The sequence below is a fragment of the Nicotiana tomentosiformis genome, chromosome 10, assembly GCF_000390325.3.
Source record: "Nicotiana tomentosiformis chromosome 10, ASM39032v3, whole genome shotgun sequence".
Taxonomy (NCBI): domain Eukaryota; kingdom Viridiplantae; phylum Streptophyta; class Magnoliopsida; order Solanales; family Solanaceae; genus Nicotiana; species Nicotiana tomentosiformis.
In genome coordinates, this window is record NC_090821.1 from 61,169,653 (window position 1) to 61,241,741 (window position 72,089).

The window sequence follows — 72,089 nt, forward strand, 5'->3', positions numbered from 1 at the left end:
CACCATACGAAACTGTTGTAATCATCAAAATTCTATTTCGGAGTTGTTTGCATATAATTCGATATCCGGTCACCTTTTGATTTAAGCTTTTAAAACCTTTAATTTTTTATCAAAATTCCACATCTCGGGCTAGGGAACTCAGAATTTGATTCCGGGCATACGCCCAAGTCCCAAATCACGATACGAACCTACAGAAACTGTCAAAATATTAATCTGAGTCTGTTTGCTCAAAATATTGACCAAAGTCAACCCAGTTGAGTTTTAAAGCTCTAATTCACATTTTAAATCAATTTTTCACATAAAAACTTTCCGAAAAATTTTACGGACTGCGCACGCAAGTCGAAAAATGATAAATAGTGCTTTTCGAGGTCTTAGAACATAGAATTAATTATTGAATTTAAAGATGACATTTTGGCTCATCACACATTTTCTTTCTATTAAAATCTCAGAATGAAAAGAAATACTCAATGATAATTATATCTCATTGATTTATGCCAATAGAAAATACTATCAATATTTTCTCATATGGGATTTTTGAAGCTGATCTAATGAATATATGGTGAGTCGTGATTGTAGAAAATAAAAGTGTGGTATTGTAGATTTCTCTTTTTGGCGTGCTGAAACCTAGTTAATTAGAGTGGGCAGACCATTAATTATGCAAGTTCAAATAATTAATTACAGAAATCATAGGATGGTGCCTAATATTTTAAGTTTTTACTAATAATTTAGCGATAATTTCGATAAGGTCAAGCATAAAAATATCAGGGAACTGAATGGTCTACTTTTATAGAGGGTAACAACAATATAACTGGATAAGTAGATTTGGAGCATAGCTATAGAACTCTTACAAGTCCAACCTTAAAAATATTTTACATGAAGAATAAACTTAGATGAATACAAAAAAATTGAATGTGAAACTTACCTGAACTTCTTTTTAGCTTTTTACTGGTTTACCTAATGGCTAGACAATTTTTTGTACTTTTACGTTTGTAATTTCTAATAGAAGTTGCGACTCAGAGAATGGCGTCGAGAGGACCGAGTGAGCCGCCGACTTCAGTATGTAACCGGTGGCGACATCAGAACTTTTCCAAGGTGTTCAAACTTGAAAGAAAATACAAAAATTTTCTGACATTTAATTTATGTTATATACCTCTAAAACTCAATGTTTTACCTATAAAGGATAGTCAAAGTCAAACCATTAAACTAAAAGTGCATAAAAATGAGCACATGAAAAAAAGTCTTATGCAAGAACCACAAGATTAGATTACCTGGAATGCTTGTGTCCAAAAAAAAGTTCAAAACTTAGTTGCTTGATCATTAATTTAGAGAAAACATTCATTGCAGTTCCTTTTTAAGCACCACATGAATTTTCATTCCAAGAGATTTCTCAACCGTGTCTGAAGAAGAAGCTGTAATTCGGCAATGAAAGAGAAATTCACCTCTTCGCTTTGAGGTATGCTTTATTAACCACGTCCCGTCCTAAGGCAAAGGGAAAAAATGGTGAGGAAGATTTACGGGCTGGCGTCTTTTGGGGAGAGGGGGATAAGGCTAAATTAGTATCAAATTAAATATTATGGGATGCGAAAAGGTGTCATACATGACTTTTGAATTTTTTTGGTTGTTTGAGTGTTAACCCAAAAGACAACCAGTTACTAAAACTAAAGTTAATTCCTATTCCATTGGGCAATGTCTTCATGGTAATCGGGACGACAGCTACTATGGAATGTATCTAGCATATTAACATTCAAGCCCTTTTTCATCCACTTGATCTGAATATAGAGATTTGCTTTCCTTTAGTGCAATTTGGCCTATAGTATTCAATCACAATTGTGCATTAATTGGCCTTAAAGTTGTTGTTAACCGTATTAAACTCCTTCATAACTCAAAAGGACACAACTTTTAGGAAAAGACACATTAAAAAATTAATTTCTTTCCTTTTTATGTATTTTTTAAATAAGATATTTAGGTTATTTAGAGGGCATTTTAGTAATTAAACTTTTAACTTTTGAGGTTCCTACTTTTATAATAACTAGTATTGCTTCGTTGTTCGATTCTTCATCCGGAAGTATTTCAAGATTGGTTCCCCTACTTCCACTAGGATTAAAGCTTCTGCACCGTACACAAGGGAAAAAGGGGTTTCCCCTGTGCTCGACTTGGCCGAAGTTCGGAATACCCATAGAACAGTGTCTCGCGTTCGTGAAGAGGAAATGTTAGGAAGCACATTTTGTGCTTCGCGAACGTGAGGGACATGTCGCGTTCGCGAAGAAGAGAGGTCTGGACAAAAAGTTTAAGTTCAGAAAATGGGACTTCGTCCCATTTTTCATTTTTAACGATTTGGAGCTCGGATTGAGACGATTTTTGGGAGAGTTTTAGAGGAAACAACGAGGTAAGTATTCTTAACTAAATATTGGTTAAATTACCCGAATCCATGGTTATTTTTAACATTTAATTGGTGAATTAAATTGGAAAAATTGTGAAAACCCTCTTGGTTTAATTTGGAGATTTGAGGGTCGAGTTAATGTCGGATTTGAGTAAAATTTATATGGTTGAACTCGTGGTTGAATGGGCATTAATATTTTGTAACTTTCGTCGGATTCCGAGACCCCACGGGTGATTTTTGGGGCGTAATTTCGGATATTTTGAAAATATTAGTATTTTGATATGGAATTAATTGCTATAAATTTTGTGGGTTGAATCAAATTAATTGTGACTAGATTCGAGCCGTTTGGCAGTTGATACACGTAGAGTGGAATTGCTGGAGCATTACTTAGCTTGCTCGACATTGGATTTGGCTTGTTCGAGGTAAGTAACTCATCTAATTTTGGAGTTGAGAGTATGAACCCTGAATATATTTATTTCGTAAATTGTTGGGAGGTGACGCACATACTAGGTGACGGGCGTGTGGGCGTGCATTATAGAAATTGTGACATAATATTTTCTGTAGAATTTTGTAGTCAAATGATCTTGGCATTTTCCATGCGATTTTATGAGTTAAAGAAATTGAGCTGAAAAGCATATTAAAAATCATGTTGAGGCTATGTGCCAGTATTATTGAGACCCGCAGAGGTCATATTGTTATGAAATATTTATTTTAAATTAAAAATTCATACTCAGTCATATTCATTTCATTGCATATCATATCTCAGTCTCAGTTGTTATTTATTGATACATTATATCATCATTTGTTTGGACTATTCTCATGACATTGTGAAAGAGAGACTAGAGAGATTGATAACTGAGGGAGACCGAGGGCCTGATTGTGAGGATATCTTTGGGATCGGGCCGCACGCCGCAGCAGGCCATGTTGGCTTTATATATATTATATTATTGTACGTGAGTTGGCCGTGCAGATCTATATATTATACTATTGCACGTGAGTTGGCCGTGCGGATCCAGATATTATTATAGCACGTGAGTTGGCCGTGCGGATCCAGATATTATTATTGCACGTGAGTTGGCCGTGCAACACGCGAGTTGACCGTGCGGATCCTTATATTATTATTGCACGTGAGTTGGTCGTACAACACGTGAGTTGGCCATGCGGATCAAGATATTTATATTATGGCACGTGAGTTGTCCGTGCAGCACGTGAGTTGTCCGTGCTTATAGCGCTTGTGCTGTAGGAGCCCCTCATGAGTCTGTACACCCCCAGTGAGCACAGTCGACTATATATAGGGATCGGGCTGCACGCCACAACAAGTATTGTATAGCGCTGAGTGATTGTGTGTGCTGAGCATAGTGAGAGAGAATGCGAGATAATGATATTGAGTACTTTGAGAGTGTGAGTACATGTGTACAATCTCTGAGATACATTGCATTGACATACACACATGACATATATGCATAGAGATGTTTTTTTTCTCATACTGTACGGTATCACATTATTCATGATTTCTCACACATGTTGACAGATGGTCATAGTGAGGCATTTGTTTTACATCGGTTTTCTGGGAAAGAAAATGAGATATTTTATTTATTATTGAACGGATTTTGGGAAAATTATTACTTTCAAACTTATTCACGATTTTGGAAATTTCGATAAACGATTTGGGTTTTTCACTGTTGTAATTGAAAGGAAGAACTATTATTTTTGAAATCATGATTTGGCTGAGCATTTTATCTCTGAGTTACTTCTGGTATTATTTGCTTTATGCTGTTATGGACTGTTGTGGACTAGTGGTTTTGGACCCGACCTTGGTAAAAGCTCATCACTGCTTTCAACATACGGCAAGGTTTTTTACTTACTCAGTACATGGGGTCGGTTGTACTGATACTACACTTCTGCACATTGCGTGCAGATGTTGGATGTTGTTGTTGTTGTGCTCGATGGTTGCGGGACTTGAAAATGTACCTGCGTTCCTGTTGTAGCTGCCTCTTGTTCAGGGTAGCCTTAGATTTTATAAAAGCTCTATTTATGTATTATTCAAACAGACTATGTATTTATTTCATTTTCGCTTTGTATACTCTATTCTTAGAAGCTCATGATTTGTACTACCAGTTCTTGGGGAAATATATTGATTTTAGATATTTTCTTTTAAATAATTGTCATTGTAATTGAATAGTTGGTAATTGGCTTACCTAACGGGTTGGGTTAGGTGCCATCATGACTAGTTGGATTTGGGGTCGTGACAAGGTGGTATTAGAGCTCTAGGTTCATAGGTTTTATAAGTCATGAGCAAGTGTCTAATAGAGTCTTGCGGATCGGTATGATGACGTCCATACTTATCTTCGAGAGGCTACAGGGCATTTAGGATATATACTTTCCATCTTTCTTTCCTTATCATGCGGGATTGATTCAGCTTGGGACATAACTCTTTGAATTCCTTCCACGTATTTATATGCGCACATGAGCGCTCGATATCAGTTGTGCATCGCCGGCTTGTGATTCTATGAACGAAATTCGAGGTGAGTATTCTGTGTTTTGGTGATGGGCCATTCTGGAGGACTTGAGGCCATGGTTAGACCGTAGCTTGAGCTCGGTAGCTTTAGTTGTAACCTGTACAATTGGACTCATATGTCCGGTAATGACCCTACAGTGGAATTTGTGGCTCGATGAGATGTGAAATGGCATTGTGATGAGTATGATGTAACTGCAGGATGTGTTAAGATGATGTGAAAGTGGCGAGAAGTGTTTTCTTGATGTGTAAAGGAAGGTCGTTGGGTGCTTGATTTTTTTTGATGTGACGTATAGTCTCGAGTGTGAATATTTTGAAGGATCTTTTACATTTTTAAATTTTGGGACAGACTAAATTCTCGTGTCTTGTTAATAAGTTTGGACTTGGAAAGATTTAGTGATTGCGTAGAAATTGTGGCTGCGAAAATACATAACAAGATGCCAATTGAGGCTAGGGAGGTGGGTTATCTCCTAGAGAGTAATCTACATAGGTGTGTTCCTTGTAATGTGAGTGGAGGGTTTCTTTTCTGCCAGTGGGGCGTATGTGTGGAGATTTGAATTCGAATTTAGCTGAGAAAGTCGACATTAGTATCAAGAGAATGATTGCGATCTTTGCAGATGATTTGGGGTATTTTTATGGTTGGCATTGCATGAGCTTGAGAAGAATTTTGTGGCACTGACTACGGTATTATGACAGTAATAGGGTATGGGTATTGTGAATTGTGGAATATTTTGTTCTATGGCTTTGAGCCAAGTGGGGGAGTCTGCTATTGACAATTCAATTTCATGGATATATGTTAAATTTTAGTTTTGATTTGAGGCATACTTGTGGGTTAGTTATGACTTACAGAGGTGAAGATCGAGGATGACTCGGGTAAGTAAATTCCTGGATACAGGTTTCATTTAACTTTATGAAAATATGAAAATTATGGAATGATTAAGTTGTTAATTTGAAGGATGTAGTGCGCACGAAGTATGAATTCGATTGGTCGTGTTAAGGCAGGGTTACTTCTTTGAGTGTTGATCGTGCTAAAGGAGCACATATCTTTCGGCCCGTTTGGGGCAGAGTAAATTAGATTTGAGCAGAGTGGATGACTCTCGAGAGGGTTTTAATGGATTCAAAATGTATATATGAAAACTGAAATTTTTTCTAATTTGTATATCACTAGAATCAGTTACTTACATTGGATGGTATCGGGATGTGCGGTAATTCTGTTTGACTATGGATTCTACATTTCATTATAAGAAAGGAAAGAGGAATAATTTAGATTCACATAAGGTATTTTCAGAGTGAGTGTTACAGTTATGGTATTTATATAGGTGCTTAAGGAGAATACAGTGGCTTATGGGCCTTATGGCAGTGTAGTTTTATGTTAGGATGTCTTGTAGTGAGCTTTGGGGTAAAGTAGTGGTGTTCTGACAAGGAGAAATGGCAACTTGAGGATAATCCAGAAGAAACTCGGAGGAAATAGGACAAATGGGTAACATGCTGGATCAATATGGTAATGGTATGCTCGGTTCTTTTAGTTCTTATGATGAGGTGAGGCTTTACGGATGTTTTGTGGCAATACTCTCGGATTTGGAAACTATGTGGCTTGGTGGAGTTATAGGGATTTAGTTCTGATAGCTTGGTTATGTGCAAATGGTTTTAAGGTGTTCTTAATGGTTTATACCATGGGTTGAACCGGATATATTCTACCGGTGTAGGGAACATGTTGTGTATTATGAATTCCTCCTGGAAGGAAGCAAGATGAAGGTTACTGAATGACCGGGTATGTAATTTGCTGGTTACCCAAAGTTGATAATGAGATTCTCGTGCTTGTCACATGATGACATGATAGATGTGGTATGTGGCGCAGGATTAAGATTTGCATGTACAAGGTGGCAGCTCATTCTTGAAAAGGAAGATCACAAATTTTGTACAGAATGGTAAATTTCAGATAATTAGATGAATGTTATAACTGCTCGGTAATCCCTGAAAAGGGTGCGCATTTCAAAAGGCACATTGTATTTTGACTTACGGATGTTCATTGGTATTGCAGTACTCACCTGGTTGCTAGACTACTGATATTCAAATTATTGCTATGTGGCACGGAAGAATTATGAAAGTATTCCTTATGGGAAGATCGTGAATGGAAGATGTGTTAGTCATTCTAGTGCTGGAGTTGGGATCAGTTACGGTGATTCATGTGTTTGATGAATTTGGAGACTGGGAGTTCTCAGAAGAATATTGTTTCGTGTTGCGGCCTGTTTGAGGTGAGTATTTTATTTTAACTCAGTAGAGGCACTAGTTGCGTTAATTATTTGTGATATCTACGCGCTATAAGTGTGCATATATATGAAGTTGGAGCCCATGTGCGGGCATTAGAACAAGTATTCATATTCGGAAGAATGCTTAGGCTATTATATTCCTAGAGTTGACTGTTTAGCATAAAGTTATAATGTTTCCCGTATTCGTACCTTTGTTGAGAACTATTTGGGCTATACTTGAGGTTACAAAGAAGATGATTCCCTAAATAAATGGGGTAGTTACTAATTCTGCATAAAATTACCGATTTGAAGTGTGGTAGAAGATTTTGCACATGCTTACACTATGGCGTGTTATTTATACCAGTCCAGGAGCATGAGAATCTTATTTCATTATCATATATAAGTGTACTTGTTTAATTGCTCATGTATGATATGCTGGGACTGGAGGCCCGTGACCATGTCGGGCAATTCATATTATTAACACGTGAGTTGTTTGTGTCGTATGTGGGAATTTTATTTCTATGACAATTTATCTGATTCATTAATTTCCTTCCTCTACAATTGTGCACATGCGCCTATGGCTTCACGAAATTTGAGGAATTGATTGTAACATTGCGGCTGTGGTAGTGCTTGTTGAACTTGCAATACGATTCTCTTCCTTGAGACATCTCCCATATTTGGGTACACGGATTGCGCAGTGGTGGCTGGAGTTATATTGATGCGGCGTGTCTGTGGGATAGTTGTGTTTAATAATATAAGGTCATTGGACCTAGAATGGGTACTATCAGGCTTGATTATGGTATATTCAAGAGGGTTATGGTTTTGGTTGGGGCGAGAGAGCTCCATGGCTAGTTGATCTGATGAGTGGTTATGAGTTTTTGATTGTTTCTTTCATCATTGGTAGTGTATGAAGGTTTTGGAACGAGGTTTGGCTTGATATGAGGCTTTATACTAGTACTTGGTTGGTTTGGAGTAATTACTGTGATTGGGAATGGTGCTGCGAGCATGTGAGTTGTGTAGTATGCAATGTGATCATATCTGGGGTTATGGCTATTTCTTGATACAGATTTTTCATGCTTATACAATGTGTAGATGGGAGATTCGGGTCTTGAAAAGAATTTTGGATATTAGAAATTTGGCTCCAAGGTTTTTGGGCTAATGTTAAATTAATAATTTTCAGTTATATTATGTGGTCAGGCCTATATAGAATAGGGTGACATGAGATCAACCCCGGGTATGTGCATCGTAAGGTGGAATAGAGATTTGAAGGTTAAGAACAACTATTGGCACGTTCGAAGACGAACGTATGTTTAAGTGGGGAAGATTGTAACGGCCCGACCGGTCGTTTTGAGCATTTACGTTTCTTTCAACTATTTGAAGTCTTGAATAACTTCCTACGAGGTATTATGACTTGTCTGAATTGTCGGTTTTGGTTTTAAGGTATTTCGGAGTTAGCTTGGAAGAATGAATTTTCATGTTGGAAGCTTAAGTTGAAATAGTTGACCGAATTTTGACTTATGTGTAAACGACCCCGGAATTTAATTCTGATGATTCTGATAGCTCCATATGGTGATTTTGGACTTAGGAGCGTGTCCGGAAAATATTTTGGAGGCCCGTAGTGGAATTAGGCTTGAAATGCCGAAAGCTAAATTTTGGAAAGTTTGACCGGGGGTTGACTTTTTGATATCGAGGTCGGAATCCAGTTCTGAAAAATTTTATAACTCCATTATATCGTTTATGACTTGTGTGCAAAATTTGAGGTCAATTGGACGTGAATTGATAGGTTCCGAAGTCGTTTGTAGAAATTAGAAATTTAAAAGTTCATTAGGCTTGAATTGGAGTGTAATTTATAGTTTTAGCATTGTTTGAAGTGATTTGAGGGTTCAACTAAGTCCGTATGATATTTTAGGACTTGTTGGTATATTTGGTTGAGGTCCTGAGGGGCTCGGGTGAGTTTTGGATGGTTAACGGATCATTTTTGGCCTTGGTGAGATTGCTCATATCTGTTGCTGTATTTTTCGTATTTTCTCTTTCGCGTTCACGAGTGGGCCCTCGCGTTCGCGAAGAGGAATTTCAGGCAGGCAGGATTTAGTCTTCGCGTTCACGAGGGGGTCTCGCATTCGCGAAGAGAAGCTGGGTTGTGCATCGCGTTCGCGTATGGGGTATCGCGTTCGCGAAGGGAAACATAGTGGGCATGTGTTTTTGCCTTCGCGTTCAAGAATAAGGGCTCCGTAAAGCCTCGCGTTCGCGAACAGAAAATGTTGGGAAGCACATTTTGTGCTTCGCGAACGCGAGGGCCTTTCGCGTTCGCGAAGAAGAGAGGTCTGGACAGAAAGTTTAAGTTCGGAAAATAGGATTTTTCCATTTTTAACGATTTGGAGCTCGGATTGAGGCGATATTTGGAAAATTTTCAGAGGAAACAACGGGGTAAGTGTTCTTAACTCAATATTGGTTAAATTACCTGAATCCATGGTTGTTTTTAACATTTAATTGGTGAATTAAGTTGAAAAAATTGTGAAAACCCTCTTGGTTTAATTTGGAGATTTGAGGGTCGAGTTGATGTCGGATTTGAGTAAAATTTATATGGTTGGACTCGTGGTTGAATGGGCGTTAATATTTTGTAACTTTCATCGAATTCCGAGATGTGGGCCCCACGGATAATTTTTGGGGCGTACTTTTAGATTTTATGAAAATATTAGTATTTTGATATGAAATTAATTCCTATAAATTTTGTGGGCTGAATCAAATTAATTGTGACTAGATTCGAGTCGTTTGGAAGTTGATACACGCAGAGTGGAATTGCTGGAGCATTGCTTAGCTTGCTCGACATTGAATTTGGCTTGTTCGAGGTAAGTAACTCTTCTAATCTTGGAGTTGAGAGTATGAACCCTGAATATATGTATTTCGTAAATTGTTGGGAGGTGACGCACATGCTAGGTGACGGGTGTGTGGGCGTGCACTATAGAAACTCTGACATAATTGTTTCTGTGGAATTTTGTAGTTAAATGATCTTGGCATTTTTCATGTGATTTTATGAGTTAGAGAAATTTAGCTAAAAAGCATATTAAAAGTCATGTTGAGGTTATGTGCCAGTATTATTGGGACCCACAAAGGTCATATTATTGTGAAATATTTATTTTAAATTAAAAATTCATACTCAGTCATATTTATTTCATTGCATATCATATCCCAGTCTCAGTTGTTATTTATTGATACATCATATCATTATTTTTCGGGCTATTCTCATGACATTGTGAGCCCATAAAAGAGGGACTGGAGAGATTGATGATTGAGGGAGGTCGGGGGCCTGATTGTGAGAATATTTTTGGGATAGGGCTGCACGTCGCAGCAGGCCATTTTGGCTTTATATATATTATATTATTGCACGTGATTTGGCCGTACGGATTTATATATTATACTATTGCACGTGAGTTGGCCGTGCGGATCCAGATATTATTATAGCACGTGAGTTGGCCGTGCGGATCCTTATATTATTATTGCACGTGAGTTGGCCGTGCGGATCCAGATATTTATATTATGGCACGTGAGTTGTCTGTGCAGCACGTGAGTTATCCATGCTTATAACGCTTGGGCTGTAAGAGCCCCTCATGAGTCTGTACACCCCAGTGAGCGCAGTCGACTATAAACAGGGATCGGGCTGCACGCCACAGCAGGTATTGTATAGCGCTGAGTGATTGAGTGTGTTGAGCACAGTGAGAGAGAATGCGAGACAATGAGATTGAGTACTCTGAGAGTGTGAGTACATGAGTGCAATATCTGAGATACATTGCATTGACATACACACATGACATATATGCATAGAGATCTATTTTTCTCATGTTGTACGGTATCACACTATTCATGATTTCTCACACATGTTGACAGATTGTCATAGTGAGGCATTTATTTTACATCGGTTGTCTGGGAAAGAAAATGAGATATTTTATTTATTATTGAACAGATTTTGGGAAAATTATTGCTTTCAAACTTATTCACGATTTTGGAAATTTCGGTAAACGATTTGGATTTTTCACTGTTGTACTTGAAAGGAAGAACTATTATTTTTGAAATCATGATTTGGCTGAGCATTTTATCTTTGAGTTACTTCTGGTATTATTTACTTTATGTTGTTATGGACTGTTGTGGACTAGTGGTTTTGGACCCGACCTTGGTAGAAGCTCGTCACTACTTTCAACATATGGCTAGGTTTGTTACTTACTCAGTACATGGGGTCGGTTGTACTGATACTACACTTCTGCACATTGCGTGCAGATGTTGGTTGTTGTTGTTGTTGTTGTGCTCGATGGTTGCGGGACTTGAAGATGTACCTGCATTCCTGTTATAGCTGCCTCTTGTTCAGGGTAGCCTTAGATTTTATAAAAGCTCTATTTATATATTATTCAAACAGACTATGTATTTATTTCATTTTCGCTTTGTATACTCTATTCTTAGAAGCTCATGATTTGTACTACTAGTTCTTGGGAAAATGTATTGGTTTTAGATATTTTCTTTTAAATAATTATCATTGTAATTGAATAGTTGGTAATTAGCTTACCTAACGGGTTGGGTTAGGTGTCATCACGACTAGTTGGATTTTGGGTCGTGACAATACATATATGAGGTGACGAGCATATATGTATGTGTCGGGGTTAATCATGCCCGGGGTAGATTATGTTATAATTATGTCTTGTAGAACTACGTGACCTTCTTGATTCATGCCTCACTTGACTTTTAGATATTATGAACATAGTATTAAATGTTAGAATCAAGACTTAGCCTATTATAACTTGATCAAAATTGATGGGATTCTGAGAATACATTGATGTGTCTAATTCGGTCATCCCTATGCGTAATCATTAATACATTGCTACAGCCGATCTTCTTGAGATACTAGATTCTATACTTGTGTTATGAATTATTTGTGAGATTTGTGGAAGTATTTGAATAATACAGTTCTTGAGGGTTTATTTAACCATTATTGGCTTGGAAAGTTGTGATTGGGATTTGTTTGGAATATCCGTTAAAAATACTTCCCTTGATGTTATTTATGTTTCCTGTCTTGTTTGTCATTGATATTCATATGCTTGGTAAGGAATAGTGTAAAGATGATGACGTGCCATTTTATATATATTATCATGTGAGGAAGAGTGTAAAGCACGAAGGGTGATGCCGTGCCATTTTATATATATTATCATGTGAGGAAGAGTGTAAAGCACGAAGGGTGATGTCGTGCCACATTATTGAGAGTAAAAACACGAAGGGTGATGCCGTGTCATATCATTTAAGAGTAAAAGCACGAAGGGTGATACTGTGCCATATCATTTGAGAGTAAAAGCACGAAGGGTGATGCCGTGCCAATTCATTTATATTGTTATGCTTGTATATTATCGTGAGGTCATGACACAATGGGTGTTTCCGTACAGGCGAGGATGAGGGACATGCATTATGTTTGATATTAGTCTTCCGTGTATATGTTCATGTCTTTACCTTGAACTGTTATTGTTATAATTATAGATGTGATATGACATGTTGCTATTGTCCTTTCATTGATCTCTATCTCAATTGTTGTTGTGTTGCTCATACCTTCTATTCGCTTAACTTGTAAATACCATGCCTATTTTCTGCTTTTATAATTATGCTCATGTCGTATCTATTCTATCGCACTTTAGTATAAGCCTTCCACCATGCTAGCCATTCATGCCCTTATTTGTCAACTTGTAAAGATTATGTGTTTCCTTCTTGTTTGTTATATCTGTACTTAGGCCTCCAATATGCTAGTTAATTGAAGTTGATATTCCTTGTTTTTCGGTTGTTGTTATTACTCACGTGCTTTCCGCTTAGTCTTTTACTGTGCCCACATGTGTATCCTTGTCCGTTGTTGTTACTTGCATATTTCCTACTTTATAATTCATGTTAACGATATTTATGTCATCTGGTTGGTTCTGTTACTCGTACATTTGGGAGGATGAGTTGAACGCACGAAAAGTGTTGTCGTGCTAATTGATTTATCACAAAAATTATTTTATATATGATGAGGCAGAGATAGAAGCACGAAGGGTGTTACCATGCCGTTTGACTTGATATCTCAGATATAATTCTCATACCAGGAAAGACCGTAAATCTTCTAATGTAATTCCTTTTAGTAATTATTGACCGTCTCGCAGAGTTATATATGGTACTTTTATTTGTTATGTTTTGAACTGCTTTTACTGTTAATCTAATGTACATGTTATAACAATAAGCATCTTTTAACTAAAAGCCTCGCCACTACTTCGACGAGATTAGACAAAACACTTATCAGTACATGGGATCGGTTGTACTGATACTACACTTCTATATGATGTGTACAAATTTCTGGAGCGAAGCTGCTGGTGATGTCGGGTGCTGATTCGGAAGATGTTCGCGTATTCCGGGTATAGCTGCCTCTTGTCCTTGGCAGCTTAGATTTTACTATTCTGTTTATGTATCATTCAAACAGAACATATATTTATTCGTACTAGCTTTGTAAATTCCAAGTCTTAGAAACTCATGAGTCGTACTACCAGGTCTTGGTTAAATTAAGTTATCTATTCTTTATTTTCTTATAATCTTTGTTGAGTTATATTGTCTGTTAGTTGGCTTACCTAGCGGGTTGAGTTAGGTGACATCACAACCAGAGATTTTTGGATCGTGACACTTGTTTTTATGAGTCATGCATTTTACATGCTTTTGACTTTGAAAAAGAATTTTGTGTATTTAATTTCTTCCATCCAGTTAACAAAAATATACTCTTACAATAGAAAGAGTATTTGAAATTGCTCAAGGAATCAGATATTTTTGCATCTAGAAAATTAAGTCTTTTAATACTATATTTATTTAGTGTTATGTTCTTTTTAACTATATATTTTTCAACATGATAAATTAATTCCAATGAAATTCTTTCTAGAATGAAATAGAATTTGTATAAGGTTAAAAATTATAGGAAAAAAGATAGTAGACATCAAAATCTTATATATTAGTTCATCAAAAACATTAAATTCTTATTTAATTTTATTATTTATATAGTGATTATTATTACTCTTTTATATTGAACACATTTGAAGCTTTTGGTTAAGTAGTCTTCGAAGTCTATGTGCCATTACTTAGCACCATATTCAGAAATTTTCTTTTTGTAATTCAGACTTCAAGGCTTTAAGTATTAGGTAGCATAACTAAGAATTATTGTAGTCGTATGTTTTACATCGTCAAACAAGAAAATACTTTTTGTTAGGTGAAATTTTAATTGATCTAAAGTTTTAAGTATTAGACAAAAGTGACTATTCTTAAATAACAGGAAATTGAAAAGGAAATTATTAATAAGCAAAATTTTAGTAGATTAAAAAGTCTTAAATATTAGAAAAATAATTAAATGGTTATTCCTAAATTATAGAGAATTAATTAAATGACTATTCCTAAATATTAGGGATATAATCAAATGACTATTTTATCTAGTGCGAGCTCTATTTTAAAAGGGTAAAAAAGACGAACGATATTTCGCTAAGGGCCTTCGTGCTTTTAATATAGTACTAGTTTTTATGTACGTGAGTTGCACATATGTCTTCAGTCATTTGCAATAATTTTCTAATGTTGAAATCAATAGTACAAAAAAAATATGGATTTAACTACGAAGTTCGTCACGGATCCGTCGCTGCCAAATTTTTTTAATATTCTGTTATTAATTTGTTGCTAAATAGGATTAGCAATAGAATTTGCAGTTTAGCTACAGATTTGTTCATGGCTAATTTCAGTGTTTTTAGTAATATTATTACATCAACATAATACTTAAATATGAAATGAACAGATATCATTTGAACTAACAAAAATGATAATTTAGTTTAGTTAGTTAGATGTCCACATTTTTCGCTTTGGTTGTTCCGGTATGATCAGAACTCTATTCTCTATATAAATACCATTCCTGAAAATGCAGCATAAGGTTGTCCGTATGAAAAAACATATTGTCGTAGTATAGTCCAACATTTAGGATTATTTGAACATGTAATTTATTTACTATCATTGCATCAAATAAGCGTAATTATTTTGAGATAAAATTAAAAGGATTAGTGACAGAATAAAAGGAGTAAAAGTAACGTCTCAAGGTAAGCATTAACCAAATATTCAATATATAATAAGCGGTTTCGGTCGTTAATTAGAGTCATGTAACCTTAGTTTATGAGCAATACAAATGAAAAATTTTCAAAAAATTCATAAAAATATTATATGCTCATAAAATCTACATTTAGGACAAAATCTTCATCTAACTCCAACTAATGCATTATCGAGAATCTTTAAAGAAGCAACATAACACAACAAATATACTTCACGTACTCATCCAGCTCAGTGACGAAGCCTGAAAATTCAATAAGGGTGTTCAAATTGCCAGTGAGCTATGCAAGAGTGTTCAAAATCTATTTTTAATCAATAACAAGTAATATTTTACCTTATATGTAGTATAATTTTTCGACAAATGCCAACATAGTTTCGCACCTGATCCAGCTAATAACGCAACGAAATATAGCCTAGCTCCAAACAGACACGAGAAGCACGAGAGATATTGCCTTAATAACCACAATCTAATTTTGAACATGCTATACAGTATATAACATTAATTCATAAAATCGTAACCAAATTTTTCGATGAAACTATAATTTGTTATTTATAAAATTGATCTACATAGTTACCTCAAGTAGAAAAGAAGTCATGTTCATAATAATCATAAACGAACATCAAAGGAGTATTTTTTTTGTGTCATAAGTACTAAAACATATATATATGAGAATCATTGAACCACCATATATTAACAATTTTTTTTTAAAACATTAGTGATACAAATTTAGAAATATTTAGCAATACTATGTTGAAGAAAAGAGATTATGGCATCAAATAAAGAGGTTGCCGTAGTTATTGTGAACCAATGCTAACACCTTACTTTCTTATTGTTGAATAAAGAAGAGGTACTCATGTGGTACTTTGCGCAAAAGATTCTTGTTTTGGGTTCATGTCTTCGCTGTGCTCTCTTTGGCAGAATGGATCACCCTCTATCTCAACATATTCTTTAGATTTAGAAGTAGTGTTGTTGCACCAGAAGCTAAAGTTTATATGGAGATTCTATTCTACGTTATGTTATAGCTTTAAAAAAGTTCTACTGTTAGTTGGTTTCAAATTCCTATAGTCAAGGCACTAATAAACTGCAGATGTTATCCAACATTCTGTTTTCTTTTTGGAGTTGGTTTTGAACTCCTATATTTTAGGCATTAAATGTTACCATATTACCCAATGTTTTATTTTTTTCAAAGAAATAAATTAATTTTAAAGGGTATAAAAGTCATTTAATATTTCAAGAATATTTTTGTTGTTCAATATTTAGCGTAAAAAATATTCGTATTTTTATAATAATATAAATATAGATAGATAATTAAAAAGTTACCCAGAAGTGCTCAATAGATGTTGTGATTGTTATTTTGTTTTCTTCCCACAAAGTATTATTTTCCACCACACGAGCTAGATGTTGACTTGGCAAAAAAGAAAGAAAAGAGAACAAAGAGAAGTCCCGTCGGCCAATCAGTATTGGCTCTAGCACTTTGGGACTTCATTGAAACAATAGAACAAACACATCGTGCCCAGAAAAGGATCAGCAGACCCTAAATACCCAGTTAATGGGGAGATGGAGAGCTGCTACTAATTTTGTAGCTCGTATTGTTGCAGCCAAATCTAGATCAATCCCTCAAACCCCACTTCACAAAATCCACATATTTTCATCATCATCTTCAGTACAACCCAGAATTCAATTTTTGAATTTCAGGTCATTTTCTGCAGCACCAGCTACATATCCACAATATGTGGATGATTTTGAGTATAACAATAACGCCCATAAGCTTACTGATGATGAGGAAATTGGAATAATTCCCGTTAAAGCTTACTTCCTTTGCACCAGGTTCTTTTTAATCTCCCTTTTGGCTTGGACTGATTTGTGATTTCTTCGTTTGTTTCATTTTTATGGTTTATATTGCTTAAAAATAAGGGTTTTTTCCCGAGAGGAGGGTGTTTGTTATTGGGAATGAATCAAGAAACGATTTTTTAACACCCTTGTATGATTTGCTTTTTTGGTCTGCTTAGTAAAGATTTAAGGTAGTGGTACGGTAAAATGTGTGCTTCGAATCCTAGAATTATGGCCAGTGATGTGGCCTAGCGGTCAATGAAGTGAAGTGGGCGGAGAACGATGAGGTGTCGTGTTCGAATCCCTGTGGAGACACAAAATGCTAGACGATTTCTTCCTATCTGCTCAAGCCTTGATGAGCAGAATTACTTGATACTTGTGCTGGTGGGTGTTAATAGGTACCCAATGAAATAGTTGAGGTGCAGCTGGTCCGGATACATTAATCATAAAAAAAAAAAAATATATGGCCTTGGGACATGGTGTTCAAGCTTAATTGCTTAAGGCTTGCTGGTTTAACTGCATTTTTTCCTGCCTTAGAAATGACTGCAAGAGGTCATTTGATGATAGTTAGTGACTAACAAGGGGATTCAAAAATATGCAAAAATGCAAAATTCTATACCTTGTAGCTTCTTGTATGTTAAGGGAATTCAATAGTTTAGATATATACAAAAAAATAAATTATTTTACCCTACTTGCACAGTGTAATTTCCGGATGAAGGGGATTCAATTGAATCCCCTTCATTACCTTTAGCTCTGCTCCTGACTGGCTTAGGAACTTGCGATGCTTTTCCCATATATCGATAGGGTGCATAGAACACTTTCATGTGGGGAAGTAATGCCGTTTAGTGAGCAAAAGACTTGAGATTTGATTTGGTTTATCAGTTAACCTCTGAGCAAACATTATTTTCCATCCACTATAGAAGCCAGAGCATATTTATTTGTTCATTCGTTTGTTTGTTTTTTTCTTTTAATAAGGTAGAAGTTAGAGCATTTTTCTTAAAGCCACAACATTTTATTTGACATGTTAGATAGTATGATGCAACTTTTCGATTTTTTTGGATTCTCTAAGGCTATAATGGAGGCTCTGTATTTCTCCCTTTTCGTTTTTAAAAAATTATCTTTCCTTATCAAAGAAAAAGAGGCAAAATTCAAAGCTAGGTAAATCTGTAAATGATTGTTAAAAGGTCCCCCCCCCATAAATAGATGTCCAGACTAAATGGCACTCACTCATGATCTGTCATTCTAAGTTGCATGTTGCACTCCGTATATTTGGTGGTTATTGCAACAATGTGTGTGTATGTGTGTGTTCCATTTCTGAATTTTGAATTATATATTGTCCCCAATCAGACATAAAAAGGCATCCAAAAAGGTTAGAAAGAGCTTGGACCACTCCTCCTATTTTCTTAAGATTTTGGATTGGATGCTCAGATCCTTTTACATGGTAACAAAGCAGGCAGATGAGTCTTGGGTCGGAGTCTCATCGCCACCTATAAAAAAATCCCATGTACTTGGCCTAACAACAGGATCAGGCCTGCAAGTGATGGGGTTTGTTGTAGAACTAATAGAAATAAATAAAAATGTGCCTACTCTAATGACATTAGCTTTTTGTGTGCGACGGTGTTGAACTATATAGTGTCGCACAGGGAATAAAGGCTTCCAAACAATTTATAAAGATGCTGGTCCATTCCATCAATTTGTTTTAAAGTTTTCGGATGAAATCTCAAATTCTTTTACAGTAAATTACTGGCAATTTGTTGCCGTGCTTTTTCTTTTTGGTTACTAACAGATTAGCTCGTCCTGTATATTTTGTGCTTTGGGATTCGCTACCTCTTTCACTATTTCAATCAATGCCTTTTCTTCTTTATTTCCTGCTTTCTCAGATTACTCATTTTGGCAGTATTGATTTGAAGCGCATGCAAGCTGAAAATTCAGCAGATGTTCTTCCATCATCGTCCCGTTCACCGAATCATATAGCCCTCAGATTTTTAAATCTTCTATCACAAAATTCTGTAAGAAGAAATTCTATACACCATATTGCAGTTTTGTTGTTATGTCCTGTAGTAACGATTTCATGTCTCTGTCATTAGAAGTGCATCTTTCAAGATTGTTTCAAACCCTTATTATACGTGCACATATATTTGGTCAAGAAATAATCATGTTACTGTCATGAGGGATTTTGGTAGGATCCTATTGCTTTTATGGATAATAATGAGCCTTGTTAGTTGGATTAACATGATAGTAGAGTAGATTAATCATGTTCATGAAGTTCTCATCCGTTTCTCAACTTTGTAGTAGAGAAAACATCTATTTAGTCTTGAACTTGAGAAGCAAATTCCATATGTCGATCATGATAGAAGAGGATATACTAAGTACTAACATCAGTAGAAGATTAAGAGGAGGACCTGTTACTCCAAGTACATACCAAGAAACAGTTGAATTCTTCAAACTTCAAAGGGCAAAGGTCCAAATATGCCCTTGTACTATACGAAATTGAGCACATTTGCCCTTCGTTAATACTTTAGCTCAAATATGCCCTTGCCGTCACATAGTTGGTCCATATATGCCCTTAGAGTTACACAGTTGGCCCATATATGCCCTTTTCGAAACGGAATTCACCCAAACTAATTAGCTCTTTCGTTAATTGTATTAAAGTGTATTACAAACACTATTTCCTTTTTATTAGTACTTTTTGTTTTTTTACCTTTCGCTTTTCTTTCTTCTTTTTTCTTTTCTTCTCTTTTTTTTTTCCTTTTTCTTTCTCCCTTGTCTGTTTTCTCCATTACTGATGTCTTCTCCATTTTCGTCACCAATTTCACTTGACAAAACTCATGAATTCCAATTACTAAAAAAATTCTCCCATAAGGTAATCAAGTTCCAATTTCACTGGCCCTCTAAATAAACGAAATTAAATTATTCCAAAAATTATGGTTTACACATTAAAATAATAAAAACATCTCAACCTTTAATAATACTCAAAAGACCAAAATATTTAAATTGTTTCCAGAAAGATAATTTAATGATTAAAAGCCTAGAGTTAAGTTGTAGTGTTATAAATTTGAGTTGTTAGTCTGTTTTCATCTTTTTTCAGCTGAACATTTTTTATTTTTTTATTAACTATGTAAATTAGGGGTGTACATGGAACGGGTTGGTTCGGTTTTTATCAAAACTAAACCAAACCAATTATATCGGTTTGGATTGTTCGGTTTTGTCGGATTGTTTGGATTTTTTGTTACATAAATATTATTTCAATCTTACTTTGTTAAATTTTTTAGAACTAAATATATGTTCAGTAAAAATTAAAAAATTGACAAACATATGATCTATAAAAATATTCTTATGGGAGAATTTTCTTAGTAATTGGAATTCATGAGTTTTGTCAAGTGAAATTGGTGACGAAAATGGAGAAGACATCAGTAATGGAGGAAACGGATAAGGGAGAAAGAAAAAGAAAAAAAAAAGAGAAGAAAAGAAAAAAAAAAGGTAAAGAAAAAAAAAAGTACTAATAAAAAGGAAATAGTGTTTGTAATACACTTTAATACAATTAATGAAAGAGCTAATTAGTTTGGGTGAATTTCGTTTCGAAAAGGGCATATATGAGCCAACTGTGTAACTCTAAGGGCATATATGGACCAACTATGTGACGGTAAGGGTATATTTGAGCTAAAGTATTAATGAAGGGCAAATGTGCTCAATTTTGTATAGTACAAGGGCATATTTGGACATTTTCCGAACTTCAAATACAATCAAGGATTATGTTCATATTTAATTAATAGTTTTTTCTTTTCAGCTAATTTATGGTTTCCTCGGTAATAAATATGGCTTATGCTTTCACACAATAACAACTATTCACTACCCTTAAATTCACTGAGATTCCAGAGTCTATGCTCATGTCCAAATTCTTCTTCATTCTGCTGCTCTTTTGAAGCAAAAAATAAAAGCAGCAAGCAACCTAATTTATATAGACACCTTCAAAAAGTGAAATAGTAGAACTTGATTTTTGGTATTTATTTCTTGTAGAGGTGTTATGTAACATAAACCAAAGGTTGCGTGCGTGCATGCCTTGTAGCTTTAGTGAGTCAGGGCGATGGCTTTATATGTACACAGGTACTCCACGCCCCAAGTAGAGTTAGTGAGCCTGTTATAGGTGACCAATTAGTTCAGGGGGCACTTCAGTAGTTCTGTCAGCTGGCCTGATGTAGCTGACTGGACTTACTGAGACCACTAGGCGAGTTCGCAAAGTTGCGAGTATTTAGGTGCAACTCAACCTTTTGCTGAATGGTTGTACAATAATGGCTACTGCACCACACGAGAAATAGAAGGTGGCCATCTTGCTCTTATGTTTTGGTTGATCTTTTGCTCATTCATTTGAACTGATAAAAATGAAGACTAATGATTTGCCTATTTAGCCTACGTTAATCCATTTTTTGGTTGGCCAGTTGAGCTTAATGTCTTTTTAACCTCTTCACGGAACAGTTTGCAGTCTTTATTTATTTATTTATTTATTTTTAAAAAACAAAATAATTAAGAGTTTTCATTCTTTGTTATTTTTAAACCATCAGTTGTCTTTGGCATAATACTTGTTTAATTCTCTCTTGTATAGCCACTTCTTTGCCCATAATTAATAACAGAGGAGCTTATGTTTTTTCTGGGTTTTGCTCTGTTCTTTTGCGGTGAGTTTAATTTGGCATGATAGCACCATCTATTTAGAGTAGCTTAGCATCATATATGAAACTCTTGTGCCTGAATGGACCTTATCAATGCACTGGGCCTTTCATCATAGCGTGCCCTTTATTTTCAGGCCCGTGGATTTGGCGAAAAGACAAATAATTGCAGTTACATGGTTGTATTCCAGTATGGTTCAGCTGTGCTGTTTAATGTGGAGGACGACGATGTTGAGTACTACTTGCAAATTGTGAGAAGATATGCATCTGGGTTGCTTCGTGAGATGAAAAAAGATGGTTAGTTTTTTCTTTATGTGAAATGGCATAATTTTATTTTCTGGTCTTCTGCAGTTGTATATGTATTAAAGGAGCACCCCTTAATACACTTGTTAGGAGTCTCTGCACCTTCCTCTCCACCTGTAGGAAAAAGTGGGGAAAAGGAAAAAAAATGGAAAAGAAGTTTGAGTTGACTAATTAAGCATGTGGAAGATCTTATTTCATTAACTACGTATCGTAGACTAATATAAACACAGTTGGTTTAGCAACTAACAATTTCGGCCAGCTAATTAAGGTCAATGATGTGATACTGGGAGCTAGCTTGGACTGAAGAGAACGAAAAGCAAATGATTTCTATGTGGTATTTCGAGCAGTGCCTAATCCAAGATGTTGTTTACATATTTTCTGGTCATTTACTTTCATTTAATACAAAAATATACGTGCCAAATGCTGCATCTTTACTGCGCACTTGTAACATGCTCTTCAAACATCTTTCTACCGTCTACATTTCTCTAATGATGAAGGCCTCTTCACATTCTATCAGATTATGCTGTAAAAGAGAAGCCATTGCTGGTTGAGGATATGCAGGGAGGTGCAGATCACATAGTTCTGAAAAAATTGGACACAGATAGCATCCGTATAATTGGCAGTGTGCTTGGCCAAAGCATTGCCCTTGATTACTTTGTCTCACAGGTACATATTCCAGATACTTGTTTATGCTTGAACCAACTGATTGTAACTGTTAAATCATACAGCTCTTATTGCCATGATCTTTCAAAGCTGAGAAGCATGCTTCAATAAAACAATGACGCACAAAATGGTAATGATAAGTAGAAAGATACCGGTTAGTAAACCTAACTTTAGTGAAATTGGATATCGTTCTGCTTGTAGGTTGATGGTATGGTTGAAGAGTTTGCTGGGATAAATCGTGAAATGGAGAAAACGGGCACTTTCACGATGGACAGGAAGAAATTGTTTCAACTTGTGGGCAAGGCTAATTCAAATATAGCTGATGTAATTTTGAAAGTTGGTCTCTTTGAAAGGTAATACCTTGAACATGCCTTTGTATGCTTTTTCTATTCCTAAGAGTGGTTAAGTACTGCTCCCCTATTCCTAAGAGTGGTTAAGTACTGCTCCCCTATTTAGTTCTCGCATTTAGTCCAACATGTTATACTTCTTCCTTTCAGAAAGGAAAAAATCCTTTTTGGTCAGATCTTGGTTAGAGATAAAATAATGAATAGACCATCATGTCCATTTAATAAATGTGAGACTTGTTATCATTTGGACTAAAATTTGCCTTCAACCTATATTTGTGGCGGTGAACTACCTGAACATGGTCCTGATTCTTACATTTGATGAACAAATTCTCTTAAGGTTTATTTAGACTTGCTAGTTTTGGTTACAATTTCTAAACTTTCATTTGCATTGGGACTCTGTGCGTGGTAATCAAGGTATAGACAAGCTTGTAGCCACTCAACGTCTCAATGTTTAGGAAAATTCAAGCTCTATTATGTTTGCAATCTCAGATATGTTTTTTGGGGCTCTCAAAGACTCCTGCAAGAAGAAGCCAAACTCGCCTTTTGGGGATTCTGGATTATTAGCAATCTCAGAATTTGTCAAAAAATTGTCTTTTATTTTAAACTCGTTTCTGGATTATTTGCAATCTCATGTTCTTGTTCAAAAGACAAATTTCCCAAAAGAGTTTAAGATAGATTTTTAGAGGATAAAAGATAGCAGAAGTCCTCTTCTTAGGAGCCTCTAAATTTTTGGGAAGTCATTGTTTAAGCCTCTAGCTTTCTCGGCTTCATTTGGCCGCTCAGACTATTGTCTTTGTCTCGCTCATCGTTTAGGCCTCGTAAATTGTTTTCACTTCGTTTTGCCTTGAGCTGATGCTTTTGTTTCAGTACTGTGTACATCAGTTCCAATCAGTTGGGAGGTCCCGTTAGAGTAACTGTTTCTTGGCTCGTAAGCTTTTGGTTTAGTGCCAGACATATCGTTCTACTAGTGAAATAATCCAAAGCAGCTCTTTTTGATAATATTGGCCACTAACATTGATCTATTGGACCAAAAGATTATCAAGTTATGTTTCTTTTTTCTATTTATATTGACAACTAGATATTATTAGGTCAAAGGAAATGAAGAAGCATAGTTAATTTTGAAAAGGGACAATAACTCATATAGACATATACTATACATACTTATGTGAAAGAAGAGAAACTGTGTTTCACATGTTTTCTTTTCTAAAATCAACTATTGCATCATATTTGATTATCTTTGTAGTTTCTTTTCTTTGTTTTTTGTTGATGGGTTTAAATTTGACTACAAGGTTAACATTTACATATTCCTATGGTTAGTGAAGTGAAGCAAGTGTAAGTGGCTCCTTTGAATTTTCAGTTCAAGAAGTAGGGCGTGGACAAAAAGAAATAAAGGGATAAGTGACGGCAAGTTTCAGGATTTGAATGTCTTCTTTTCTTGTATATATTCTAGTATGACTTAATGTACTTTTAGAGTAACCAAATATTCACATTTCAGAAATTTGTGTAGAGTAAGATGCGACAGCTACCTGTTACTTTTAAATATTGAGTTGGTGTAGTGAGGCTTGTTATCACTGATGATCTTTCTAAATATCTTACCTTGTTTTGCAACTCATTGTTAAGGTCTGAAATTGCTTGGAGAGATGCAAAATATGCTCAGATACTGGAGTACCTTCGGGAGGAATATGAGGTCTCACAACGCTTTGGGAACCTCAACTTCAAACTAAAGTTTGTCGAGGTATTAATCTCCCATTGACCTATGCTATTTTATATACCTTACTAGATCCATCTTATTTGTAGGTTCTCGTAAATTTCTGTTGCTTCTTAATGTTAATAATAGATTATCATACCTTGTTTTGACATGACCTGGTATAAATGGGACCTCACAGAGGAAAAAAAAGGTAATAAGAAAATCATCTGGAAGAAGGCAATGATAGTCAATGATATTGCTGAGTTAAGTTAAGTTGTTATGACACATATGCGTTTGCATGCACACACAAACACCCACTTGTATGTATATGCATTCAGGGGCGAAGCTACAATATTAGCTACGAGTTCAAATGAATCCAGTAGCTTTTGCTTATACCCTGTATTTGTATTAGGAAGTTCATTGAATATGAACAAATATTTAATCGCGAACCAAGTAACTAAAATGAGCTATAGGTTCGATGGCAAGTTCAGAACACATAAACTTCAAATCCTAGTTCTGTCTCTGTATACATTGGTTGGTCTTAGTATGTTCCTTTTAATGGGATAAGATATGAAGTAACTTTGGGCAGTTGGCATGACTATGTTTATGGACAACCTTTCTTCTGTTTCAGTACTATGTTGTACCAGCTTTTTCTTTTCAACTAATGTTTGCTGACTGGCAATGTGAAATGTGAATGTAATGATAAGTAAGCTCTGTAGTTTCACAACGTTATGTCGACGATTCTTTTAGTAATTTTCACTACTTCTATCTCTGAGCGAAATTATCTTTTTTGCAGCATAACATTCATTTTCTTCAGGAAGTTCTTCAAAATAGGAAGTCAGATCTGCTAGAATGGTGCATCATCGTCTTGTTGGCCGTAGAGAATGTAGTATGCATATACGAGATTGTTCGGGATTCAACTGCAATTCCCATGTGAACAGAACACAACCATATTCAATTTCTCAGCAGCCAATAAATAGTAACAGTGAAACGTAGTAGGATCGATATAGCGATAATTCATAGAAAGCAACCACATTTCTGGGCATTCATATTGCAATTGTTTTATAATTTGTCCATCTTATACCTTTGTCTTTTGCTCTTTCTTAACTGAGATGTAAACATATGTATCCATACGACATCGTCATGAATTAGTTACTATGATCATTTTTTGTCGCAAAATTATGTTTATTTAACCATATAAGATTCCATTTTTTCTTTGATAACCGAGAAATTTTCACCAGTTGGCACATGGTTTGAAATTCATCACTTCTTTATCTTTCTCCACTTAAATATAAAAAAATTTGGTCACACGGGCACACAACAAGGTTCGAATTTATGATGTGCACTTAATCTACATATCATGTGTTGCACTTTTACCATTGATGATTGAACAAAGGACCTAGAAATATCAGATACGAAATAATGAAGAATACCTGCAAAAGGAAGTGTTTTACATTTCATTTGAGGTGGTATCTTTAAGAATTTCCTCAATAGGCTATTAATGATAATTAGTTCTAATTTAAAGTAACACTTAAATTTAAAAGCATTATACCATCGCCCTCTTTAATGTCCTAAATCATAAGACGAAATGAATGCAATGCAACTACGATACAACTCAAGAATCAAAGAAGACATAGCACAAGAAGCTAGCAGATAATATGGCAGCACCTTTCCATAAAGGTAACATAAACTTCAGTCACTTCTACATTAACATATTTACTACCTTATTAACAAAACAAAAAAAAAATTACTTTAACAGCTCTTTTTTCTTGTATTTTCTGATAAAAACTAATATAAAAATATTAAGTAGAATATTTCCAAACATCACTGTCTTTTGATTACGTAAAAAAGATAGGAATTAAATAAAGTTGACCCGTTTGTCAATGATTTTTTTTCAAAACGTGTTTGTCCATGAAAATTTGTAAGTTTGTGGAAATTTTTTGAAAATGAGTATTTGAACAAAGTTTTTTCAAGTTTTAGAACAAAGTTTTTCCCCACTCACAAGACTGCAATATTTTTTAAAGTGAAATGCATGTGCAATAATTTCAAATTCCAATTATCCTTTTTCAACTTAATTTCAAAACGACTTTTTTCCAAAAATTACAATTTTTATTTCCAAACACCTACTTAGAATGCTGCATGGAAGAGAATGGCAGTGCTGACTACATTTGAAAAAAGAATAGAAATGTGGGCTTCCTAGTTTTTTAGATTTGACAGAAGACTTAAATTTATCCACCTTTCATAAATAAAGCCAAAAGCATCATCCTATTCACTGATAATTCTTCCATTTCATAGTGAAGAGTAAATATGTGATAGAGAGAAAGTTGTAAGGTCTTAAATAGGGTGTCAAAACAAATCATCAATAAGTTAGCTAGGTGTATAAATAAACATGTTTAACTTCAGTTTCATTGGAAAAAACACCATACCTGATGACCAATTCAAGGTCGGAGTGTTGGAATATCGTTGTTCTACTTGTGGATGAAGCAGGGGTGGCTCAAGGGAAGGCTAGTAAAACCTTTGTTGTAGGCCTCACAATTTTAAGGCCCCATGAATTTTATGATTCTTTTTTCGCTTTGATAATATTGAAATTTATAAATTAGAAAAAAGAAATGGAATCTTTATGAAAAAAAGAAAGAAAGACCATCTTCTTTTTAACAGTAAAAGTATTTTAGAATTTTGAAGTAAACTACTCAAATTTTTCTATAAGTAAATAATATTTTTACAACAATATCCAAGGTAATACATTGCAAATACATTGCTAACATCTTACTAACCTGAATTAAATTTTACCAATATTATAATAATATTACTATTTGAAGTTAAAACTTAATCTCTTTCAAGACTACTATCCTATAAACAAAAAGTGAAAAAGACATCATTAACTTTTTTATATTTGTATTTGGTTAAAAGTTTAGGGCTTCTTATTAAATTTGGCTTTAGCCACTAGTTTTATTGAGCCGTCCATAGTATGAATAGCACCGGAATATATAATCTCTTCAACATGCATTTCCTTGGTGACTACAGCTGACATTTTGACTTTACCTCGATGGATTTAGAGACGGTAGGTATCCAAAGCAAGAAGGGATTACCTTACAATATTGGCATCTTTAGACAACTGAGACATTCCATTCCAAAAAAGAAAGATTTTCTAATTTTAACAATTTAAGTTTGCGAATTGCGCAACTTTCACATTCCATATAGTGGAACTAATGGTAACTCATAGTCGGTTAGTTCAAGATTTGAAAGTGTCGTGACTTCATTAAGATGTATGCAAAAAATAAACAATATCAATTTCTTGAGGTCTAGTGGGAGCTTCAACTGATTAATTGAGATTAATGTAGGACCAAAAGAAATTTGAAGCATTGTAAGATTGTTAAATGCTAGAAACGTACCATCAAATTTCGAAACTTTACATCTCAATTTTTGGACATTTATTATTTTTGCTAAGATCTTATCAGCATCATCCACGCAAGAAACACTTTCTGAGGAAATAGTTTGCAAATAATACATTGTCGAACGGCTTTCCAAGAGTTATTGTCCACTAATTCAAAATGAAAATTGCTTGATTGTGTAAATGTTGCTAGTTGACCATATTTCAAATAGTATCTGGTAATGATACTTGTCTTCTAATTCCTTGGTTGTGAATAGTAATGTATCTTTGCAGTCCGAGAAACAAGATTCTCAAAAGGGTTAATTCTTGAGGGAAAGAATCAATGAGGGCGAACTAAATATCCAACACCCTTAGAAACTTGAACCTTAAGGGTATGATGTATGATCTATTGAAGAGAATGCAATTTTTCTGTGCAATTTTTCTGGATTCCCTGAATTGGAAAGATTTCATGTACCAAAAAAGTAGCAGTCTTATACTTTGGAGGGAAAACATGAAAATGATCCGTATAGTTATTAGAGGAGAAATTGATATTCAAGAAGATGAATTGATTCAAGAAAAACGTGAAGTTTGATTACCTTTGTATCCTTTCTAAAAAGTTATCAAACTTGGCTTTCGTCCTGCAAAATTCAAGCAATAAGTCATGCAGCGACATCTTTGAATTTGCAACAAGATTCAAAAATATTTTTTAAATTTGCATGTATAAATAAGTGCCTTAAATAAAAAGAATATGGGAATTGGGGTTTTCCGTTAGGGTTGAGGACAATTTTTAAAACTTTACTAAGGGCATTGGGGTTTTTCGTTGGGTTGAGGGCAAATTTTAAAACTTCACTAACAATAGGGGTAATTTTATTCCTATAGTATAACGGAAGTTAAATATAGATAATATTTAAAAGTAGAAAGGTAAATTTGATCCCTTTCCCTTTAAAAATACATAGGAGTAATTACTCCAAAGCATAGATATAGGCTAATTTCATTTTATACAAATGTGTTAGATTACTTCAAATTAATCAACATCTGATATAAAATATTTACTCGGACGTGGTGCATAAACCAAACTATATAAATTTATATGATCAACTGATATAATAAGGTAATAATATATATTAATTAACTAGTGATACTTTTCGCGCTTCGCGCGGCCGTTAAAATTTTATTTACAAGATACTTTATTGATCTTTTTAGTAAATTGGTAAAGGTAGAAGAACAAATTTCATGTATGCATACAAAAATTAATTTCTAAGGTAGATTAAATCATAAATATAAATACTTTTTTTTGATTAATTAGCTCTAACGCTCCACACAACATATAACTAATTTCACGTCAACAATGATAACATCTACAATATTAATTTAAAACAAAGAAAATTCTCAAAGGAAAAAAAATATTTTGGCCATCCTACCAAACTCTCCCAGTTGTTTTGTTCCTTTTAGCAATACCAGACCATCTCAACCCTCTAGCTTTATATTCCTAAACTGATTAAAGAACAAAAAACTCCAGTATTTGGGAGTTATGAAGATTAAAGTATGAGAGCGTTAGTAGAAGATGAAAAGGTATGAGTTATGAAGGTGAACTCATAAATTAAATATATAAATTAAAAGAAAAAATAACCATACAATATAAGGTAACAAAAAACAATCGTATTAAAACTACAACAATATAAACTTTTCATATAAAATAGGAGTATTAATTAGCAACATATATTAAAAGTGAGAAAATATACTCTGATAAAACTATTAGAGATGGTTATCAACCATTTGATATACTGTATTTTCTTTGAACCAAAAAAAAAATATATGTATTACTTCCAATTACTTGAAAGATTACAAACTAAACCAAAATATATGTTTCCTACACATAAAGACCAAATAACAAAACAATATTTTCAAATGCTCAGCAATTTTTTTCCAACAGTCAAAATAATACAGAGAGATCCAGAAAGATGCATTAACAGAAAATAAATAGCACAATATGGAAACAAACAGAAACAATAATCCCATTGATACAAAAGGTTACCATAAAGGTTTTTGCTTGGCGATCAAATTTTAATCACAAATTTATGAATAAAGCTCCCACTTCCCTATTCAAAAGTACACTTATCCTATATCTTCCTCCACCAGCATACAAGATTTGGGAACAACATATTCATACTCTTAAATAACTATAAGGTTCTCAAGATAAAAAGAATGATGAAAAGATAGAGAAAATGACAACATAGAAGTCATTTTCAGCAAGTAAATTATTAGCTATGAAATTCCACAGAAGATATTGAAACTCCTGAGCAACTATCCTTGGTTGAAGAGTGAATGTAATAACAGATAGTGTCCTCCCAAACAGTGATGATCTTCCAAGGTCGAACAATCACTTTGTTTTGTTTTTAAGACGTCACTGAGATTCCTGACATCAAGTATTTTGATATGTCACTTTTTTTCTAGAATAAAGGAAGGATATATAGAACTCACAAGCAAAACCATACGACTCTTTCTTTTTCGAAGGTAGTCTGTCTCAACCAAACATAATGACAGTAGGGAAAAGTTACAATCCTTCATAGTAATAGCATAAAAACGCGCAACTTGATCTCATCAGATACGATTAGATGCTTTGAAATGAAAGTTAACTTCTTATCTACATGTTCAAGAGTACTCCTGTACATAGTTTTGCTACCAGAAGTAGAAATTGCATAGAAGACCTGACAGACCAAATTCTCCATTGAATGTAGATAAAAGGGCATACATTAGATATGTATCATAAACAGAGTCCTACTTTTTTGCTTGTCCTTTCTCGATTCTTCCTTGTCCTCTACCTTTTTCTGTTTTTAATAAACTCTAAGACTTATGTTTTTACTCACACACATAACAGAATTTTGGGTTGAGAGTGAAAAGAAGAAAGAATTCATGTTTGCAAACAGGTTTCACAGAAGGCTAAGCCAAAATATTTTTATTTTGTGGGAAATGCGTTTAAATCAAAATGTTTAATGAACTGAGATCATAGTCCATAATGCACCGACCATCATAGAAGATGTAAGGTTTCTTGATTAAAGGTTCAAATTTGTACGAATTCGAACTGTATCTAGAAGAATTCCTTGTTTTTGTCCATTACCAATATCACAACATTAAAACCAAAAAGATTGAGACTAATCAAAATGGATTTAAGTTTCACTTTACATATATTGTGAGTAAAAATTCAATGCATTTATGTAATATGTATAGTATAACAGTTCTACAGAAGAATTATCTAATTGACCTCAACTATTTCGAGATTGAGACGTAATTAATTGACTGAATAAAAAGAATTCAAAAACTCCAACAAAGGTGGCTTACCATAATGCGGGTGACGTTTGAACAACCAGCATTTTCGATTTTCATACTGCAGCAGAAGTGACAAAGACTAATCAGAAAAAGTAGTTATAAGAAAAATAAAAAATAAATCGATTTTGGGCTATGAAATTTTTTGCATATGGAATAGAACTTGTAATATGGCCATTATTTTGTCAAATGGAGTCCATCTCACATAAGCATAAGCATCTTTGCAAAGTGTAGACTTTGTTGGCAATATTCTTTGGGACCCAAAAATATTGCATTGTGTGTTGGATATCATTTGCACAAGTTGTATCTCTTCTTTTACACCTAAGAGGTCAAGACTTTTTTGCCTATAAAAGGGAAGGTCATTAGTTCATTTTAGACACACCAACAAGACTTGAGTCTTCATTTCTTGTTTCTTCCTTTCTTCCTTTATTAAGAGTGTTTTGTATGAGAGTTAAGTGTTGGGAAACACTTGTGTGAACCCTTTCTTTGGAGTGATCTTGTGAGGTTATTCTCTTAGGGTATTTGGGATTATTTAGAGTATTTACTCTAATTTTGTACTCTCTTTTGTACTCTTATTGTTATAGTAAATTGCTCCTCTCCGCTTGTGGACGTAGGTCACTTTGACCGAACCACGTTAAATTTATGTCTTCTTTATCTACTTTAATTGTCGTTATTATCAACTTCCATTGTCTTTGTTATTGCCATTATACCGTTGTTTGGCTATATTCCGCACTACCCGGGTTCCCGATCCTAACAAATTGGTATCAGAGTCGGATCTAACCAGGTTAGTTTTAATAGCCAAAATAACTCTAACAAAGACCTATGTTGAGAAATTTGACCGAAGAGCAAACTTCAGAATGTGGCAATTAAAGATGGAAGCTACCCTAATTCAGGATGGCTTAGACTTGGCGTTGCAAGGAAAGGAGAAGAAGCCGGATAAAATGACGGACGAGTAGTTTGCCATCATAGACAAAAAGGCAAAAACAGGTATTATTTTAAATCTCTCAAATGAGGTTTTACGTGAAGTTTCTGTAGAAACCACAGCTAAAGGCATGTGGAAAAAATTAAAAACATTATATATGAAGAGGACGGTGGAAAATAGACTTTACCTGAAGCAGAAGTTTTATACAATTCATATGAGTGAGGGTACCTCTATTCTCTCTCATCTTGACACCTTTGATTCCATTCTTATGGATTTGAGTAATATAGATGCTAAAATTAAAGATGAGGATCAAGTTGTGTTACTGCTTTGTTCTCTACCCCCATCTTTTAAGCATATAAGAGATACTATGCTTTATGCAAAGGATAATATCTCTTATAAGGATATTAAATCTATCCTAAAATCAAAAAAACAGATAGATAGTGATATTACCGGGGAAGCTAGTGGAACTCAAACGGAACTTTTTGAGATTTTTCCATACTCAAACTAAATAGATTTCAAAAGTCATAAAGTTTTGACAGGAAATTCATATACAAATACCGAACTTTTTGAGATTTTTCCATCTCCTGGCTACCAATTGGTACAACTTTTCCTTTCTAGTTAGAATAATTCATGGAGAATTACCAAACATTCCGATATTTTTGTTTACATCTCCGGCAACAGTTTGTATAAATTTTTATTTTCCTCTACTCCTTTTTCGTCTTTGCTTTTGGTAGAACAACTGGAGGAGTGGAAGGGTCTGACACTTTAGTCCGTTAGACTGCAGGACTTATTTTCAGAAAAGTCCAACTGAAATAATTGAAACTAAAATCCTCAAAGTGTAAGAACGCAATTTATGAATATTTCGTCAAAGATTAAAGAATCACATAAATAATCTTAAAAATAGCCAAAAGAAGCACATTTGATTGCAACAATTAACCTAAATTCAAAAAGGGAAATAGAGTATATTTGATATAATTCACACAAAATAACAGGACAAGATGAAAGAAAACCTAAAAATCTCAGAAAGAGAAAAAGGGAATTTACCTATTGAAGTAAGTAAAGAAGAGAAAGAAGCCGCTGAAAGCGTTTCAATGGAAGAGCAAGAGGAGTGAAACGATGTATTGCCGTATTGGAACAAATAAGAGGAAGAGATGCAATTAAGAGACGCAATTAAAGTGACTTTTCGTTTAGTGTTGCACATAAATAGGTAAAATAGGGAAAAGCTCCAAAAATTTGTGATAAAGAAAAAATATGTATAATTATTGATAAGAGGTGCCACGATTTTTTGGGCCCCGCTTTCTATATATATAGAGAGAGATAGATAGATTGTAACTAAGTGATAAATCTTATATATAAAACACATCAGCACTAATTCTTTAGGTGTCTGCACCGAGTGCATGCAAGTATCAGATTGAGTTGAGTGCATGTAAATATCTAACCTGAAATTTATTCATATCCGAAGCCTAAAGAATGCTGAAGAATAAGGGCTTGTTTGGTATGATGGATAAGAAATAATTAATCTCGAAATTAAATTTGAGATGAATTTATTCCAAGTTTGGTTGGGATAAAAGTGTGACACACCTAATCCTGAAATTTGTTATCTCGGGATTGTAGTGTTATTTTTATTCCTGTGGGAGGGTGAGATAACAATCTCGGGATACCGAATCCCAGGATAATTAATCCTGGGATAACTTACTTCCCAACCAAATGACCCTTGAGTGCTCGTTTGGTACGAGGGATAATTAATCTCGGGATTAAATTTGAAATGAGTTTATCACACGTTTGGTTGGATAAAATCGTGATATAGCTAATCCCAGAATTGTAATATTTTTTTATCCCCATGGGAGGGTGAGATAACTGATCCTGGGATGACTGATCCCGGGATAATTAATCATGCATAACTTGTTTTCCGACCACACGACTCCCAACAGTACAAACTTGCTGAACCGCACTTTGATTGAGGTTTTTCAGTAGGCTGTCACTCAAAAGACAATTAAAGAGAACCATCTTAGGAATTAGTTCAACAACTCAACAAAACTCCCATAACATGAGGCAACTGAATAATTTTCTTCAAATATAAGCCATAAATAGCATTTCAAAGTTCCAGTAGCAATTCCAGAAAAATATACTAGACCTCTGGCCATACAGCTGCAATTACAATTTAGTTGAGTACACTAAATTGCTAAAAAGCATTTTGCATGTTCCATGTTTGATGATTTGTAACATGTTTCAATATATCCCTTTCAAGTGTTTATTGGAGCGATTCTGCTACGACGAGAAGTGACCAAGAAATCATCAATACATAGCCTACTCAAAAATCGTTTGATTGTTGAGGACTCATTCTTCTATGACTAATCCAACTCTCAAAACTCTTTAACTCTAACTGCATCGCGAGGAATGTCATAAGCTTCTCTTGGCCTTGATTTCTTTACACCTGCAGTAAACCAAACCTTCTCCGACCTGTAGCCTTCGACAGACACATTTGTGATCTTCACCCATACTAAGACTTTGGTCTTCATTCCTTCTATGCCTATAAGCTTGTCTCTAAGTAGAATGCATTTTACCCTCGTAGCATACCTAATCAAAGTGCCGTCCTTGAAGGTGATCTCACATGGTGACGGAAGGTAAACGGTCAGCTTTGATTTGGAGTCGTCTAATTCAAAACTAGTTACGTTCTGAGGGAAAAGGCCAGGTGGGAGATTGTGTTCTCGTAGAAGATCTGGCAAACTCTTCATAGGCGTTCCTGAGTAGGGGAAAAGAATTTTTCTTATAATTCATTTTGCTCATTAACATGAACCAAACCTATGTTGCTCGGACTCTCATAAAATGTTGCCAGGTGCATGTTGGATCCTCCAACAGTATTGCATTTTTGGAGGAACCGACATGGGTGCGGCAGCATTTTGGAGAGTCCGGGCAACATAGAACCAAACCTACTATGTACTTGCCCAAACCAATATGCCCATAAGAAAAACTATGATACTCAGATAAGTGACTACAAGACTGCAAAATGAATATGCACCTTTTAACTTGTTAAAGATCCACTTCGCCTTCTCTTCAACAGTACTTGAGATGCTCTGCAACAATAAATTGAAAATCGAGTTAAGTGCACTTTGCTGAAGTTAAAAGAGATCGAGGTTTTGAGTTCAGTGTTAGGACAATCAGATGATAGTACAATCTCTTTTTGATGATACACGCAAGATTGCTAATTGATGGCTGATAAACAAGCTGAAATCCAGAGAAAAACGATCGAGAATCTGATTCTGGTTTTTAGCATGTCAACTGCGTTGATTTTTCTTTCAAATGCAATGCCTACATCTACACTTAGCCAAGATGGACAGATATGAAAGGAAAAAAGCACCTAAAAAGGAAGTGTCTTCACATTTTACCTAAGCTGGTAGCCTAAGTGCCTAACCAACATGAGCATATATTAGAGACCTTGAGATTGTTGATCTTTCTTATTTCCTATTAGGAATTTTCCACAATCGCCGTCATAATTCTACATTTTGAGGATAAGTACTTAAAAGCGTGATCGCCCTATTTACCATCCTAAAACATAAGAACAAACTGAAAGTAACTACTTTAACAGCAAGAACAATTACACCTCAGTCCAGTTGGGATCGGCTACTAAACATGTTTCTGGATATAAATGTGACTAATATACAACCCAAAAATCAAAGAAGGCATAATTGCAAAGAAGTAAAAAAGGGCAGTCCGGTGCACAAAGCATCCGGCATTTCAGGGAAGGGCCGCAACTCTAGGGTGTGATATAGACAGTCTGCCCTAATGCAAACATTAGTGACCGCTTCCACGGCTCGAACCCATGAAGGTAACACAAACTTGACTTTAAGTACCTTCCTTTCTCACTTGTATTTCTTGGTAAAATTTCTAAAAAAAAGTTTAAAAAAAATAATAATAATAATAATAATAATACAAAGTAAGCGAATTGCGGATGAGAGTGCAACTAGATCCATCAAAGTGTTGTGACAAAATTTCTGGCAGTTGGTCCATAAAATGGCTAAATGCAAAACTTGTATAAATATTAAACTGTCTAAGAACAAAAAGGGAACTGAAGTTAGAACTCTAAGATGGACTGATGGAGCATCTCTTCATTAGAAATAAGTTAACACTGTAGCATAAAATGGCAAAATGCAAAACTAGGATAAACACTTCTCAATGTGATGCATTAGAATTTCTCAATTTAATTGAAGTTTCTCAATTTAGGCAACCAACACTCAAGAACATAAGGGGGGCAAAGAATTAAATGTTCAATTAAAAAATGAGCAAAAGGGGTTCAGTGAATACAATTAAAGAATCAAAATACTAAATCAAGAATGTCCCAAATGAAGTAATAACAACCAAAAATCAAGAAAAGGTGAAATCTTGATTTTAAAAAAAATGAAGAAATTGGGGAAACATACATTGATATCTCCAGAGATATTGTTAAATTCTTCTTTAGCTTTCTTGGTTAGCCAAAAGCTTCCAACTTTAATGCTCCCAACTTTAGTTAAAGCTTTCTCCATTGTTAGAAAAACTCCTCTTATTGCTCTTTTGCTCCTTCAACAGAGCTAGCTTAGCTTCAGAAGTGTACTAAGAGTGACTAAATGAGACAAATATAATGTGGAAAAAAGAAGACAAATTTAATGTGGTGTGCAGCTGTACTTGAAATTGGCGTTCACTTTACCCAATAAAGTACAGGAAATAAAAATGAAATTCAACTTGTTAGCACCTTGAAGTTTTAGAATGGAACACTTTAACCCTCTCAGCTATATTTCGTTAGCCTTTGTACATATAAATTTTATTGAAACTTGAAGAAAGAGTTTTTGAAATTATGTTGAAAAATAATGGCAGAATAGCATGATAGACATTTGTATTTGTTCTCATTTGTCATCCCGGTCCCTATAACTAATAAAGTTTTATCGAGGCACTTACACTTGTTCAAAGTTAATATTTTAAACTCTTCTGACGTTGTGTGTCCCTTAATCGCATGGTGCTAGAATCCACATAAGATAAAAATATGCCACATCAACATTTTTTTTTTAAATTATATGGAAAAAAAATAAACCTTTTATCTTTCCTCCCTCTTTTTTAAAAATCTTTTCTTTATTTTTCTTTCTTCTCCACCATCATTCACTCCTTATTGTACTACCTCATCGCCTGAGTCTAGCCATCAGATAACACCATGAAGGGTACTCTCCCATTCCCAATTCCTCCATAAGAATCCTTATCCCACCTCTACCTTGAATACCTTATCTCCACTATTTTTCTTTCTCTCTAAAACATAATTGGCCAATCATAGTAGCAACTCAATTCTGTTACTCTTCTCGCCATTTTCGCCCATCTTCATTCCTTCACTCATTCACGATTTCACTAGCTTTAAATCCCGCTCTCTCCCCTGTTAAGATCTTGCTTCCCAGAAAAGGGTTCCTAATATTTTAGTAAATTTAACTTCAGCCTTATATAACAACAACCATACAAGAGTAATAAAAATTAAAGATTTCTATCAATCAAATTACATTATTTTGTACTGAAAACAAATATTCACAAAGCAAACAAACAATGGCAAACATATAATTAACTAGGCCATGCAAAGCAAAATCAGATCTATGAAAGATATTTTAAAAAGAAGAAAAGAAGAAAATGGGCAGGGGCTGGGGAAGAACAGGAAGGGGAAAAAAAGAAAAAGAAATGGGGCAGGGGCTGGGGAAAAACGAGAAGGGGAAAAAAAAGAATCGGGACTGGGGCTGGGGCTGGGGCTAGGGGAAGAACGAGAAAGGGCGGGGGATAAAGAGGAAAAAAAAATAGGGGAAGGGGTGGGTCACATGTGAAAACGGGGCTGGGGGAAGAACGAGAAAGGGAGGGGGATAAAGAGGGAAAAAAACAAGGGAAGGGGTGGGTCACAGGAAAAAATGAGAAAGAAACATATTATGCTAGCGTTTGACCATAGATTCCCAAATTTATTTTGAAAAATCTGATTTGGGTGAAGTTTGGTTTGAAGATGAAAATGTGTTTGGACATTAGTTTTCAAAACATATTTCACTTTTTTTTTTCTGAAAAAATATGAAACATGACTTATACCCACAAGTTCTAAAAACTATCACAAATACCCAATAGTACATTCATCAATAACATTCATTATATTATCGTAAACCATAGTCCTGAACATAAATAAATTTGGTACAAAATAATCATTTTTATAATGAACTATATAATACACTATCAAATGACCGAGAAGACGAAGCAGCATTGTTACAAAATAATAAATGGTGGACTCTTTTATAAAATATAAAAGTTTGAGGCAATTTTTTTAAAAATATAATAGTAATATTTTGGGTTGGGTTTGGGGTTTTGGGTTTGCCAAAATATGGATAAAATTTATGAACATACATGCATTTGTCAAAAAAATTCCAAATATATTTTGACAAAATCTATGGCCAAACGGGTCCTATATTTTTGTTTTTTATTTCTTTTGTCTTCTTCTTTTTCTTTTAATCATTTTTAATATAAATTTTTACATTCACGCTCGTTATACGCGTGAAATATACGCATTTTGTACAACTCAGTCATCAAGTTGTCACATATGCTTGGTCAATGGTCAGAGGAGTTCAAAATACTGACTGAATAATTATAAGTTCCTAAATGAAACTTCGTTGAGTACAAGGACCGGGATGACAAACGCGAACAAGTACAAGTGTCTACTAGCCTATTCTGCCAAAAATAATTTTTAAAAATTGAAGTTGTGTTTGGACATGCATTTTATTTGAAGAAAACTTGGAGTTTTGTGAGTGAAATAAATCACCCAAAAACTGCCCTAAACCACTTTTTTGGAACTTGAAAATTTTTGAATTTTTTTTCCAAACATGATCATATTTCATAAACAAATAATATTTTTAATTTTTTTTTGAAAAAGTGAAGACAAAATCCATTGCCAAACGGGAGCTTCATAGTCCAATGATTTGGAAGTAATGGAGAAAAAGAGAGGAGAAGAAAAATAAAAAAAGAATTAACCCAAATAACCATTCATTCAAATACTTAAATTAAAAATAGCTGATGAATGTATAATATAAATATAATTTATATATAATATGTGTATAATTGTATATAATTAATATATAATATATGTATGTCAGCTAGAAAAAGTAAATAATGAATCCAACCGATTATTTGTGTAAAGATCCTTAAAAGAAATCTTACTTTTAAGTTTTAATTGATTTTTATCATCATAAATACTTTATGTGGTTTACTTGGGTACAAAATAAAAAAAATAAAAAAGAGCTCTACAATATATTAAAAGTATTTTAATTGTAATTTATGATTTTAAACATGTCGACAATCCTACGACTATAAGAACATACCAACAAAGCTAAAAAGGATAAAAATTAAACTAAAAAGTTTCAAGTATATCAAAAAAAAGAGTAGAAGGAATACATTTTTGCATTGACGCCCCACTTAATTTCTATTTTGTCAAAAGCTCCTTTAAAATTCTAAGAGTCACACATGATATTTATTATGTCGAAATCATCAGGTATAAGCGAAAAAACGATAAATTTAATAATTTTGAAGGAACATAGCAAATCAATAAAATCTAATTTCTTATTGTATCCCAACTGACTCCAAAAATAGCTAGTCTAATACTCCCTCCGTCTCATATTATTAGTCGTGGTCACTAAAAATAGTTGTCTTAAATTACTCCCTTCATATCATATTATGTGTCATGATTCTCTTGTGCACGCCCCTTAAGAAAAATTAATTAGGATGAGATTGTGACTACTTTACCCTTATTCATGTTTTAATATTTAATCTTTTTTCATTGAATATTTTCTCAATTTATGTGTCATCTCAATCAATGACATTATCCATATTTTTACTAAATGTGAATGCAATTGATTGTCTTTGTAGAAAATATGAAGAGACACCTAAGATAAAATTAACAAATCAGTAAAATTAACTCTTCCAACAGATATTGCATGAAATGAAATTCATCTTTCCTTCAAAATATTTTCAAACGAGTGATTTGAAAATTTTCTTTCATTATCATGTACTGTAGCAGAATTTTGGTTTGAATAGACTTAATAAAGATTTTCGGTATTTACAGTATTGATTGCATTAGTATAAACATGATTAAAGTGTTTAATATAACAAGGTTGATTTCTTGGTATTTGAATAAAATTATCCATAATTAAGGTGTTTGTAATCTTCTAGGATAGTTATTACTAAAGGTAAAAAAAGAAAAATATAATCAATTTTGTCTTGAACTTCTAAAATGATAAATAATTCGAGATAATTATTTTTAATAATCATGACTGTTAATATGAGACGGAGGAAGTATTTGCTATTTTAGAAGTTCACGGTAAATTTTTTTTTTTTCTTTTTTACCTTTAGTAATAATTATTCTTGAAGATGAAAATAACACGTAAATAGAATAAATATTCAATAAAGAGAGGTTTTATCTTAAGACATAAATAAGGGTAAAATAGTCTAATCCCTTTCCTAATTAATATTTCTTAAAGGGCGTGTAAAACAAAAACACGACAGATAATATGATACAGACGGAGTAAATAGGCAGTTTCATAGTAGATCTCCACACCTAAGATGAAAAGAAAAAAAAACAAAGAAGAAGAGATTTAAAGTTTGGGAATGCGCATCGACCAACACAACACTAATTAAGAAGTGTATTAAGAATACAAAGTTTTTGTATAATTATAACAACTCGATCGGTCGTTTTGAGCTCTAGCGTGTCGTTCAACGGTTTGAGGCCTTGAGTAGCTTCACTTCAGGTATTATGACTTGTACGTGTGGTCAGAATTGAATTTCGGGAAGTTCGGAATTGACTTGGAAAGAAAATTCTAATTTCGGAAGTTTAAGTTGGAAGAATTGACTAAGGTTTGACTTTTGAGTAAACGATCTCGGAATCGGAATTTGAATATTCCAATAGGTTCGTATGGTGATTTCGGACTTGGGCGTATGTTCGGGTTGAGTATCGGGTGGTCCGGAAGCATTTCGACGCTTATTATGGAAGGTTGGCATTTTAAAGGCTTAAGAGTTTCATAAGTTTGGTTTGAAGTAGATTTTGATGTTATCGATGTCCGTTTGGGGTTTCGAGCCTTGGAATAGGTTCGTATTGTGATTTATGACTTGCACGCAAAGTTTGGCCTCATTCCGGAATGTTTTGATATGATTCAGACGCGTTCGTCGAAGTTTGAAAGTTTAAAAGTTTAAAGAAGGATTGTGATCGTCGATTCGTAGTTTTGATGCTGTTTTGGTGTGATTTGAGGCCTCAAACAGGTTAATTTCATATTTTGGGATTGGTTGGTGTGATTGGACGGAGTCCCGGGGGCCTTGGGTGTGTTTCCGGGTGGTTTCAAACCAAGTTTGGCTAAGTTGTTGTTGCTGGTTTACTGGCGCTGGTGTTGTTCTTCGCGAAAGCGAAGGGCCTCACGCGTTCGCGCAGAAGAAGTTTTGGACTGGGCCCTTTTGTTCTATGCGTTCGCGATTGGGCATACGCGTTCGCGAAGGGCAAGCTAGCAAAGCTTCGCATTCGCGAGCCCTATCTCGCGTTCGCATAGAGGAACTGGGGGGGGGGGGGGAGGGGTTAAAGCAGATTGTGACTTGCCGCGTTCGCGAAGAAGAATTTCTGGGCTTGAGTTTGTTGAGCTTCGCGAACACGAGGGCAGTGACGCGTTTACGATGACGGTCGTCTGGGCAGTGTATAAGTTTGCAAAAACGGGTTTTGACTCATTTTATCTCAAATCTTCTATGGGAGCCGAGCTTGGGGCGATTTTGTGGAATCTTCTTCGTCACCCATCACTAGGTAAGTGATTTCTTCACATTGTGAGTTAAATACATGAATTATACAGGATTTGAACATGGAAATCTGTGAAAATTATGTGATTTTGAAAAAGATCTAGAATTTAGTATTTTGGGCCTTTACCACGAAATTGGACATGAAATTAGGAATAAATTATATATTTGAGCTCGTGATGTTATGGGTAAAGTTTATCTTCAAAAATTTTCGAAATTCGGGCACGTGAGCCCGAAGGTTGACTATTGGCTTTTCGAGTGGAGTTGAGAATTATTATAAATAAATTAATTATGATGTTGGAGTATATTTTTATTGGTTTTTCATGATTGTTTGACTAGTTTGGATCGATGGGCATTCGGTTTGAGGTGTTAGAGCGACGTTGGAGCCGGTTATGGAATTTTGGAGCGAGATAAGTCTCTTGTCTAATCTTGTGAGGGGGAAACTACCCCCTAGGTGATATGATTGCTATGTGCTATTAGTTGTGGGTGCTACGTACGCACGAGGTGACGAGAGTCCATACGTAGCTAAAGCATGTTTATGTCCGGGTAGACTTAGGACTTTACCATGTGATATTTGAAATATTTGAACTCATTCTATTGGCTTCATTAATTGAAATTATAATTGAATTTGATTTGGAAATATATATATATTTGGCCGAGCCTTATTGCCTTGAGTTGTTGGCAAGTTATTTGAAAAACGGTAAAGGTTATACTCACCCTGTATTCATATATTGTACCGTAAGCTCGTGTCTCGTAATTCGAGAATTCCTTTACTTTCTTGTGGAGCGGGTTGAACGCCTCGGTAGGATTATGTACCACACTCTCATGGGAGTGGGTCGTTCGCCTCGGCAGTATAATAGATACATCTATGGTTCATGTCGCTAGACCCTCGACAGTGTACACGTTATGATGGGATCGGGTCGTTCGCCTCGACAGTATTATATTCCTTATGAGATGTGCTCGTACGACCTCGGCATAATCGTGCATTACATCTCTAGCAGTCCGAATATTCACGAGATTTTTCCTTCCACTGTTGCCTTGCATTTTTATATGGTATGTCTTATTCATTTAATATTTGGCATTGAATATTTTCTGGGGTGTTCAGATAGAATACGAGATGAGAGATTGCTATCATTTAAAGAAATTATTAGAAGATTATGTTAGTTACAGATTTACTTCACTACTACTGTTGTACTTCTTATCTGTTTATGATTTACCATATTGATCTATTGGACCACCAGTAAGTGTCAATGTCGATCCCTCGTCACTACTTCTCCGAAGTTAGGCTAGATACTTACTGGGTACGAGTTGATTTACGTACTTTTGCTGCACTTCTGCACTAAATGTGCAAGATCTGACAGGTTCATTTGATAATCATCTTGGTGCGTAGGCACAGCTGTTGAGGAGACTTTACGTGAACTATATTCCAGGCTACGCATAGCAGTCCACAGAGTCTCCATCATACTATTTATTTTATCCTGTCTCATTTACATTCTAGGCAGATGTTGAATTATGTACTCCTTAGTAAATACCCATGAACTTGTGACACCGGGTTTTGGAACATACTAGTTGATGCTTACGGTTCTGTATATTATCATCTCCTTTCATTTCTCTTACAAACTACAAATTATGTATATTCCCGTGGATTTAAAAGTGTATATTTCCTTTCTTATTAAAATGTATGATTTCTAAAGTAATAAAATGAGTAAATAAATTGATCAATCACCGTTGGCTTGTCTGACGGCGGCGTTAGGCGCCATCATGACCTATAAAGAATTTTGGGTCGTGACAGTATTGTGAGAGTTGGATCAGGGCTTATATGTGTGATGAGGTGTATTGCGGGCACCAGGTTCATGGAATTACAACTATTGTGGCTGGAGGATGTTATTATGGTCAAGCGACTTATGTGGTGCATGGTGTGATTTCAGAGGAGGAGCATGGTCATGCTGGGTACAGTGTCTGGTGATTGATGTGGTGTCCGTATGTTAGAATCAGGTCCCGTGGAAAATTCTAGATGTTGGAATTTGGTTCTAAAGCTTGTTAGCTAAGGTTATAGGGAGGATCTTCAGTCTGGATCGAGCTAATATGCTCAACTGGGTTGTGGTGGCACGGGTAGGTGCACGAGGTGTTAAACAGTGATTTTGGACAACTATGGAGCAGTCCTTAGCACGTTCGAGGACGAACGTATGTTTAAGTAGGGGAGAATATAACGACCCGACCGGTCGTTTTGAGCTCTAACACATCGTTCAGCAGTTTGAGGCCTTAAGTAGCTTCACTTCGGGTAGCATGACTTGTACATGTGGTTCGAATTAAACTTCGTAAAGTTCAGAGTTGACTTGGAAAGAAAATGCTAATTTCAGAAGTTTTATGTTGGAAGAATTGACTAAAGTTTGACTTTTGAGTAAACGACCTCGAAATAGGGATTTGAGGGTTCCAATAGGTTCGTATGGTGATTTCGGACTTAGGCGTATATTCGGGTTGAGTAACGAGTGGTCCGGAAGCATTTCAACGCTTATTATAGAAGGTTGGCATTTTGAAGGCTTAAGAATTTTATAAGTTTGGTTTGAAGTAGATTTAAATGTTATCGATGTCCGTTTGGGGTTATGAGCCTTGGAATAGGTTCGTATTATGATTTATGACTTGCACGCAAAGTCTGGCCTCATTCCGGACTGTTTTGATATGATTCAGGCACGTCCGTCGAAGTTTGGAAGTTTGAAAGTTTAAAGAAGGATTTTGATCGTCGATTCACAGTTTTGATATTTTTTGGTGTGATTTAAGGCCTTGAGCAGGTTCGTTTCATGTATTGGGACTGGTTGGTGTGAATAGACGGGGTCCCCAGGGCCTCGGGTGTGTTTCGGGGTGGTTTAAGGCCAAGTTTGGCTAAGTTGTTGTTGCTGGTTTGCTAGTGCTGGTGTTGTTCTTAGCGAACGCGAAGAAGGAATTTTAAACTGGGCCCTTTTGTACTATGCATTCACGATTGGGCAGACTCGTTCGTGAAGGGCAAGCTGGCAAAGCTTCCCGTTCGCAGTCCTTGTCTCGCGTTCGCGTAAAGGAACTAGGGGGCTGAAGCAGATTGTGCTTCGCGAACACGAGGGATTTGCCGTGTTCGCGAAGAAGAATTTCTACGCCTGAGTTTGTTGAGCTTCACGAACATGAGGGCAGTAACGCGTTCGCGATGAAGGTCGACTGGGTAGTGTATAAATTTGCAAAATCGGGTTTTGGCTCATTTTATCTCAAATCTTCCATGGGAGCCGAGCTTGGGGCGATTTTGTGGGAGCTTCTTCGTCACCCATCACTAGGTAAGTAATTTCTTCACATTGTGAGTTAAATACATGAATTATACATGGATTTGAACATGGAAATTGATGGAAATTGTGTGATTTTGAAGAAGACCTAGAATTTGGTATTTTCGACCTTTTCCACTAAATTGGACATGAAATTAGGAATAAATTATATATTTGAGCTCGTGGTGTTATGGGTAAAATTTATCTTCTAAAATGTTCGGAATCCGTGCATATGGGCTCGAGGGTTGACTTTATTGACTTTTCAAGCGGAGTCGGGAATTGTTATAAATAAATTAATTATGATGTTGGAGTATATTTTCATTGGTTTTTCATGATTGTTTGACTAGTTTGGATCGATGGGCATTCGGTTTGAGGTGTTAGAGTGGCGTTGGAGCCGGTTATAGAACTTCAGAGCGAGGTAAGTCTCATGTCTAACCTTGTCAGGGGGAAACTACCCCTAGGTGATGTGATTGTTATGTGCTATTAGTTGAGGGTGCTACGTACGCACGAGGTGACGAGAGTCCGTACTTGTTGGCAAGTTGTTTAAGAAACGGTAAAGGTTATACTCACCTTGTGTTCATATACTGTATCGTAAGCTCGTGTCTCGTAATTCGATAATTCCTTTCCTTTCTTGTGGAGTGGGTCGAACGCCTCGACAAGATTATGTACCACACGCTCATGGGAGCGGGTTGTTCGCCTCGGCAGTATAATAGACTCATCTATGCTTCGTGCCGCTCGACCCTCGGCAGTGTACACGTAATGATGGGATCAGGCCGTTCACCTCTGCAGTATTATATTCCTTCTGAGATCTGGGCGTACGACCTCAGCATAATCGTGTGTTACATCGCTAGCTGTCTGAATATTCACGAGATTTTTCCTTCCACTGATGCCTTGCATTTTAATATGGTATGTCTTATTCATTTAATATTGGCACTGGATATTTTTTGAGGTGTTGAGATAGAATACGAGATGAGAGATTGATATCATTTAAAGAAATTATTAGAAGATTGTGTTAGTTACATATTTACCTCCCTACTACTGTTGTACTTCTTATCTGTTTATGATTTACCATATTGATTTATTGGACCACTAGAAAGTGTCAATGTCGATCCCTCGTCACTACTTCTCCGGGGTTAGGCTAGATACTTACTGGGTATTTACGTACTCATGCTGCACTTTTTCACTAAATATGCAGGATCTGACAGGTTCATTTGGTGATCATCTTGGCGCATAGGCGCAGCTGTTGAGGAGACTTTACGCGAACTGCATTCCAGGCTACGCATCGCATTCCTCAGAGTCTCCATCGTACTATTTATTTTATCTTGTCTCATTTACATTCTAGACAGATGTTGTATTATTATTGTATTTCTTAGTAAATGGTCATGTACTTGTGACACCGGGTTTTGGGATATACTAGTTGATGCTTACGGTTCTGTATATTATCATCGCCTTTCATTTCTCTTACAAACTACAAATTTTGTACATTCCCGTGGATTTAAAAGTGTAAATTTCCTTTCTTATTAAAATTTATGATTTTGAAAGTAATAAAATGAGTAAATAAATTGATCAATCACCGTTGGCTTGCCTGACGACGGCGTTAAGCGCCATCACGACCTATAATGGATTTTAGGTCGTGACAACAATATTCATACCTTATATATCTCGATTAGAAGGTAAAAAAAGTTTAGATTCTTCTCTTTCTTTTGGGATCGGGAATTGGTTTTTTGGTGACTAGCAATGGTTGTATATAGAGGAAAACGAAGCCATAAAAGAAGTTGTTTAGGCCTTTCTTTTCTCAATTTTATCAATTATTTGATAATTATTAATGTCAATTTTAGTATTTGGATTACTATTGTGTATACGTTAAAAACTGCTTTCAACCTTCGTACGATTGGTGAAGATGGACCGAAGAGCATCTTCATAATATCTAGGTGAGATTTGAAGAAGGCACGAACAAGCTTCGAGTTTCGGAGTCAGATTAAATACTGAGCTCGATGCCATTATCGAGCTCGAGTCCAAAACGAACCATACTCAGAAGCGACGAAATCGAGCTTAAGAGCCAGAAGCCAACCAATATCGAGCCCAAGTCAATATCGGACCCCGAGTCGGCATCGAGCTCAAACCCGCATCGAGCTCTAAAACTAGAAACCGACTAATACCGACCAATACCGAGTCTGATCAAGATCGAGCTCATAGACGTTTGCTATTCTTTTCTAACTTCTTTTCTTCTTTCTTCGTAGGCCGCAGCGGTTCATCAAGAAGCATGTTCTCGGTCTCGAGCTGAGATGCGTCGGTACGAGGCCAATCTCCGACGGGTTACGGAGGAGAGGAACGGCCTTAGACTCCTCTTCGGACAAAGGGAAGAAGAAATCAAGGACCTTCGAGCTGAATTGGCCAAGGCTCAACAAGACTAGGCCGACCTGACCGAGCAAGTAATGGTAATCTTAAAAACTCATGGGCTCGATTGTAGAACGGTGGCTAATATTTTGATCTCATAGCTGTAGAAGAAGCTTGAGGTGATTGGGAAGCTTCGTGAGGAGGTCGATATGATAAGGGCGGAGACCTTGGGATGGAAAGATGGCATGGGTCGTCTTGCCGCAGAAAACGGAATTGCTCGAGCCCAATTATCATCGGCCAAAAACCAACTTCAAAGCATGAAGGAGAAGAGCTCGGTTCAAGCAAGAAAAATATAGGAGCTCGAGGCTCGATTGGCCTCCGAGCTTGCCAAGGCTAAATCTGACGCCGAAAAAGCAAAGACCAATGCGGATGTATTTGTGGCCGTCTATCGGGCTGATGCTAAAGCTGCTCAGGTACAAGCAAGAGAGGCAGTCGAGACAGCTAACACTCGAGCACAGTGGGTTGCTGAACTTGCTAAATGTCGATCTCGGAGGGAGACCCTCGAGGACATCCATGCTCGAGTTTTCGATCTCACCGAAGAGATAAAAAGGTCTGAAGAGCTCGAAGCCGATGCTGAAGCCTTGGCTTCTGATGATGATGATGATGGGAGCAAGAGTGGGTCCGAGAGCGGGGAGGATCCTGATGGAGAAGAGACCGCCCCCGGAGATAACCAAGAAACTTAGCCCTTAGTTTCCATTTTGATTTTTTGTGTAGGGTCTTGTTTGGACGTTGTAAACATTCTTATATATATATATATATATATATATATAAAGATCTTTTCTTTTCCCGACTTGCCTCTATTTTATTCTTTGTCTTGTGAAGGTTTTATTTCATTTATGCCTTATGAAGGTTTTCATAAGGCTTTAGGCAATTTGATCGAATTCAGACCCTGTAGCCTTTATAACCGAGTGAGTGCTTGCTCAAACTCGAAATAAGATAGCCCCTAGGCTTAGTAGTCGAGTGAGTGATTGCTCGAACTCGAAGTAATATAGCCCGTAGGCTTAGTGGTCGAGTGAGTGATTGCTCGAACTCGAAGTAATATAGACCGTAGGCTTAGAGGTCGAGTGAGTGCTTTGCTCGAACTCGAAGAAATATAGCCCGTAGGCTTGATAGTTAAGTGAGTGATTACTCGAACTCGAAGAAAGGTAGCCCGTAGGCTTAACAATCGAGTGAGTGATTGCTCGAACTCGAAGTGATGTAGCCCGTAGGCTTAATAGTCGAGTGAGTGATTGCTCGAACTCGAAGTTAGGTAGCCCGTAGGCTTAACAATCGAGTGAGTGATTGCTCAAACTCAAAGTGATGTAGCCCGTAGGCTTAATAGTCGAGTGAGTGATTGCTCGAACTCGAAGTAAGGTAGCCCGTAAGCTTAATGGACGAGTGAGTGATTCGAACTCGAAGTAATGCAGCCCGTAGGCTTAATGGTCGAGTGAGTACTTGCTTGAACTCGAAGTAAGAGTATCATGTAGGCTTAGTAGTCAAGTGAGTGCTTGCTCGAACTCAAAGTGATGTAGCCCGTAGGCTTATTAGTCGAGTGAGTGATTCGAACTCGAAGTAATGTAGCATGTAGGCTTAATGGTCAAGTAAGTGATTGCTCGAACTCGAAATAATAGTAGCCCGTAGGCTTAGTAGTCGAGTGAATGCTTGCTCGAACTCGAAGTGATGTAGACCGTAGGCTTATTAGTCGAGTGAGTGATTTGAACTCGTAATGTAGCCCGTAAGCTTAATGGTCGAGTGAGTGATTGCTCGAACTCGAAATAATAGTAGCCCGTAGGCTTAGTAGTCGAGTGAGTACTTGCTCGAACTCGAAGTGATGTAGCACGTAGGCTTATTAGTCGAGTGAGTGATTTGAACTCGAAGTAATGTAGCCCGTAGGCTTAATGGTCGAGTGAGTGATTGCTCGAACTCGAAATAATAGTAGCCCGTAGGCTTAGTAGTCGAGTGAGTGCTTGCTCGAACTCGAAGTGATGTAGACCGTAGGCTTATTAGTCGAGTGAGTGATTTGAACTCGAAGTAATGTAGCCCGTAGGCTTAATGGTCGAGTGAGTGATTTCTCGAACTCGAAATAATGGTAGCCCGTAGGCTTAGTAGTCGAGTGAGTGCTTGCTCAAACTCTAAGCGATGTAGCCCGTAGGCTTATTAGTCGAGTGAGTGATTCGAACTCGAAATAATGTAGCCCGTAGGCTTAATGGTCGAGTGAATGATTGCTTAAACTCAAAATAATAGTAGCCTGTAGGCTTAGTAGTCAAGTGAGTGCTTGCTCGAACCCGAAGTGATATAGTCGGTAGGCTTATTAGTCGAATGACTCAAAGTAATATAGCATGTAGGCTTAATGGTCGAGTGAGTGTTGCTCAAACCCGTTGATTTTTCGGTTGGCAGTCGCCGATTTATGGGGTAATGATCGCCCCTTAAGCTTGTTTGCATAATAGATCTCGAAATAGAGGATTTTTTCTTAGATATAAGATATCGGTAAAGAAGAAATTTTTTCTTTGTAAGTCATTATACATGTGTTCATGTTTTGTGTCAGGGCTCGGGCTAACTACATGGGCATGGCTCGTTTGACCATTTGGCCCTTACGATTTTTCTTGTCGAGACTCTGTTGCCATGAAATAACGAATTAACTTCCTTTGCCTCGAACTTGATAATCATCGTTGATATGTTCAATGACAATGCCCCCCAGTATTCGAGGTTGATTATAAGGAGGCCTTGGATACTGTTGAATTGTTCCAAGTTAGCACGATCAATGGTTGCCTCATTAAAAAACCTTGCCGAAAAACCCATTTGGGACAAAACCGGTCTAAGGGGAAAAAGAGTGCAACGCGTGCTCTCTGGCCTAAAGGCTTCGAGTTGAATAGTCCATCCCTGTCTTTGATCGAATACCTACAAGGGTTAGTTTCGAAAAATAATTGAAAGGGGGGGGGAGGGGGGTTCGCTCCTTAGCAGTAGTATCGTTTTAGCCGTTTATCACACCGAGCTTATAGGATTTCCACTATACGATCGGTATCGGTCTCTGATCGACCTCTGTTCTCGATTGGTAGCCCTTTTAATAACGGACCCAGAGCCCAACTGGTTATCTTCGACTCTTATTTTGGACTGACATCGATTGTGAACATCGACCCAAGTAATAGTTGGGTACTCGATCAGGTTATGCTTCAACAGTCGTGAAGCCATCGAGCTTCGTTCATTTAGACCTTGGGTGAAAGCTTGAACATCCCAATCGTCTGTGACTGGTGGCAGATCCATTCGTTCCATTTGGAAACGAGATACGAATTCTCTTAGCATCTCGTTATCCTTTTGTCTTACCTTGAATAGGTCCGACTTTCTGGTCTCGACTTTTATGGCCCCAGCATGTGTGTGATGACCCAAAATGTCATCTTTAAATTTAATAAGTAATTCTATGTTTTAAGACCTCGAAAAGCACTAATTATCATTCCTCGACTTGCGTGCGCAGTCCATAAACTTTTCTGAAAAGTTTTTATGTGAAAAATGGATTAAAATGTGAAATAGAGCTTTAAAACTCAATTGAGTTGACTTTGGTCAACATTTTGAGCAAACGGACCCGGATCAGTGTTTTGACAGTTCCTCTAGGTCCGTATCGTGATTTAGGACTTGGGCGTATGCCCGAAATCGAATTCCGAGGTCCCTAGCCCGAGATATGGAATTTTGATAAAAAAATTAAAAGTTTGAAAGCTTAATAATTTTTAAGAATTTACTGATGTTAGATTTATTGACACCGGGTCCGTATTTTGGTTCCGAATCCCGGTATAGGTCCACTATAATATTTATGACTTGTCTGCCGAATTTGGTGAGAAACGGAGTTGATTTGACGTGATTTGGAGTCCGGTTGTGAAAATATAATTTTAAGTTTTTTTGAAAATTTCCTTTGATTTGGTGTCCGATTTGTAGTTCTAGGCGTTATTTTTGGCGATTTGATCGCGCGAGCAAGTTCGTATGATATTTTTGGACTTGGGTGCATGTTTGGTTTGGAGCCCCGAGGGCTCGGGTGGATTCCGGATGGTTAACAGATCAAAATTTGGACTTAAGAAAAAATCTGAAATTTTGGCCTTCTGGTGTAATCGCACTTGCGGTCAATTTCCGCAGAAGCGGAAATGCTGGACAGAATACATAAAATTGGGTTTTAGCCATTTTTACTCATTTTTGAGTTTTGAGTCTCGAATTTTAACGATTCCAAAGCGTTTTTTCTCGACTTTGAATTGGGTAAGTGTTCTATAACCAAAAGTGATTATATTTCACAAATCCATGTCTATATTCATCATTTATTTCGGATTTAGATGGAAGAAATTGGAATTTTTGTAAAACTTTCCAAAAATAAAAATTTATGATTTGAAAATCCATTTGACATCGGAATTGGATAATTTTTATATGATTGGACTCGTATCGGAATGGGTGTTCGAATTTCGTAAGTTTTTCCAAGATTTGAGATGTGGGTCCCACTGTCGAATATTTAAATGAATTTCGTATTTTTATCCGAAAAATTAGTAAATTCATATGGAATTAATTCCTATGATTCGTATTGAGTATATCGAATTGTTTGTGAATAGATTTGAAGCTTTTGGAGACAAATTTAAAAGGAAAATCTATGGTCGAGTAATTCATTAAAATTTGCAAATCGAGGTAAGTGTCGTGGTTAACCTTGACTTGAGAGAATAGAACCCTTAAACTATTTGTTATGTGAAATCCATGTGAATGACGTATAGGCAAGGTGACGAGTGTCTATACATCGTCAAATTAATTGTTTGCATAATTACTTGAAAAATCATAAATCGTTTTAAATCATGAATTAATTATTATAATAATTGTTTCTCTCCTATTCTTTGTCAAATATTAATTCTTGAATTTCTGCATTAATTGTTACATGCTATTTGAATTATGTGTCTTAATTGTTATTTGACATTTAGCATATTAAATATTAAACTGCCTATTTTCTCCCTGATTTCCATAATAATTTGTTATTTGTCATCGTTTGTTTCATAATTAAATCATAATTATTGTATGCTTGTTGTCTTATAATTTTATATTAATTATTGTATTTATTGGGAAAATTTCTTCTATAAAAATTGGTAATTGAATATATTGGAGGAGCGGGTTGCACGCCGCAACAGACTTATTTAAAAGTCGATATATATATATATATATATATATATATATATATATATATATATATATATATATATATATATATATATATATATATATATATATATATATATATATATATATATATATATATATATATATATATTGGGGGATCGGATTGCACGCCACAACAGGCTTGATTAAAATGAATATATTGGAGGAGCTGTTTGCACGCCGCAACAGAATTGAATATGAATATATTGTGAGAGCGGGTTGCACACTGCAACGGAAATTGGTAGAAATGATAATTGGTTATGACTGCTGAGTTGGCTTCAATTATTATAAATGAGTTACCTGCTTTATTTCTATTATTTGTTGTTGTTACTAATATTGCGTACATGGTAATGTAAGTGACCCGCCTTAGCCTCGTCACTACTTCGTCGAGGTTAGGCTCAGCACTTACCAGTACATGAGGTCGGTTGTACTGATACTACACTCTGCACTTCTTGTGCAGATTTCGGAGTTGGTCCCAGCGGCGTACCATAGACTTGCTCGGATTTCAGCTACTCAGAGGAGACTTGAGGTATAACTGCACGACGTCCGCAGTTCTGAAGTCCCCGTCTACTTTACTTTAGCTGTGTGTTTATTTCCAGACAGCTTTATTGTATTGAGGTCCTTATTTTTATTATTCTAGAAGCTCGTGCACTTGTGACACCAATTTTGGAATGGTATTTAGACACCGTTATTTTTATGGAATATTCAATATATTTCAGACCTTACTTCCGCATTTGTTCCTTCGCTATAATAAATTTAAAAATTATTTTAAAATGGATAATATTATTCTAACGTTGGCTTGTCTAGCAAGTGAAATGTTAGGCGCCATCACGGTCTGAAGGTAGGAATTTCGGGTTGTGACAGTTGGTATCAGAGAACTAGATTACATAGGTCTCACGAGTCACGAGCAAGCTTAGTAGAGTCTGAAGGATCGGTACGGAGACGTCTGTACTTATCTCTCAGAGGCTATGAAGTTTAGGAACAATATCACTTCTTTCTTATTCTGTCGTGCGATTTTATTCTATCATCGAAGATTGAAACATTCTACTCTTATTCTCTCGCAGATGGTGAGAACACGTAATACCTCTACCGAAGGACAGCAACCAGAACCCCCGGTGGCAACTATGGCTAGGGGTAGAGGTCGAGGCCGAGGTCGTGCTAAAGGCCAAGGCAGAGGCAAAGTAGAGCTCGGTCCAGAGCTCGAGCAGCTACACCTGTTATAGAACCTCAGGTGGATCTTCAGGAGGAAGTTCCAATTCAGAATGTACCAGTTGGACCAGTTCGGGTCCCGGAAGGATTCATAGCCACTCCAATGCTTCAGGATGCTCTAGTCCGGTCGGTGAGTCTTATGTAGGGCATGTCCCAGAATGGTACATTTCCATTGGCACCAGCCGTATCACAGGCTGGGAGAGGAGCACAAACTCCCACTACTCCCGCTCCGGAGCAGATAGCTCCCCAGACTTAGGCTTCAGCAGCCCCGCCAGTTGGGGCAATTCAGCCAGTTATTGCGGCACATATAGGTGATAGGCCCGCCATATCTTTTGAGGCCTTATTGAGACTGGATAAGTTTACTAAGCTCTTTCAGTTCACTTCAGTGGTACACCTTCTGAGGACCCACAAAATTATCTTGAACGCTACCACGAGGTGCTGCGGAACATGGGTATAGTTGAGACCAATGGGGTTTATTTCACTGTATTTCATATGACGGGTTCCGCCAAGAGGTGGTGGAGAGATTATACATTGACCAGACCAGTTGGATCTCCTGCACTTACCTGTGAGTAGTTCTCTCAGCTATTTCTGGAGAAGTTCCTTCCTATCACACTGAGAGAGGAATTCCGCAAGCAATTTGAGCGTCTACAGCATGGAAGTATGACTGTTGCTCAGTATGAGTCCCGTTTTGTGGATTTGGCCCGTCATGCTCTCCTTTTACTACCTACTGATGGAGAGAGAGTGAGGAGGTTTATTGAGGGACTCACTCACCCTATCAGGCTTCAGATGGACAAGGAGACCGAAAGTGAGATTTCTTTTCAGGCGGCTGCTAATGTCGCGAGGAGGATCGAGATGGTTCTTGCACAAGAGAGAGGGCAGAGGTCTGATAAGAGGCCTGTCAGTTCGGTGGTTTCGGTGGTGCCTCGTCTGGAGGCATGGGTAATTTTGGTAGGGGTCATCCTCCCAGACCGTTTCATTCAGCACTTCATGTATCTCCCGGTGCTTCAGGGAGTCACGGTCCTATTATGCATTACTCTGGGAAGCTAGCATTTAGTGTACATTCAGCTCCTATAAGTGCACCACCACTCCAGAGTTACTACATCGGTTATCCGGCCCATCTGGGTCAGCTTCAGCTTCAGCAGCCACAGCATCAGGATGGGTGTTATGAGTGTGGGAACATTGGTCACATCAGGAGGTATTGCCCTAGATTGGCAAGTAACAGATCTCGGCAGGATTCTCGTGTCATCATACCGGCACCGGTTGCTTCACCGCCTGCTCAGCCAGCTAAAGGTAAGGGTCAAACAGCTAGAGGTGGAGGTCATGCCATTAGAGGTGGAGGCCAGCCAGTTAGAGGGCGTCCCATGGACGCAGTTCAGAGTGGTGAGGCTCAGCCTCGATTTTATGCTTTTCCACCTAGGCCTGAGGCCGAGTCATCTGATGTTGTGATCACATGTATTATTCCAGTTTGCCTTAGAGATGCTTCAGTTCTATTTGATCTAGGATCTACTTATTCCTATGTGTCCTCCTATTTTGCTTCATATTTGGTTGTGCCTTGTAATTCTCTGAGTGCTTCTGTGTGTGTATCTACACCGGTGGGAGACTCTGTTGTAGTAGATCATGTCTATCGTTTGTGTGTGGTTACTATTGGTAGTCTTGAGACTAGTGTGGATCTTCTAATTCTTAATATGGTAGATTTTGATATCATCTTGGGTATGGATTAGCTGTCACCTTATCATGCTATATTGGATTGTCATGACAAGACAGTGACTCTAGCCATGCCTGGGTTACCTCGGTTAGAGTGAAAAGGAACTCCTGGTCATTTTGCCAGCAGGGTTATTTCTTATATGAAAGCTCGGCATATGGTAAAGAAATGGTGTCTAGACTATTTGGCTTATATTCGCGATCCCAGTGCGGATGTTCCTTCTATGGACTCAGTGCCAGTTGTTCGTGAATTTCCAGAAGTATTTCCTGCAGATTTGCCGGGGATGCCACCCGACAGATATATTGACTTCTGTATTAATTTGGCTCTGGGCACCCAGCCCATTTCTATTCCACCATACCGTATGGCCCCAACGGAGTTGAAAGAATTGAAGGAGCAGTTACAAGACTTGCTTGATTAGGGATTTATTAGACCTAGTGTCTCGCCCTGGGGTGCACCAGTATTATTTGTAAAGAAAAAAAAATTGTTCTATGCGGATGTGTATAGATTATCGGCAGTTGAACAAGGCCACTATCAAAAACAAATACCCTTTGCCAAGAATTGATGACCTATTTGATCAGCTTCAGGGTGCCAAGGTATTTTCGAAGATTGATTTGAGGTCTGTTTACCATCACTTGAAGATTAGGGCATCTGATGTCCCTAAAATGACTTTTCGGACTCAGTATGGGCATTACGAATTCCTAGTGATGTCATTTGGGTTGACAAATTCCCCAACAACATTTATGGATTTGATGAATCGGGTGTTCAAGCCCTATTTGGATTCTTTTGTGGTCGTATTCATTGATGATATCTTGATTTACTCCAGCAGTCGAGAGGAGCATGAACAACATCTTCGGAGTGTGCTTCATACTTTGAAGAATAATCAGTTATATGCCAAATTTTCAAAATATGAGTTTTGGTTATACCCAGTGGCCTTTTTGGGGCATGTTGAATCGGCAGAAGGCATAAAGATGGATCCTAAAAAGATTGAGGCTGTTCAGAATTGGCCTAGACCTACTTCAGTTACAAAGATTCGGAGTTTCCTGGGTTTGGCAGGTTATTATCGTTGGTTCGTGGAAGGATTTTCATCTATAGTAAGCCCACTCACCAGACTGACCCAGAAATATGTCCCATTCAGATGGTCAGACGAGTGTGAGTTGAGCTTTCAGAAGCTCAAAACTGCTTTGACTACGGCGCCAGTGTTGGTATTACCCACAGGTTCAGGATCATATACGATATATTGTGACGTATCTCACATTGGGCTTGGTGCAGTATTAATGCAAGATGGCAAGGTGATTGCATATGCATCGCGGCAGTTGAAAGTTCACGAGAAGAATTATCCTGTTTATGACTTAGAACTGGCAGCCATTGTTCATGCACTGAAGATTTGGAGGTAATACCTCTACGGTGTCTCGTGTGAGGTATTTACTGATCATCGTAGCCTTCAGTATCTGTTCAACTAAAAAGATCTTAATTTGAGGCAGAGAAGATGGTTGAAGTTGTTGAAAGACTATGATATCACCATTTTGTATCACTCCGGAAAGGCCAATGTGGTGGCCGATGCTTTGAGTAGAAAGACCGTTGGTGAGAGGCCGTTAGCTGCAGATGTTCAAACGTTGGATAATCAGTTCGTGAGGTTAGATGTTTCAGAACCCAGTCGGGTTCTAGCTTGCACAGTCACTCAGTCTTCTTAATATGAGCGCATCAGAGAGAGGTAGTATGATGATCCTTATTTACTTGTCCTTAAGGATACGGTGCGGCACGGTGATGCCAAACAGGTTGTTGTGGGGGAAGATGGAGTTCTGCGAATGCAGGGTCGTATTTGTGTGCCTAATGTTGATAGGCTTCGTGAATTAATCCTTGAAGAGGCACACAGTTCTAGGTATTCTATTCATCCAGGTACTGCCAAAATGTATCAAGATTTGCGGCAACATTATTAGTGGAGGAGAATGAAAAATGATATAGTTGCATATGTAGCTCGGTGTCTGAATTGTCAGCAAGTTAAGTACAAGCATCAGAGACCTGGTGGTTTGCTTCAGAAGTTAGAAATTCCTGAGTGGAAATGGGAGTGTATCACTATAGATTTTGTTGTTGGACTCCCACGGACTCAGAGAAAATTCGATGCAGTTTGGGTCATTGTGGACAGGTTAACTAAGTCAGCACATTTCATTCCAGTGGCAGTTACCTATTCTTCAGAGAGGCTAGCTGAAATTTACATTCTTGAGATTGTTCGCCTACACGGTGTACCCGTGTCTATTATATGAGATCGAGGTACGCAATTTACCTCACACTTCTGGAGGGTTGTACAGTGTGAATTAGGCATGCGGGTTGAGTTGAGTACAATATTTCATCCACAGACAGACGGACAGTCAGAGCGCACCATTCAGATATTGGAAGATATGCTTCGCACATGTGTTATAGACTTTGGAGGCTCTTGGGATCATTTCTTGCCACTTGCAGAGTTTGCTTATAATAATAGCTATCAGTCGAGCATTCAGATGGCTCCATATGAGGCATTATATGGAAGGTGATATCGTTCGCCAGTTGGCTGGTTTGAATCGGGAAAGGCTCGGTTATTGGGTACCGATTTGGTACAGGATGCCTTGGATAAGGTCAAGATTATTCAGGATCGACTTCGCACAGCTCAGTCTAGGCATAAGAGCTATGCCGACCGTAAAGTTCATGATATTACATTCATGGTTGGAGAAAGAATATTACTCCGGGTTTCACCTATGAAAGGAGTAATGAGGTTCGGAAGGAAGGGCAAGTTGAGCCCTAGGTATATCGGACCCTTTAAAATTCTTGAAAGGGTGGATGAAGTAGCATACAGGCTTGCATTACCACCTAGTTTATCAGCAGTTCATTCGGTGTTCCATGTGTCTATGCTCCGTAAATATCATGGTGATCCGTCCCATGTGTTAGATTTCAGCTCAGTTCAATTGGACAAAGATTTAACTTACGAGGAGGAGCCGGTGGCTATTCTAGCCCGGCAGGTCCGACACTTGAGGTCTAAGAGTTATCCTTCAGTTCGAGTGCAATGGAGAGTTCAGCCAGTAGAGGCATCTACCTGGGAGTCTGAGTCGGACATGCTGAGTAGATATCCACACCATTTCTCCAGCACATGTACTTTTTCTAACTCCGTTCGAGGACGAACGTTTGTTTTAGAGGTGGAGAATGTGATGACCCAAAATGTCATCTTTAAATTTAATAAGTAATTTTGTGTTCTAAGACCTCGGAAAGCACTAATTATCATTCCTCGACTTGCGTGCGCAGTCCATAAAATTTTCCAAAAAGTTTTTATGTGCAAAAATAGATTAAAATGTGAAATAGAGCCTTAAAACTCAATTAAAAAAGATTAGTTGTGTGTTTATTTCCAGACAGCTTTATTTTATTCAGGCCCTTATTTGTATTATTCTAGAAGCTCGTGCACTTGTGACACCAATTCTGGGATGGTATTTAGACACCGTTATTTTTATGGATTATTCACTATATTTCAGACTTTAATTTCGCAATTGGTCTTTGTTATTAATAAATTTAAAAATTGTTTAAAAAATAGATAATATTATTCTAACATTGGCTTGCCTAGCAAGTGAAATGTTAGGTGCCATCATGGTCCGAAGGTGGAAATTTCGGTTCGTGACAATGTGCTTTTACGAAAGAATCTACAAGCATAGCTAAAGAATCGATAGAGTTAGACGGTAAATTATGATACCATATCATTGCTCCCTTTGTCAGGGTTTCACCGAATTTTTTCAACAATACAGATTCGATCTCATCGTCCTCTAGATCGTTCCCTTTGATGGCACATGTGTAAGAGGTGACATGTTTGTTGGGATCGGTCGTTCCATTATATTTAGGAATCTCGGGCATGCAAAACTTCTTTGGGATCGGTTTAGGAGCCGCACTCTAGGGGGGAAAGGCTTTTGTGTAAATTTTTGGAATCTAAGCCCTTCAATATCGGTGTTGCCCCCGGGATCTGATCAACCCTGGAGTTATATGTTTCCACCTTTTTTGTCATTTGCCTCGATCCTCCTTTCTCCTGATTCTATTCGTTTGGTCAGTTCTTCGAACATATTAGCAATTTCGGGATTAGTCCCCGATTCTTGCTCATTTGACCTTACTATAGTTGGCTCCATTCCGTGGGTGACTTCTCGGGGTGGACTGGGCTCCGACCTGGTCGCTATCTGGGTTTGACTCTGCAACTGAGCTATCACTACCTGTTGAGCTTGAAACATTTCGAAAATCATACGGAAGCTGATTCCGTTTTCCTCAACGTTATGGGTGTCTCGAGCTGCAGATCGAGTACCACCATGAATGTTATTTTCAGGTTCAGAACGTTGGTATGTCTCAATGGCCATATGCGAATTAACATCTAATGGCACTTCGAATCGAGCTCCAACAGCGTCGATAAGTGGCCTTTTGGCCCTAGGCGTCAAGTTGTTGTTCTCACCTTGAAGGTCAACTTCGTTGTCTATAGGTAAGGCCATTTTAATTGAGAACTCGTCATTGCTAATCCGAAATCAAAGATACTTCCGAAAATAAGCGTAAAATGGTGTGTTTTTGCAGATTTGTATCAAATAATCACTATTATCCTTAGCCCCACGGTGGGCGCCAAACTGTTTACCCGAAAAACGAATATAGTTGAATTTGTACGTAGTTCTAAGGGTATGTGGTATAACTTGACACAAATCATAAGAGTAAGTAGAAATATCGAATATTGATTGTAAAGAATGAAAAATAAGCAAAGTTTAAAAGAAGATGATTTATAGATTAAGCGAGATGAATCAATCTATGAAGCTAAAAAATGATAATTCTTCAATATGGGAGTGTATGATATCTGAGTTACAATGTATGCAAAACTTGATCCTTTACAGAAATATAGCCATCCCTTTTATAGTGGGGGGATCCTACTTTAGATATAATTAAAAATACATAGTGGGAAACCCATGATAAATCAACTTTTCCCTAATTCTCACCGAGATTCTCTCCCTTAGTGCGAAGGGAGTTAGAGCTTACCCGATTCAGAGCTTGTTGCACTTCACATAAGAGGCCCGATACATCACTAGGGACAGCAACATCCTCAACACCAGTAAACAAATCACGGAAGGGGTCCTCCACTTCATGAGACCGGTCTACCTCGAGGACCCCCAAAGTTTGGGCTTCCCGAATCGCCCCTTCGGAAAAAGCAGGGAGAGTGGGCGAGTCTCCAATTACTATTGCCCCAAGCGACTCGCTTGGGGTGTTCTCTTCAGTTCGGAGAGCTTTAGGACCAGCCCATTCAGATATACCCGCCAATTGTTGACTTCGGTGGGAAACATCCTCGATCTCTAATGATTCGGGGACTTTGTCCGAATCCTTCTCCGATGCCACCTCAATTCGAGGCGGAGACACACAAACCACCATCGATCCAGCTGCCTTTGAGGTATCAATGGTTTTCTTCACTCGGGCCATCAGTACGGACCTGTCGTCTTCTTCTTCCTCGTCTTCATCCCTTAACCGCCGAACTGATTCTTCGGTCAAAGGGATGATATTCTTCCTCGGCTTATGAGCCGTCCTCATCTTCAGTTTTGGGTCTTCGAAAGTAGAGGCCCTTTTTCTCTTATTATCCTTCACCGGTTTTGGAACAAAGGCCGAAGCCTCTTCCTCGCCGGACGGGGGCCTCAAAACCGCATCTTTGCCCAGGACTACACATAAGAAAATTGATTAAGTATATGGAAAATGCTTCGTTTGAACTATCAAAGATACGAGAAAAAGGCTTACCATGATTTTTGGCCTCCCATCGGCCCTTTGACAAATCACGCTATGAGCGCTCGGAGTATGTAGAGGTCGAAGCCAGGTCTCGTACCCAGTTCTTAAGGTCAGGAACTGCACCGGGCATCCAAGGAACCGCTGCATCACAAAAGGGGATATCAGTATAAAAGAAACGAAGGAACAAAATAGTAGGAGATAACAACATAGTTACACTTACGCTTCATGTTCCACTCCTCGGGAAATGGCATCTTCTCGGCTGGTATTAGGTCCGAAATCCTCACTCGAACGAACCTACCCATCTAACCTCGATCCTTATCCTTGTCTATACTCGAGAACAGAACCTTGGTGGCCCGGCGCTGAAGTTTTATTAACCCGCCTCCAAAGAGGCGGAGGCTGTACAATCGAATGAGGTGGTCGAGGGTGAAAGGCATCCCCTCGATCTTGTTCATGAAGAAGCGGATCAAAATAACGATCCACCAAAATGAAGGATGGATTTGGCCTAGGTTTATTCGGTATTGACGGCAAAAATCAATGACGACAGGGTCGAGGGAGCCCAGTGTGAAAGGGTAAGTATACACACTTAAAAACCCTTTTACATAAGTAGTGATATCTTCTTCGGGAGCCGGGATTATCACTTCTATTTTCTCCTAGTTACAGTCTTTCCTCAGCTGCTCGAGATGCCCCTCGGTTATCGAGCACATATACCTCGATATTGGCTCACATCGACCGGGAACTGACGAGCCTTTATCGACCTTGAAATCAGAAGTAAGAACACATTCCCCGGGAATATACTCCTCAGGCCGTGGCTCCACCGGTGTTTTATCGGCGGCAAACTATGAAGAAGAAGCTTTTTCTTTTTGAGGAATGATTTTTGATGTTTTCGCCATTTTGGATTTAAAGATCGAAAATAGAAGGAGGTAACAAAGATTTGGTGTTTTTGAAGAAAGATTTTGCAGTGAAAAATCACAGATTTACAGATAAACTCAGAAGATGCAAGAAAGAACTTTATAAAATTTGGAGATTGGAGATGCAAAAGTGATAAATGGTAAAGAAAGGGGCTATTTATAGATTGAGCAACGTCGGTTCAATATCAATGGTGGCCGACCATCGTCTGACACGCATTAAATGCCTTGGTAAACTAAACCGGTGGGACAGCTATCACGTACGTCATGATCGAGCTTGATGCAAACGTCAGCGTATATTTGATCGAGCCGTTGGGAAATCATATCGTTTCTCACCACATCCTTTCCGAGAAACGAGGGGACTATCTGTATACGGTAAAAATCATTTTCAACCTTCGTACGATTGGTGAAGATGGACCGAAGGGTATCTTCATAATATCGAGGTGAGATTTGAAGAAGGCACGAACAAGCTTCGAGTTTCGGAGTCAGATTAAATATCGAGCTCGATGCCATTATCGAGCTCGAGTCCAAATCGAACCATGATGAGAAGCGACGGAATCGATCTTAAGAGCCAGAGGCCAACCAATACCGAGCCCAAGTCAATATCGGACCCCGAGTCGGCATCGAGCTCAAACCCGCATCGAGCTCTAAAACTGGAAACCGACCAATACCGAGTCCGATCAAGATCGAGCTCATAGATAAGAGCCGTTACAGCCGCACTAAGGGAGAGAATCTCGGCGGGAATTAGGAAAAAGTTGATTTATCATGGGTTCCCCACTATGTATTTTTAATTATATCTAAAGTAGGATCCCCCCACTATAAAAGGGATGGCTGTATTTCTGTAAAGGATCAAGTTTTGCATACATTGTAACTCAGATATCATATACTCCCATATTGAAGAATTATCCTTTTTTAGCTTCATAGATTGATTCATCTTGCTTAATCCATAAATCATCTTCTTTTCAACTTTGCTTATTTTTCATTCTTTACAATCAATATTCGATATTTCTACTTACTCTTACGATTTGTGTCAAGTTATACCACATATCCTTAGAACTACGTATAAATTCAACTCTATCCGTTTTTCGGGTAAACATATTAGTAATCGAACTTGGATGGACTTGAACAAGATTTGGAAAACACAACAGGTTTAGATAAGATAGAAAGTAAGGAAGACAGAAGGTGGATAGCGAAGAAGAAATCCAATAGCTGCTCACAATTCTTACTAACGTCATTGGCTGATATATTCATTGCATAGGAATGCCATACTCAATTCTTAGCGATGGGGGTTGATTTGGAATTTTGATAGAAGATATTGCCGAGGTTATACACCAAGTACCAGGGGCGGACCCACGTGGGGTCAAGAGGGTTCATATGAACCCGCTTCGTCGAAAAATAACACGGCGTATATAGGTATATTTTACCTTTCTTCAAGAAAATGCTGCTATGTATCGTTTGTTGACCCCGCTTAGCACAAAGGCATTGTCCAGCCCATTGGCAAAGTGGGTTCAAATTTTCTGAGATGTCCAGAGTTCGAACCCAGTCAGCTACACAAGATACTTTCCCCCCTATATACAACATTTTTCCAGAGTTCGAACCCAGTCATTTTAATAATTTATTTTGTTGACGCTTTTGTATATTTATTTTTTTGTATTTTAAATCCGCTTGATAAAAATCCTTGGTCCGCCATTGCCAAGTACACATGTGATTTTGCTCTGGTAAATACAAGATCTTCCCTTTTTTTTCTTTTCTTTCTAATTTCTCTTTCTCCATTACTTTTATGGTTTAAAGTCATCAAAATTTTCAAAAAGCAACTCTAAAGAAAGAAAATGACTCGAACGGTGCATGTGATTAAAATGAAAGGAAGAGAACAAAGAATACGCCTTTATCCATTTCTGTCGTAAAATTGATAGATGCATATTAAAATAGAGTTTAAATTAGACAGACAGCCATTGTAAATTCTTTTTACATTATTAGGTTCCAAAAGATATAAACAAATAAGATTTCTTAAAATTTGTGATTTGTATTTTTAAAAATAAGATAAATTACCTGCTATAACAAATAATATAAAATATATATATATATATATATATATATATATATATATATATATATATATATATATATATATATATATATTATTAGGTTCCAAAAGATATAAACAAATAAGATTTCTTAAAATTTGTGATTTGTATTCTTAAAAATAAGATAAATTACCTGCTATAACAAATAATATAAAATTATATATATATCATTTAAACCAGAGGCGGATGTAGAGTTCGACCGCCGGATTTATTTGAACCCACAAAGCATAAATTTATGTGTAAAAATTTATTAAATTACAATAAATGGTAGGTTTGAACCCATAACTTAAAATATATAATGATTTTAATATTAAAAATATTGAACACATAGAATCTAAATTTTGGATTCGCCACGATACACTCGTTAGAATATTATGTACTTATCGCAAAAAAGTGCAAAGCACTAACAAGGGCATCTATGCTTTGAGGCATCTTTCACATTATTTTTCTCACCTATAGTATTGGACGGATGCAAGTTGTGACGGTGGATGCAATCACATTCAACTGTCTTATTTTCTTAAATAGATTTATATAATAGCAAAATTGAAATTATATTTTTAACTTCACTTTATAATCATGGTTAAAACGTGAAATTTTGTGTTATTAATTTGAAATTCTGAAATCACTTCTGATTATCCTATAGACTATTATCAAATTATTGCACTAAGGTAGAGAAGAAGTAGAAAATTGTTATCCTTAAGGGTCGTAGTAGGATAGACAAGATCTCTCCCCTCTTAACTAAAGGTATCAGGTTCTAATCAAAACAAAAAGAAGCAGAAAACAGTTGATCTGCTTGCTTTTATCTTTTTGCCTTATCTGTTATATTTATCAGAACTTGACATTTAATAGTGCAACTTTTGTTTCTTTAATTTAATTCCTAATATCCTAATCTCCTACGATTACTTTAATTTAATTCCTATGCTTGAAACTGCAAACCAACGAACAGCATGGTACAAGAGTCTTGTGGTCTAAGAGTAAAAGTTGAAATAAAGAATGGTTAAAGTGTAAAAGTGAACCCAAACTATCTTTAAGGATAATATTATACTCGTAATATTCTAATTACCCCCAAAACTTAAACGTTAAACATTTCTTTTTCTTTCATGAAAAATGTTGAAATTCAAACCAACCTTATATAGGGTAAAATTTTCATTATTTTCATTACACAGACTCTACTTGTTTAATTATACTGGGTTTGTTGTTGTTGTTGTACGAGAAAATATGAGGTAAAATACCGACTGAGGCGGAGCCAAAATTTAAAGTTTATGAGTTCTAAATTTTCCACCAAATTTATAGCTCATTTTAGTTAATGGTTCACAGAATAATTACACATATATTAAATACATAATAATACAAATACAAGATCTAAGTAAAAAGTATTAGGTTTTTTCAAACCCGTATGTAGACTCTAGCTCCCCCCGTCGGTAAATTATTTTACACTTGCAAGAATGTGTAAAAGTAAAGGGAAAAATATAGAGGGGAAGAACAACCTTATTATATTATACTAACAAAATATATAATTTAAAAATCACTATCCATTAACAGCCATAAATGCTTTTGCTTTTCTGTATGCTCTCTTCAAGTACATCCTAAAGCGATTTAAATCCAACTTTATATTTTGTTCTCTAAGATAAATATCCATAATCTCCTTAGACCAACCATTTTCTTGAAGAGCCTTTGGATTTTTGAGCACCAAACTATCTTCTTTTGCAAATTTGTCCACTAAACTGCTTTCTTCAATTCCAATTTTGTATTCCTCATAAACCAACTTCATATCCCTGGCTATTTTCCCAAAACAAAGATCTGAAACTCCTTCTGCTCCTATTGGAATAATTTGAATGAATATTGAACTAGGACGTAGAAATAATGCATGTGTTAGTGCTGCTCCATGCACACCAATCATTGCATGGCTTGAGTGTATCAATCCAAATGATTCATGCAATGATGTGTTTTTTCTCGGCTCGAACAAAATCACCTCGAAACCAATCTGTTCCGCGACTAATTTTACTTCGTCATGGTTCAGTATCAAACGTCCAACACTTCCGTTACGGCTTGCCAGCACGAGCTGAGGTCGAGGCTGAGGCTGAGGTTGAGACAGGGTTCTTAGAGGTTTATGACCGGCGCCATATGTGGTAGCTAGAAATTTATGAAAATCTATTAGGGTTTTGGAGGTTGGTGTTAATTTTGGGTCTATGGTCATAAAACCATGTGACATTAGGCCAAGTGTTGCTTTAGGAAAACAATGTGTGACATTAATCTCCTTGTCAAGATTAATGATGGGGTGTTTGCTAAAGCTTTGTAATAAATCCTTGTACTTTTGGACCCACCAATCTTCCAATTTGGAGATTACAAATATGAAATCTTGATTAGGAAACAAAGAATTAACAGTGATAAATAAGGGAAGGAATCCATCATTTATGTCATGGAAAAAATTTCCAGTGTACCCTCCCACACTGAATACAAGAGCTTGGGCTTTGTGTTGGATCAAACATGTTGGGCTTAATGGGCCTGTAGTTAGAGTAATTTCCTTGATTCGGCCCATTGTGAAATTCTCCCATTTTCTTGGGTAGGGCCTAATCTTTTCAACTGTGATATTTGTGTTATTCTTATTGGTTGGATCCATGTCAGAGAAAGTTGACTCAAATGGGTCAAAAATTGTTGGCCCGTTGATTGAGCAAATATCATAAAAATAATGAGACCTGTCGCAGCTGATTATTGACTTGGATTTTTGTACTGAAGAACCTTTGAAATTAAAAGACAAAACCAAAGAAAGATTGTCAAAAACTTTACATGTTGGCTAGTCATTTTCTTTGAGGAAAAAACAAAGAGTAGGATAGAGAAAAAAAAAGAAAAAACCATCGACAAATTCTTTTGTTAAGACTTACTTTTAACGAAATCCTTTTTTAATATTTTATTAGTACGTAGTAATACCTTGAATATGAATCTTATAACAGTTTATTAATACAGTACTAATAAAAAACACAAAAAAATAGACTAGTATAAAAGTGCCAAAGCGCTACTCTTTGGTCCAATTTTAAAAAGGCAAAATCAGATGCAATACTTCTCTAACCTATCTTTCTTGAAAAGCTCGGTACCCCACAGGTATAAGCCCCAAGATCCTATTTAATTTTTTGCTTTTTTCCCCCTGTTGGAACCTAGTACATTGGTATAAAAGTTAAAATAATGGTTGCAATTTTAAAGTATACTGATAATATAAATTAATTAAAGTACACCGATTTTATTTTTTTTTGCATCGTCAGTGCATGAAAGTCACTAGGCTCTCAAATTGTGGTGTCTACCGCCAAAGATGTGGGGAAAATGAGAATTTTTCACCCTTGATCAGAGATATCTTGAATTCGGGCTTTAGAAATGATTTTTTTTTGTACAAATAGCATGTGCTAGTAAATTTTTGGACTGATAATTAAAAAATAATAGACAATATTTGTCAAGTCATTAAAAAATCACTACTCCCTCCGTTTCAATTTAGACGAGGTAGTTTGACGAGTTTAAGAGAAGAAAAAGACTTTTGAAACTTATCGTCTTAAAAGCTTAAAGGGTAAAAGTTTTGTGGACAATGACATTTGTACGATTATAAAGGCTTCTCATTAACGGTAAAATAATTAAATTTCAATTGTAGAAATGTGTCATTCTTTTTTGAACAGACTAATAAGGAAAATGTGTCATCTAAATTGAAATAGAGGAAGTATTAGTTTATGCAGAGATAAAATTTGGACAAAAATACCCTAGCTAAAACACGAAAAGTTACAACATAATATGTTGGATTATGGAACTCCTGCATATAAACTTCCAGCATATTATGTCGGAATCTCATATGTAAAGAATTCGAACTCCAGCATATTATACTAAAATCTTTTTAGAATTTTAAGGGTGTCATTTCTCATTTCTTATTTTTACATGAAAAAATAGCTAAATTTCTATTAACTTTGAAATTATGACTAATTTTTAATTATCAGCCATGAATTAGACTTTCTGAATTTTTATAAGAGCACGTCCATTTTAATAGTCTTACACGATGCATATTGCGATTAGTAAATTAGTGAGGCAATAGAGAATTTAAAAAATAAACACAAAAAGTAGAATTAGTTTTCCGTAACGGATGCGTGAGAGAGGGTCGGTGGGAGATTGCAATTTGCAGCAATCGCGGAAAGTAAGACTGGTTGGGATGTGAGCAAATAGACACATTACTAAAGACTTTCTTCACTCACTTTTAAGACAATTCAAACAAGGAGTATAATTTGCAGCAAACCATGCAGCATTGAACGTAGTGAATTTTAGTCGAAGGGATAGACAAAATATATAAAATTAAACATATCAGAAAATTAAAAGAAGTTAATACATAATATATTTATATATAATTTATTTTTTTACCTAGTTACACAATGTATTTTGTTCGTCAATGGGTGTCATTTGACACTCCTTCCTATAAAGTGGCTCCACCATTGAGCACATGAGTGTATTGTTCAACTAGTGCTCCAGTCCATTTTTTATCTTAAAGATTCCAAACAAAATATAAGACTATTTTTAACATATATATATATATATATATATATATATATATATATATATATATATATATATATATATAACTTTTTACGAGGTTAATGGGATCTGATGACCCTCTACACTAAAAATAAGTCCGAACGTGCAAGTAAAATCCTAAAATAACTTAAAAATTGTAAATAAACATTAAACTTGAGGAACTCATGAATATGCTCCGTAAATTAGGATTAGCTGCACGTTTCTCCCAGCTTTTCCAGCAAATATCAACGATTTCTAAAAGGATTTAAATTAAAAATATACTGTAAGCGTAAAAATATTTATATTATGATATGTGTTGTTCAACTTGTGATAGTAGGTTATTATCTTTTTCCTAGGTTACCAATTAATTTACATGCTACTTTGAAGTAATCTGTTTGTATAAAATATTTTTTTATACACCGTTCAATGTACGCACAACACTTGAACACTCTGAAAAATGAGAAAGACAAGCATATGTACCTCCATGTTTATGACTGATTGTACGAGGGGTTGAGTCAATAAAAGAATGAAGTCTGGAGAAGAAGAAAAGTTGATTTTGCCCCACCATTATAATCATTAAGACGAAAAGCATGAGTCCCAGAAACGCCATTGTTGGCTTTGAAGCTCTTTTCTTCACCAAATTAATCTTCATTAATGCTATGGGAAGGAAAATGGAGGGGTTTTTACTTTCTTTTCTTTATTTGAAGAAGAAGAAGAGGAGGAGATGCATGACAAGAGAGAAAATTGTTCTAATTTGAGCTACATATATATAGTATAAGGTCTTTTGTCGTATCTGTCAAAAGAAAATATATAAAAAGAAAAGAAAAGCATATGGTCATACTTTGAATAGGTTGAGTTGTCCACTTGGCAAAACGAGGTAGAAAGATTGGGACTTTTTTGGTAGAATAGAAGAGAAATTAAAGGAGAAACACTTGGGGAAGAAAATCTGGATATATCGCTTTCAAGTTGTTGACAAAACTCAAATAAATGGGGTTCAACTTCAACTTCCCAAAGCTCAAATATATTTTGGCATCATTCACGTCAATATTCATATATAGGTTAGATTTCCATGCATGGATTTATTTATTTATGTCTTTCATCCTGTTTAAATTGTTTCTTCTAATTTGTCGGTCTAAAGAGCGCAATTTCAACAAGAATGTGGATAATTTTCTCAACGTCATAATTTATTTATTTTATAAAAAAGGCAGCCTGCAAGTGCACCAAGTATTCCGAATTAACGTAGAGTCCGGAGAAAGGCCGCATCCCATGTGTATGATGTAGACAGTCTACCCATTAATGATTGCTTTCACAACTCGAACTCGTAATCTATAAGCCACACAGAGATAACTTTTCCGTTGCTCCAAACTCCCTTCCTCAACGTCCTAATTTATTCTCTTATAATTGAGAGGTTCATCATTTCAAGATTGCGACAACTCGATGTTTTGTTAGTTATAAAATAATCACCACATTAATTTCTTTTCCCAAATCAATAGTCTTTTGTCTATCACATAACATGATCATCTTTCGAATCATCTAATGGGACTATTGAGTAATGATCCTTTCAATTTTAGGTAAAAGTCACTCCAGTTAAAAGTGGACAAGAACAATACAATAGTGGAGTACTAATCTTGTTCGATGAGATTATCTTCTAACATATCTATACTACTAGTTGCCTGCAGCCTGTGCGGAGCACGAGCCCAACACTACAACAAATTTCAAAATATTTTTTCAATAATCAATGCTTAATTAACACCAAGTAGGTGCTGCTACATCTTTTGAGTTACAAAAGATACAAAACGTAGCAAAACAACAGATGCAGCAATATACAACAATTTCATATTGACGGTTCGGCAATCCGTTGTTATTCCTTCAAGAATGTCCAGGCAGACAGCTACAGTGTTCCAAATGGCTTATGTTTCTTTCTCATCATCCTTCCTAGTGGTGAAATCAGAAATTTCCTCAAGGGTGTTTAAATTTGAAATAAGTAAAAAAAAAATTCCCGATAAAGAGTGTTCAATATATGTAAATATACCTCTAAAACATGATATTTTACCTATATACGTAATGTAATTTCACGACAAAGGGTAGTCAGTTGACCACCCTTACCAATGTGTAGCTTCGCCACTGAATTCCTTCCCAGCCAGCTGCTGGTAGCACCTCTTGGGTTGGATAGTTTGATTTGAGTCTAGCTAAGGTATTTAGCAAAGAGTACTGGGAAACTGTTAAGGTAACAAAACTTTTCTAATCATTGCACTTGAGAAATTGGTGGAAGTCCATATTCGACCATCTCAAATCATTTTCCTTTTGAACTCTCAAATTACCTGCAACTACAAATGCTTTAGGATGATTAGAGTAAGAAGATAAACAACTAAAAGTATGAAGCACTGAATAGAAGACCCAAAAAGGAGAGTAAAAGTGTGTGTGTGTGTGTCACAAGTAACATCTAAAGTTTCTTTCAGTCATTGCCTTGGAATGATCTATTCAACCTTCGCCGATGAAGCTATCCTGATATGGACCCCCTTGTAACATAAACATATAATTGAGAAATTTAATGTGCTACCATCTCATTCTATTAGCATGGAAGTATCAAGCATCATATACCATCTTTCTCCAATTATCCTTCTTACTTTACAGGAAAGGCAACATTTTCCTTGGAGTTACTTAGCCAGTTAGATATTTATTATATGAGCTTCCAGAAGACTCATAGCAATCTAGGAATTCATATGTTTAAAATCAATTATCTATGCCTCTTTTATTAAAAGGTTCTCAGTTTAATCATCTAATGTATGGGGAAATGTTCTTTAGAGAAAGACAGATTGCTCAGCGTTATAGTCTAGCGTAAAAATCCTTCTGTTAGTGTGTAAAAATATTATTGTCGGTTGATAAGAAATTGGAGCTTTGTTCTATG

General features: G+C 36.4%; 3 protein-coding genes and 1 long non-coding RNA gene across 15 annotated transcripts in view; 1 reads left to right on the forward strand and 3 right to left on the reverse strand.

Moving 5' to 3' along the window:
* Positions 1–16,075: 16,075 nt before the first annotated feature.
* On the forward strand, positions 16,076–25,936 carry LOC104111113 (protein RETARDED ROOT GROWTH, mitochondrial). Of its 2 annotated transcripts, none has more exons than XM_009620724.4 (7): positions 16,076–17,093; positions 18,994–19,105; positions 21,895–22,054; positions 22,578–22,726; positions 22,925–23,076; positions 24,691–24,805; positions 25,554–25,936. In XM_009620724.4, exons 1-7 carry the CDS (start codon positions 16,816–16,818, stop codon positions 25,692–25,694), a joined length of 1,107 nt encoding a protein of 368 aa, XP_009619019.1. In that variant the 5' UTR covers positions 16,076–16,815; the 3' UTR covers positions 25,695–25,936. The 2 variants fall into 2 exon arrangements, with proteins under 2 accessions (XP_009619019.1, XP_070043367.1); XM_070187266.1 differs by having other exon boundaries at positions 16,955–17,093; positions 18,977–19,105.
* A 4,182-nt stretch (positions 25,937–30,118) lies between these two features.
* LOC117280271 (uncharacterized protein At5g01610) lies at positions 30,119–37,019 on the reverse strand. 6 transcript variants are annotated; one of them, XM_070187324.1, is made up of 7 exons: positions 36,792–37,019; positions 35,393–35,447; positions 33,418–35,116; positions 32,561–32,663; positions 31,467–31,512; positions 30,776–30,835; positions 30,119–30,543 (listed from the first exon to the last, which is right to left on the reverse strand). In XM_070187324.1, exons 1-3 carry the CDS (start codon positions 36,891–36,893, stop codon positions 34,737–34,739), a joined length of 537 nt encoding a protein of 178 aa, XP_070043425.1. In that variant the 5' UTR covers positions 36,894–37,019; the 3' UTR covers positions 30,119–30,543; positions 30,776–30,835; positions 31,467–31,512; positions 32,561–32,663; positions 33,418–34,736. The 6 variants fall into 6 exon arrangements, with proteins under 6 accessions (XP_070043425.1, XP_070043426.1, XP_070043421.1 ...); XM_070187325.1 differs by having other exon boundaries at positions 30,776–30,850; XM_070187320.1 differs by lacking the exon at positions 32,561–32,663.
* Positions 37,020–65,963: 28,944 nt separating this feature from the next.
* Positions 65,964–69,992, reverse strand: LOC104111118 (xylan glycosyltransferase MUCI21). Its single transcript, XM_009620728.4, has 2 exons — positions 69,662–69,992; positions 65,964–67,384 (listed from the first exon to the last, which is right to left on the reverse strand). The coding sequence occupies exons 1-2, from the start codon at positions 69,831–69,833 to the stop codon at positions 66,174–66,176; spliced, it is 1,383 nt and encodes a 460-aa protein (XP_009619023.1). The 5' UTR covers positions 69,834–69,992; the 3' UTR covers positions 65,964–66,173.
* A 799-nt stretch (positions 69,993–70,791) lies between these two features.
* LOC104111110 (uncharacterized) overlaps positions 70,792–72,089 on the reverse strand; it is a 4,182-nt gene continuing 2,884 nt past the window's right edge. For 2 of the 6 annotated variants that reach the window (XR_011411592.1, XR_011411591.1), the window contains exon 4: positions 70,792–71,517. This is a non-coding gene — a long non-coding RNA (uncharacterized lncRNA). The remainder of the gene's footprint in view (positions 71,518–72,089) is intronic. The other 4 variants (XR_011411593.1, XR_004510767.2, XR_004510768.2 and 1 more) reach the window with 4 other exon arrangements.

Coding starts and splice junctions, on each gene's coding strand:
- LOC104111113 (XM_009620724.4), top strand. CDS start 16,816: ATGGGGAGATGGAGAGCTGCTACTAATTTTGTAGCTCGTATTGTTGCA. Junction 19,106..21,894: donor ATCTTCTATCACAAAATTCT/GTAAGAAGAAAT, acceptor CTTTATTTTCAG/GCCCGTGGATTTGGCGAAAA. Junction 24,806..25,553: donor TCAAACTAAAGTTTGTCGAG/GTATTAATCTCC, acceptor TCTTTTTTGCAG/CATAACATTCATTTTCTTCA.
- LOC117280271 (XM_009620723.4), bottom strand. CDS start 36,893: ATGGAGAAAGCTTTAACTAAAGTTGGGAGCATTAAAGTTGGAAGCTTT. Junction 35,448..36,791: donor ATATCTCTGGAGATATCAAT/GTATGTTTCCCC, acceptor TTATTGTTGCAG/AGCATCTCAAGTACTGTTGA. Junction 35,117..35,392: donor GATCTTTAACAAGTTAAAAG/GTGCATATTCAT, acceptor TCCCCTACTCAG/GAACGCCTATGAAGAGTTTG.
- LOC104111118 (XM_009620728.4), bottom strand. CDS start 69,833: ATGAAGATTAATTTGGTGAAGAAAAGAGCTTCAAAGCCAACAATGGCG. Junction 67,385..69,661: donor AATCAGTCATAAACATGGAG/GTACATATGCTT, acceptor TTAATTTCAAAG/GTTCTTCAGTACAAAAATCC.